This window comes from Mustela lutreola, chromosome X, assembly GCF_030435805.1.
Source record: "Mustela lutreola isolate mMusLut2 chromosome X, mMusLut2.pri, whole genome shotgun sequence".
Classification (NCBI taxonomy): Eukaryota; Metazoa; Chordata; class Mammalia; order Carnivora; family Mustelidae; genus Mustela; species Mustela lutreola.
Genome location: NC_081308.1, coordinates 54,076,438 through 54,148,526, shown reverse-complemented (window position 1 = coordinate 54,148,526; position 72,089 = coordinate 54,076,438). Strand labels below are relative to the sequence as shown.

At 42.2% G+C, this 72,089-nt stretch overlaps 1 protein-coding gene across 6 annotated transcripts; it reads right to left on the bottom strand.

The window, feature by feature from the left end:
- Nucleotides 1–20,906: 20,906 nt before the first annotated feature.
- Nucleotides 20,907–62,305, bottom strand: LOC131821545 (conserved oligomeric Golgi complex subunit 2-like). 6 transcript variants are annotated; one of them, XM_059157725.1, is made up of 5 exons: nucleotides 62,081–62,304; nucleotides 31,246–31,407; nucleotides 30,053–30,115; nucleotides 22,682–22,861; nucleotides 20,907–21,050 (listed from the first exon to the last, which is right to left on the bottom strand). In XM_059157725.1, exons 1-5 carry the CDS (start codon nucleotides 62,150–62,152, stop codon nucleotides 20,949–20,951), a joined length of 579 nt encoding a protein of 192 aa, XP_059013708.1. In that variant the 5' UTR covers nucleotides 62,153–62,304; the 3' UTR covers nucleotides 20,907–20,948. The 6 variants fall into 6 exon arrangements, with proteins under 6 accessions (XP_059013708.1, XP_059013706.1, XP_059013704.1 ...); XM_059157723.1 differs by having other exon boundaries at nucleotides 20,961–21,050; nucleotides 22,548–22,861; nucleotides 62,081–62,305; XM_059157721.1 differs by lacking the exon at nucleotides 20,907–21,050 and having other exon boundaries at nucleotides 21,587–22,861.
- Nucleotides 62,306–72,089: the final 9,784 nt, after the last annotated feature.

Genomic DNA, 72,089 nt, shown 5'->3' with positions numbered 1-72,089 from the left:
TAGATTTGTTTTCTCCATCTGAAAAAATCAATAATCATTGTGTATTTCAATTCCCATTTTCCTCAAATGCATTGATTCTTCTTATCTATTACTCGTTTCTCATACTCTGTGTCTTTGTCTTTATGGGGTTTGTGCTTTGCTTTTCCCCATCCTTTACTGCCATTATATAATCAAATCTAATAGCTTCTTAGAGAAAGTTAAAAATTCCTGCATAGCCACAAGTGAACACAAAGTCACTGATTTTTAGCAAACCTAAGAGATAGTCAGACATCCATTCAATTTCTTTTTTTTAAAGATTTTTTTTATTTATTTGACACAGAGAGATGACAAGCAGGCAAAGAGGCAGGCAGAGAGAGAGGAGGAAGCAGGCTCCCTGCTGAGCAGAGAGCCCGATTTGGGGCTCGATCCCAGGACCCTGGGATCATGACCTGAGTGGAAGACAGCGGCTTAACCCACTGAGGCACCCAGGCGTCCCTCCATTCAATTTCTTAACTGAGTCTCAAATGCATCCTGAGTTCTAACCTAAACCTAAGTTCTACTTCTTACACGTTGTTATATGACCAAACTCTTTCAGTTCAGTATTTTGTAACATTTAAATATTAATCAATTGATGCTTTTCTGTGAATTTCTATGAAAATAATTTGAATACAGTAGATTTATTGTTATATTTGTAGATTTATAATCAAATTTTCATCAGTTTAAGTTTTTGGAAATTTCAGATATAGTGATTAACCTAAAATGATACTGCCTCAAATACCTCTGATATCAAGGCCCAACACCTGATTATAGCCACACCTGTGGTGGATAGTTCCATGGGAAATCACAGTTATGTAACACTGATAGCATCTCATGTTCTCTCTCTCATTTTAGAATGTCTCCAACACAACCCAAAAGTGTAGGAGAATTAATGTCCTCTGAGGACAGCTCTCAGTGAAGTGGAAATAAGAACCATAGATAAAATTGTCAGTTTTCAGGTCTTCATGAGGACAACTTAAAGAAGTTTCTCAGGAACTTTCAGTAAAAGCAAGCCTTCATTTTCTATCCACAACAATTATATCAACAATGTACCTTTTTGACAAAGTTGCTTCTTCACTGTCTCACTTTCCCATTCTTTTCTACCTTGGATAATCCCCCAGATAAACTAACAGTACTCAAATCCTTTGTCCTACACTTTGCTCTCAGGATAAATGGAGCCAAAAGACTTAGATTAATATCAAGTTCTGAATGGGATCTTAGAGCTATTTCTGTCCAGATTTTCATAAACATAGGGACCTTTGAATTATCAGGCTATAAATAAGTTCCAAATGGAGGGGGCAAAAGCAAAAAGTAGAAATTTTTATGTTTGATTTTTTAATCATGATTAAAATATTAACATTAAAAAGTGTGGATATTTGTAAAACAATGTCATAATGTAAGAAATAAGTTGCATAGTCCTTTTGAGAATATTAAACCAAGTGTTCAGGTGCCATCTAATTTCTTGTTTAATCCAGAACTTTGGTGTGCATTATCTTGAGGAATAGGATTTTGAAGTCCGGACAGACTAACAGAAAACTGATCCAAATGTGTGTGTTTATATTTCTGCTTTTGTTGTAAAAATCAAAGTCTGATTGCTGGTTTAAAATGGTAAAACTAATAATGTTCATGGACTCTATTATAAATTTTCTAATTGTATGGGAAGAATCCAAGAAAAATATAATTAGTTGATTTGCAAATCCTCAAAGAGCTACAGATTCAGGTAGTGGTATGTTCTGATTCAACAGCATCATAATGCTGCATTTTATATGTGTGGCTAATGGATATTTTCATGAATGTTTGCTAGCTAGTCAGCCAATACAGAGAAATATTAGGTAGGGTAATTACTCACAGTTGTGTTTAATAAAATGAGAGAAAATTATCAAATGACTCTAATAATAATAATCCTAGAGCAGGCTAAATAATTCAATGATAATTACAAGTATTAATCTAGCTTTCTTCCCTGATTATGACTCTTCTCTCCTTTATCATAATGGGAGTAGCAGATTGTCTGCAATGAGTTGTGAAAAGCCAGCAGTGACTTTGGCAGTGAAGGCCTCCCATCAATTTTGATAGGTTAAAATGATTCTGGTTGGTCTTGAGTAAATGTGTCAATTTTTTTTTCTGTGTGTGTCATAAAAGAAAGAAGCAATAGTAAATTCTTGCTGTTATTCCATCGAGCCAATAAAATCATACTGCCAACAAGAGGCTGTTGACACCGTAAGTGTAGTTAACTTTCTTGAAATACTAGGCCTGGAAATAAAATTCCAATATTTCACATAACCTCTTTTTTTTTTTAAAGAAAAAAACAAAACAACTATACTGCTTACATTTAGGGCCCCGCTGTTGTGTAACTATTTTTGAACATGGCTACTGTCAATGTGTATATATATATTTTTTTCTGTGCAATAAATTCATTTAGAGATAAATTTGGATTGCAAATTATTTTGGGGGAGGCATGGTATTTGTGGCTAGTTTTACAAGTTAAAAGGACTAAAAGAAAGAAGAAAAACATTTTTCATTACAGCATATTTACATCTGTCCAAAGTACTTATTTACTATAACACTGACTAATGTATAATACTGTACACAAAGAAAGAAGTTAAATGAGTTATAATTCATTCGAAGTATAGCTGGCCATTTTAAAACTTACCACTGCATCTTTCTGGTATGAAATGTGATATCTGGCAATCTGGTCCAGTTCATTACATCAGGTCATTTGTATGTTCTTATTACCATTTTGATAGCATAGCACATTTTGATAGCATAGACATTTTACAATGGAACTATGATGCATATATTTTCAAAAGTATAGACATACATGAAGCTATGAGGTCAAAAAAGATGAATGTCCGTAGTACCATATAGACTCAACAAATAAAAGTATCCAAGGCTCTGAATGAGATTTATGAATATTGTATAAGATTAGGCCAACATGTGGTTTTGATATAAATAATCTGTTCTTAAATTAGAATTACAATCGTTGAGTACAGTGTTGAAAATGGCAGATAGATTTTAGCACTCTTTGCTCACTAAGGGAAATGGAAAAATGTTTAGTTTGGTCAGATTTTCACTTAACTTCTGAAAAGAGAGAACCCTTCTGAAATAAGAATCCTTAAAGATATAACCCCATTGGCACAAGTTTTCAAGAAACTTGTTTGATGTTGTAGACAATTATATGGCACATGTACTGTTCTATATGCTTCATGCCAATAATATGTAAGCCATAACAAGGCTTCATATTCATATAGAGATGTTCCTCAGCTTACAAGGGAGCTATGTACAGAGAAACACGTAAAAAATTGAAAATGCATTTAATACCCCTAAACTATGAAATATCATAGCTTACCTTAACCTTATTTAAACATACTCAGAACACTTACATTTCCCTGCATTTGGGCAAAATCATCTTAAGCAAAGCCTACTTTATAACAAGGTATCAAATATCACATGCAATTTATTAAATATTACACTTAAGAAAAGAAGAATGTTTATATATAGAATGGTTGTAAGTATATCAGGTGTTCACCCCTGTAATCTTCTAGCTGACTGGGAGCTGTGGCTCACTGCCCCTGCCCAGCATCACAAGACGGCACCATACCACATGCCACTGGCCCATAAAAAGACCCAAATTCAAAATTCAAAGTACAGTTTCTACTGAATCACTTTCACTTTCACATCATTGCAAAATATATCATAAGTTGCATCATTGTAAATCAGGAGCCATCTTATTTGAAAGTTAAATCACAGTCACCCATATACACACCAAAAAAAGGCCTTCATGTAGGGCCATCTATGTATCTCTAAACAACATAGCATGACATATCAACAGCAAAAAATGGATGTGAAGGGGACAATTGCTTTGCGTCAGTACTCTGAGCAGTAACATACATGGCCTTACTCACCTAGCAGAACTCCAGAGCTAGCTGTCGGCAAGGAATTTTACAAATGTTTGCTGAACAGATTAAGCACTATTATTTTTAAATTAGTGTGCATGTCTGTTTTCTAAAGATATGTTAATTTATTCTATTGACTTATTACAAAACCCAATAATTTCCTCTTATTTAAGTGGCAGGAAAATAGAATTCTTTTTAATTTAAATCGAATGGCTTTTTAGGGAAAATATACCGAAAATTCTGAAACTTGTATTGCTTATGAATCTTTTATTGGAATCCTTATCAAGTTGTATTTTTCAAGATTTTCCTAAATAATCTTCAATGAATTGAAAATATTTTGGGGATTTTATTGAAGGCTATTAACACACAATTTCACTTTGTTAAATATAGTGCTAAAGTTTCAACCAAAACGTTGTGTCTTTTTTTTTTTCCACTACCACATCCTCCATCTACTGACTGGATTCTCTCCCCAACTAGCACATATATACCATTGTCTATATTTAGGATAAGTAAGGGTCATCTTTTATCTTTATTCTACTCGTCGTATGCTTCTGAACTTGTTGAATTTTAATATAGTCACACCATAAGCATCACATATTTGATTCCCCTTTAAGTAGTAAACAGTGCCCAACCAGAGCATACCTTCAAAGCTATCAATATACTTACTCTGATATATTATTTTTGTAATATAGATGTCCATCAACAAATGAATGGTATATATATATATTGTATATATATATATATATATATATATATATATATACACACAATGGAATACTATGCAGCCATCAAAAGAAATGAAATCTAGAGGGTATTATGCTTAGCAACATAAGTCAATCAGAGAAAGACACTATCATATGATCTCTCTGATATGAGGAAATGGAGGTGCAATGTGGGGGGTTTGGGGGACAGGAAAAGAGTAAATGAAACAAGATGGGATCGGGAGGGAGACAAACCATAAGAGACTCTTATTCTCATAAAACAAATTGAGAGTTGCCGGGGTGGTGAGGAGGGTAGGGAGAGGGTGGTGGGGTTATGAACATTGAGGAGGGTATGTGCTGTGGTGAGTGCTGTGAAGTGTGTAAACCTGGCGATTCACAGACCTGTACCCTTGGGGCTAATAACACATTATATGTTAATTTAAAAAGAAGAAGAAGAAGAAGAAGAAGAAGAAGAAGAAGAAGAAGAAGAAGAAAAGACTACTATAAATCCAATGCTATCGTTTTCAGCGAAGACTGTGTAATCAGGCATATTTTATTAAAGGAACCAAGTAAAATGATGGTCGAAAATTGGAATAACAGAAAACATAAAAATCAGAGATTTAAAAAGAGATATGGGACAGTGTAGAAAATATAGTCAATGATATTATAATAGTGTTATATGGTGACAGATGGTGGCTATATTTGTAGTGATCATAGAATAATATATGGAGATATTGAAAACCTGAAACCAATGTAACACTGAATATAAACTATACTCAAATAAAAAAATAGTAAAAATAAAACATTTTAATTTAAAAAGATAAAAAGAGGGACAAGAATTTGAAAAGTGAATTTCAAAAAGAGTAAAGATGAGGCTAAGACATACTCTGAACCTTGAGGAAAACACCATTTTGAAAATTCTTCCCATTTTGAGAAAACTCAAATGAATCAATACCATAAAAGAACCCATTATAACTGAGAGACGTAATGAATTCTCAAGAAATAATTTTATGACAGGATAATTCTTCCCTATGAAACAGCATACAGAAAACAGGGGAAACACCTGGAAGCAAAATAAACTATACTGAAAATAAGAATTAGGAAAAAGATAAATGATGAAAGATAAGAAAATTAGACCTGTGACAGAGACCAAGTGAAGAGAATTTTTAGCTTGTGGTTTAATGATTTTGAGGATAATCTAGAGTTCATAACTGCCTTTAGACAGGCTGGTTGTAGGCAGTTTAGGCAGACCCCTAAGACAGGCCTACTTTGGGCAGGTGGTGTTGGTGGAGGCCATTGGGCTGGACAAAGACAAATCCAACCATTTGACTAAAGTGTCTGTGAAGATGTTGAAGTCAGATGCAACAGAGAAAGACCTGTCAAACCTAATCTCAGAAATGGAGATGATGAAGATGATTGGGAAGCACAAGGACACCATCAACCTGCTGAGTCCTGCACACAGGATGGTCCTTTGTACATTATCATGGAGTATGCCTCCAAAGACAACATACAGGAGTACCTGGAGGCCCAGAGGCCTCCTGACCTGGAGTACTGTTACAATATCAGCCACAATGCAGCAGAGCAACTCTCCTCCAAGGACCTGGTATCCTGTGCCTATCAGGTAGCCTGAGGCACGGAGTACCTTGCCTCCAAGAAGTGCATACACCAAGACCTGGCCACCAGGGAAGTGCTGGTGACAAAGGACAACATGATGAAGATCTCAGACTTCAGCCTTGCCAGAGATATCACTACATCAATTACTATAAAAAGACAACCAAAAGTGGACTGCCTGTGAAGTGGATGGTCCCTAAGGCCATGTTTGACCAGATCTACATCCACCAGAGTGACTTCTGGTCTTTTGGTGTGATCCTGTGCGAAATATTCACTCTGGAAGCCTCCCATATCCTGGAGTACCTGTGGAGGTGGTTTTCAAGCTGCTGAAGGAGTCATTTGATGGATAAGCCAATAACTGCACCAGAGAGTTATACACAATAATGAGGGGTGGCTGGCATGTGGTACCTTCAAGCTGCTGGTAGAAGACCTGGATCATCCTGTGGCCTTGACCTCCAACCAGGAGTACTCGGACCTGTCCTTGGCCCTGGAACAATACTGTCTATGCTTTCCCAACACCCAAAGCTCCACCTGATCCTCAGGGAAGAATTCCACCTTCTCTCATGAGCCGTTGTCCAGGGAGGCCTATCTGCCCTGACACCCAGCCCCGCTTGCCAATGGTCGACTCAAATGACTAGTATCCCTATTACTCCTGTCCAGATTCCGTCATAAGCCATAACCCTTACCCCCCACCCTCCATGCAAGACTCACTGCCTTCTCATTTGTCCCTTTCCTACTGGCAGGAGCCAGCTGCCTACCTGACGCCTTAACCCCTTGAATTTCACCTCTCTTCCCTTTCCTCTTCCTCCTCCTTACAACCTGCTCATGAAAGAAAGGAACAGAGAGGCAGGTACTTGCTCGTGGCTACTTCCTTCCCTCCCATATGTTGGACCAAGGCCCCTCCCTGTCATCTGGTACTGCCTGGACGTCGAGGGAGTGGGGGTGAGTCATGCCAGTGAACGCTGTTGGAGCTCTCCTGTTTTGGTTTTGTCTGCTTAGCATAACATGTAAGACTGAGTTCTGGTGGCAGGGTCCTAGTCCTTGGGGCTATAGCACTAACGAGGGGAGGTCAACTGCTCTGGGCCTGAGATGGTTGGTAGGCTGAGATGTATTTGTAACCTTTGAGGGAAACATCCTTTGGAATGATCAAAGAGAGCTTCTATGTAATACCATACATCCACAATTAAACCCCAAGGCTTTCTAATTTGGAATTTGGCTGTTTTGTGCTTGGTGGCAACCAAAACCAGCCTAGGGCTTTTCTTTTGTTTTGGCAGAAAAGTAGGAGGCAGAGGACTTGAGCATTTAGACATCTTGCTGCTCTTTGGTTTAATCATACTCTACTGAGTTGCCCGAAACTAATTAAGCTCTTGGCTCTGTAGAGGAGAGATGATGTTCATTACATGTCATTGGCCACAATGTTCCTTTTTAAAATTGTTGTTAACATTTGTGTTATTTTTCAGCATAAGAGACAAGCTTTATCTTAGTTTGGGCTGATGTAACAAGAGCACCATAAACTAGGTGCTTTAAAGACATACTTATTTCTCTCAGTTCTGGAAGCTGGGAAGTCTACGGTCAAGACCCTGGAAGATTCCGTGTCTGTTCAAGTGCCCACTTCCTGGGTCACAGATGACCATCTTCTCCCTATAACCTCCAAGGTGGAGGGGGCGAGGGATCTCTGTGGGGTCTCTCTCATGGAGACACTAATCTCGCCCATGAGGACTCCACCCTCATGACCTAAACATCTCCCAAGGACCCCATCTCCTAGTTATGTCCCTTTGGACATTGAGTTTTCAACTTATGAATCCGGGAGGGATACACTGTCTACAGTGAGCTTCATCAAACATCTTTTATGTTCAAGGCACTGTTTTTTGGCAAAATTAATCATTTCCTACACATCCTTTGAAGCAAGAGTATTTCTGCACTTTGCCTTCCTTTAGAACCTTTCTTTAGAGAGGATCCTAAAATGTTCAGAAAAGACGCAGAAGAAACCTGCTGGTTAGCTCGTTTCTCACAGTAGAGCAGAATTCATTTTGAAGCAGGTTAATCTTAGAAATCCAGGCGAAGACAATTCGCTTGAAAATCATCTCAAATGATCAGTTTTGTTAGTATGAGTAATAGTAACTATAAGATCAATAAAACAACTTTTTGTTCTACTGTGGGCCTACTGTACCTCAGAGCACCTGAGTCGAACCATCTCATGATCCTTTCAACATCCCACTGAGGGTCACAGTGTCTTCTCCTCCACGTTATGGATGAGCATGAAGTCTAGGCCAGAAATGACACAACTTTCCCAAAGCCATATTGCTACTGAGGGGCCAGCTGGGATCTACGCCCACTCTGGTGCCAGAGCCTGTGATTGCAAACGTGGGCTGCACTAGCTGTTCAGAACAAAGGACTATTCATGGGGGTGACACAGCAAACCCGTGAGACCCACCACCCTTTTCCCTAAGGTCATCCCAGTACAGCCTGCAGTGATGGCCCGAGTTAAGCATTCGAACTTGGTACTGCAGAAGGCATGTTTTAGGGACAAGATTGGTGTTAAGGGGGTCTAATGAAGCCCAGAGGGAATGGAAGGAAACAGGACTTGGGGAAATATCTGGGTCCCTGGAGCAGTGATCTCCTTTTATTACTGTGCACCTCTCTTTCACATAAATAAATACATACATACATACATACATACATACAAAAATATTTGCAGACATACCACCAATTTAAGCAAATTTTTGATAAATTATAGACTCTACTACTCTACTAAATTATTATGCACATTATAAATGACATGCAAAAGCTAAACAGTTAAATGGATGACAGGAAATATGAATAAAACTTATAATATTTTCTTCCAGCCCCTTACTGGACTATTTCTCAAACTCCCTTTGGAGAAGACTTTTTAAATTTGTTTATTTATTTATTGAGAGAGGGAGAGAGACAACACGTGTGTGCACATGTGAGTAGGGGGGTGGGGCAAAGGGAAAAGGAGAGAGGCAGACTCCCCATTGAGCGCAGAGGCCTCAGTAGGGCTCAATCCCATGACCCTGAGATCATAACTTGAGGCAAAATCTTGACTCAGACATTTAATCCACTGAGACACCCAGGTTGCCTGGAGAAGACTTTTTAAGAAAGAGATAGGACACTTGGATTTAAAGCAATAATTCCTAGAATTAATCTTTAAAAGTGGGAAGATAGAAATGTTTTTTTTTTAATTTTTAAAGATTTTCTTTATTTATTCATAAGAGATGGGAGGCAGAGCAGAACCAGGTTTCCCGCAGAGCAGGAAGTCCAGAGTGGGACTTGATACCAGGACCTGGGATCGTGACCCGAGCTGGAGATAGATGCTGGAGATACTGATAAACCAAAATTTAGGGGAAAATACTGAACTTTACTAGGAAGATGAAGCAGAAAAACAGCATATTGCAGCAACATGAGTTTTAGATAGCTGTTGGTCACCCAGAAGGCTTAAGATGGAGAGAAAAACTAAAGGCTGTAGTGACCCAAAATTGTCCGAGTTGTGTAATTTGACCCAGGAACTTCCGGGTGACATAAAGATTTGTTTATTTATTACACGGACAGCGCCATGTGGGGACAGAGCAAGGGGGAATGAGAATTCCATACAAACGTGTGAGTGGCTCTTCTCCCGTCTCCAGGGGGGAAGGAAGAGATTGGGTTTACTCCAGTAAGCATGGTGATGAGTTGGTGAGGTAGGTTGACTAGATGTCTGGACACCTGAAAAAGCCAGCTAAGGGGGCTTCCTGGCCATCTTGTCAGTGTCTTATTGAAAGCTTGTCATGTGCAAGACTTTCTTTTAACAGGTTGCCAGGGGAATTGATGTACAAATCAGACTACCGGCCGCCATGTGTCATTGCTTAGGTAGTCTATGACACAATGTCCTGCAACTAAGGGGATGCACTTAGCATTGCAGAAATCGTTCTGTCTTTGTTATTTTGAAATTTAGAAAATATCTTATTAATTTGTTCACTCCAAAGAGGCAATTTATTGCTTACTATGACCGTCTTTTGGTAGAGGACACAAAATTGCTTTCTTTGTTAGGAGAATCAATGTGTTACACCAATTTTCTGAAAGATGGAAATGAAGTGCCTCCTTCCAGCTGGGTCAGGACATAAGTGTACCCTATGTATTGGTTTTTCAATAGAGTCCATTTACAGAATGTACACGTCTCTCAATACAGAAGACATTTGCTCACATTTATGTGTAGAACATTCCCAAAACTGGTCCAGGTTGCAGATGAAACCGTCACTCTGACTGGCAAGGCATAACGAAGAAGAGTTTTCCTGTAAACAATATGTGGTCATGGAAGGCATCAGCAGTGCAATTCGTGGCTGATTTCAAAGGCTCTAAGAGGTGGTAGATGCACAGGCAAAGTGGTGACTTTTGCAGAGGAAGCAGGCTGGGGAGAGATAGCAAAACAGAAGTTTGAGAGGGCCCTAAAATCTCCTCCTGTGGGATTATTGGCCATTGAGCTTGAGAAAGGCTATGGTGAAAACTTGAAAGAGCATCAGATCAAACCCTTGGCCACTGGAGGTTGAAACTGACATGAGCAGCAATATCTCGATTCTTGACCCAAGGCCATAGGATGACAATCTTTGCTTTTTCAATGTGGCCTCATGTCTCTATACTGCCCTATAAAGAAATTAATACACATAAATGCTGAGAGTGTAAAGTGTAAGCAGAGCTCCCCTTGGCCATTTCCTAAGTTTTGTCCACTCCGAAGTGAGTATCACTTTGGTGAGTGCATTGCAGGAAATGGCCTTAATGATCAATGGCAGACCTCCACTCCAGAGTGACATAAAAAGCAATCTGCACCTCCTTCCTGATTTGTCTGTAATGAAACTAACTTTCCTCAGGTCCCAGCATTCGAGGCAGATAAATATGTTCCCTTTCGTTGGCTCTTACTCATACTTCAGCAAGATTTCCCATGTGCTTTCCTGGGCTGGCTGGGAAACTGGACCACAATTTATGGCATCTTAGGGGACAGGCGTGTAGAATTCCAGTGGGATCCTGGAACAGAACCTAATTGGAGATTAGAGACCATTGCGGTGCAAAGCTTTTCTTTGAGATCGAAAGAGGTGCATGTTATGCAAATATTAGCAAGTGTAAGTTCACACTGTCTATTGAAAATATATAGACTCATTATGGTCAAGAAGGCTGGAAGATAAGTAGATTTTGGGAAAGATGCAGGTAAATTCAGGGAGGTGGCAAATTACCCCAGGGAAAGTAGAATTGTGAAAGAATATGGCCCAAACTTTTAAAAAAGATTTTATTCATTTATTTGACACACAGAGAGCCAGAAAGCACAAGTGGGGGGAATGGCAGAGGGAGAAGGAGAAGCAGGCTCCCCGCTGAGCAGGGAGGCAAGTGTGTGGGACTCGATCCCGGGACCCTGGGATCATAACCTGAGCTGAAGGCAGACACTTAACCGACTGAGCCACCCAGGCGCCCCCTGGCTCCAACTTCCAAAGATGGTGTATGAGATACCTTTGGTGGGAAGGAATGAAGATCAGCAACTGTCCTTGATTCTGCTTCTCAGGAAGGCATTGTGATGTGGTGCCCAGGACTTTGGAGACAGACACATGCTTGGTGCCCTCCGGCTCTGCCGCTACAGCAACACCTTCCAGAGGGCAGCTGCAGGCACCGGGTGGCGTCACACAGGGTCAGACCAGGGAGGCACTCAGCCACATACCCCTTCCACCATCCTGCTGGGTTTGAAAGAGCACTATCAAAGTCCCTGCTGCCAAAGGACCATCCAGAGTGACATGTCCCATGGGGCACGCCGGCATTCCTTTACCCCTTCAGGTTATTGGCAGCAACGCTGGAAATTTTTTTAAATTGCCTGGGAAAATGATAGCAAAGGGCTCCAAAAAGGAGTTTCAAAACGCAGACTTCATACTATGTTTTGAGTACATTTCATTCATTTGGCAGGTACTGACAGGGTGCTTAAGTGCCAGGTGCTGCTGCATTAGAAATTGACTTTAGAAGTTAACAGGAGGGGGCTCCAGCCCTCAACCAGCACAAAGTGGATCAATGGACGCATGTGACAGACAGAGCACTGTGACGGGGAGTACTAGGTGCTCTCATAAGAAGGGTGTGCTAGGAGCTAAGGGAACACTCGGGGGGAGCCAGCACCAACACTCGGGGAGAGCTGTGGGAAACATGATGGATGCAGATGGCTCCAGGGGGAACCAGAGAACTGCTCAGATCCCTGCTTCTTAACAGCTCCAAGTGCCCGCCGCTTCAGAGTGGGGGCTGGGCGAGCAGGGAGCTGGGGTGGGCACAGCGATGCCTGAGTTCCGACCTGCAGCTCCTGTGCTGTTTCACCTGTCCCTTTAGGAGTACAATGACATAGGATGTACCAACGGAGGATCTACTCCTGCATCCTGGTACTGGGAAAACACGCGAGGGCTGCGGAGCTGAAAGCAAGAGTTGGTAGTTCCAGGAATGTGTGCAGGGTTTTAAAAAACTATACACGGGAAAATATCCGGTCTTATTTGCATGTGTTTGTATCATGCACAATTTTTAACTGCAGTCCTCCTTTTACCTTCTTCCATGTTGTTAAGACTCTCCTCGCCTCACCGCTGCCTTTGTCCCTATAATACCTGTTGACAGCCTGGTGCTCATCCATGAGCTCATTCGCCTCTATCCACGCATGCATGGGGCTCTGTCACTGTTTAACAAATATGGGCTCATTTTATCTACCTCTTGATCTAGTGCTTCCCGGTTAATAATCCCTCCTGCATATCGTCCTTGTTTTTATCTTCATTTTTTATAAAGAATGGCTGCTCACCTTTTATCAGGTTCCTTTATTTTTTATCAAATGCATTTATTGCTATGGTCTTAAGAGTTTTTTCACAGTTAATTTAGTGATGAGGTAAATCTTATTGATTTTCTGGTCTTGAGCTCCCTTTATTTTCCTGGAATGAATCCAAGTTTGTCTCAGGATATAGTCTTTTGATAGATGCTTGACTTCTGATATTTGCTAACATTAGTTCAGTTTCTGTTAACTAATCTGTCCTAAGCCAGATATGTTAATAGCTTCCCCGTTCCTCCCTCTCAGGTTTGGGTATTAAAATTGTGCTCAGCTTCATCAAGTGAATTGACTTATTATTGCTTAATTGCCTGCTGCCATTTAACAGTAGAATGACAGTTATCCAGCTGCAAACCTGTCTGATCTTGGAACTCCTCTTCTGAATTTTCCATTCTTGAATCATTTGGATGATTTGGTTTTCCTAGGAAATCATCGTTTCTTCTAGGTTATCAAATTGATTAGTATAAAGTGCCTTGCAGTTTAGTGCTTCTTTTATATTATGCATTTGCTTTTATATCTCTGTTCCCAATCCTTATCTGTTTTGCAACTCTCTCTCTCCCTCTCTCTGTCCCCTCCTCCCTGAAACCCCCCTTTCCCCATCCCCCTTCCCTCCCTCCCCACCACCTCCCACACCCCATCTTTCCCCTCTCTTATCCGTAATAGGACATGTGAAGTTTTTTTTATTATTATTTCATTAGTCTTTCATAGAAACAACTTTGAGTTTATTTGCCCCTCATATTTTTTATTACTTTAAAAATTTATCTTTATTATAATTACTTCCTTTCTTTTGATTGAGCTGCCCTTTTCTGATGGGTTTAAATGAGTAGTTTCTTTTATTCAAAAAATGTTTGAAATTGAAGACATTTGACACTGAAGTCTCCTTAGAGTATAACTTCTGGTGTCTTCTGTAAGTTTTGGTATGAAATAGTCTCCTTTCCATTGCTTTCAAGATTTTCTTCAGTCGTCTTATGATTTCTTCTTTGACTGAAGACTGTATTTCTTAACTTGTATGTAGTTTCAATTATATGTTACCAGGTTATCTAATTCTGATTCTACTGGATTGTGATCAAAGAACTGTTCTTTAAATCTTTAATTTGGAAGGCTTGTAAAGGTTTCCTTTGTTGCCTAGTATGCAATTAATCTTTACAAATATGGCTTTTCTTAGGTGTAAGAAAGAAATGTTTTCCGAGAGAAATAAGGATGTCTATTTTCTTTTTTTTTTTTTTTAAAGATTTTACTTATTGGACGCCTGGGTGGCTCAGTATGTTAAGCCGCTGCCTTCGGCTCAGGTCATGATACCAGGGTCCTGGGATTGAGTGCCACATCAGGCTCTCTGCTCAGCGGGGAGCCTGCTTCCCTCTCTCTCTGCCTGCCTCTCCATCTACTTGTGATTTCTCTCTGTCAAATAAATAAATAAAATCTTTTTTTTTAAAGATTTTATTTATTTATTTGACAGACAGAGATCACAAGTAGGCAGAGAGGCAGGCAGAGAGTGAGAGAGAGGAGGAAGCAGGCTCCCCGCGGAGCAGAGAGCCCTATGTGGGGCTTGATCCTAGGACCCTGGGAGGGGTAGAGGCTTTAAACCACTGAGCCACCCAGGCGCCCCAGGATGTCTATTTTCTGTGTGTCCTTGTTTTTCCCTCCTTCTAGTAGATACTCCCATTTGAAAAGCTAAAACTTTACCTTGTTATTGCATTTTTAGAGTCTTTAGGTATTATGTTGTTAGATGTATACCTGCTTATACCTTTTACATCTTCTTTCCAAACTCTGCCTTTAAAATGTCCCTCTTCATCTTAGTACCTATAACTTTAGACCCAACTTGTCTGCGATAAATTTTGCCATTCCGGCTTTCTCTTTTGCATGGTATCTCCTCACCTGATACATTCTCAATCCCTTTTGCATTTTAAGTATGTTTCTTGAACAGCGTGGATCTGTAATTCCCTGATAGGCGCTTTAATAGAAAAAGTCAGTCTGTACACATTTAAATTAATGATAAACAGTCATGATCTTATTCCTCCCATCTTATTTTGTTTTTATTTTCCCCATTTTTGATGTTTTTAATCAAGTTCATTCTTTTTCTACTTGATAAATATAGAAGTTCTTTGCAATTTTCGATGACAGCTTAATTGAGATATAATTCACAGGACATACCACTCACCATCTAATGTGGACATTTTAATGGCTTTCACTATAGTTAACTATACTATACTGAACTACCTACACATTTTCATCATCCTCAAAAGAAAACTTTAGCCATCACCACCAGTCTTAGGCAACTGCTAATCTACTTTCGGTCTCTGTAGATTTAGCTATTCTGGAAATTCCATATAAATCAAATTATGCAATATGTGGTCTTCTGTGACTGACTTCTCTCAATCAGCAGAATGTTCTCAAGGCTCCTCTGAGTTGTGGCAAATAGCAAAATTCTATTCCTTTTCAAGGCTGGGTAATATTCCACTGGCTGGATGGATCATATTTTATTTATCTGTTCATCAGTTGATGAACATCTGGGTTGTTCTCACCTTTTTGCTATTACAAATAAACCCTAAACCTTCATGCACAAGTTTTTGTGTGGGCATAGTTTTTTTCTTGGCTCTATACACAGGAGTGATATTGGTGTGTCATATGGCAACTCTGTGTTCAGCATTTTGAGGAGCTACTAAACCGTTTCTAATGTGGCTGCACCATTTTCCAAGCCCACCAGCAATTTACAGGTTCCAGCTCTTCACATCCTTCCAACACCTGCTTTTGGGTTTTTTGATAGTAGCCATCCACGTGGGTGGGAGGTGGTATCTCACCACGGTTGTGATTTGCATTTCCTGAATGATTAGTGATGTTGAGCATATTTTCACGTGCTTATTGTCCCATATATTTTATATATACCTTGTATGTATCTTTAAATATATATTATATATTTCATATTTTATTTATATTTAAATACATATTTAAGAATGTAAATATATTTACATAAATATGTTTATATAAATATATGATAATGTAAAATATATTTATATATACATTTATATATTAATGTATACATTTGAATATTGGAGAAATGTGTATTCAAGTTCTTTGCTCATTTTTTTAAAGATTTTATTTATTTATTTGAGAGAGATTTATTGAGAGAGATCACAAGCAGGCAGAGAGAGAGGAAGCAGGCTCCCTGCTGAGCAGAGAGCCCGATGCGGGACTCGATCCCAGGACTCCGAGTTCATGACCTGAGCCGAAGACAGCAGCTTAACCCGCTGAGCCACCCAGACACCCCTCTTTGCTCATTTCTTAACTGGGTTGTCTTTTTATTTGAGTTGTAAGAATTCTTCACACAGCCTGAATGCATGTTCCTTATATATGACCTGCAAATATTTAATCCCATTTAGTGGCTTGTCTTTTGACTTTGTCAATGGGGTCCTTGGAAACACAAAACTGGGACATTTTGGTTGAGTCCCATTTATTTGTTTACTATTTTTTTTAAGTTGCTTGTACTTTGGTGTTATGGCTGAGGAGCCATTGTTAGATTCAAGACCACTAACATTTACCTTTGTGTTTTCTTCTGAAAACATTATCATTTTATTTTATTTTTATTTTTTAAAAGATTTTATTTATTTATTTGAGAAAGAGACAATGAGAGAGAGCATGAGCGAGGAGAAGGTCAGAGGGAGAAGCAGACTCCCGGTGGAGCTGGGAGCCTGATGCAGGACTCGATCCGGGAACTCCGGGATCATGACCTGAGCAGAAGGCAGCCGTCCAACCAACTGAGCTACCCAGGCATCCCGAACTTTATCATTTTAATGCTTACATTTATGTCTTTGATGCATTTTGGGTTATTTTCTCTGTATGGTGTGAGGCAGGACTCCCGTTTCATTATTTGCATGTGGCTGCTTGGGAGTAAAATACTGTTCTTACCCCCATTGAATTGTTTGGCACCCTTGTCAAACATTAGTTGACTGTAATTTATTTTCCTTTTTTTTTTCCCCATTCAGGCATTTCATGTGCCATGTATATTATATTTCTACGAAAAAGGAATCCCAGGATTTTCCCTCCTGCCTGGTCTTCCTTCTTCATGGTGCATGATGCCAGAAAAATTTTTCCATGCAGTGAAACCAAACTGAGGGGATGGAAATATTCTGGCACTTTTCTAGATCTTTCAGTTATACAAGTCTAGGGCTGATCATGCCACACTTGTTTAACTTGCCCGTGAGGCTCACAGCAGTTTTCCCAGCTCTGTGGTCAATAATTTCAAATTTGCCAATGTACTCATGCTTCGTCATCACAGTGAGGAAATGGGACGATGACTTTGGTGCAGGGCCTCCTAAGAACCTGGCCTTCGCCTCCCCTTTCAGCAGTGTTAATGTTCTTGAGGGCATCTGTGGGACATTTGTTCACACTGTTACTGCAGCACGAAAAGATGGCAGAAAAGCTTTTTTCCCTTTTATTAATATTTGGTCTTGTTCTCCTTCCCTTTCTCATAACCGAATGCGTATTTCCCCTCCGTCATTTGAAAACTGCATACTGTTCACCAGCTGTTTTCCCCAGAACGAGACCTTGTGTATCAAGAATCCTTATTTCACAGTTATTATACACAATCTTAAAGATTTATGACTGTCCTCTTATTTTACACATGCATACACACGAAGCACTAAATACGGACTTTATCTGAATGGCTAAATGTTGGCCAAGACAGAAGCCAGTTGTAGTGGGAACTTCTAGGATAAAGATATAGTCTGAAGTTTTTGTTCTTTAAATAAAGCCTTCATGGGGCGCCTGGGAGGCTCAGTGGGCTAAAGCCTCTTGCCTTCAGCCCAGGTCATGATCCCAAGGTCCTGGGATCAAGCCCCGCATTGGGTTATCTGTTCAGTGGGGAGCCTGCTTCCCCCTCTCTCTGCCTGCCTCTCTGCCTATTTGTGATCTCTGTCTTTCAAATAAATAAAATCTTAAAAAAAAAAGGTCTTCATATTTTATTAAAAATTTTAGGTGTCCAAATTCAAAAGGTTAACAATATAGTACAATAATAATAATAATAATAATATCATCTAATAATAATATAATAATTTCTCCTGCATAGTCACTGCTGCACACTAGTAAAATGAGATGTTTCTTTTCTTTTCTTTTTTAAAGATTTAATTTATTTTATATATTTGACAGACAGAGATCACAAGTAGGCAGAGAGGCAGACAGAGAGAGAAGGAGGGAAGTGGGCTCCCCGCTGAGCAAAGAGCCCGACGTGGGGCTTGATCCGAAGAGCCTGAGATGACCCGAGCCAAAGGCAGAAGCTTAACCCACCCAGGCGCCCCGAGATGTTTATTTTCATTTGGGATTATGGAGGGGCAATGTGTTTTTGGCTCTCCTGTTGAAGTAGGGACTCCTATCAGTATTGTCTCCACATTTTTCCCTAATAGTAGCTCTGGAAGATGAAGACGTCCCTCCATCTCCCAGACATGAGGGTTTGACCAGAACATGGGATGGTATAAGCTCATTGACATAGTCTCATGAACTAAGCCCTGGTTTATCAGCCACAGTCATTCTCCAAGTATTTTCAGGAGTAAACTTCAGGTGTTGCCCTTACTCTAATTTTTCTTTCTGAGATTTCTGACTGCAATCGCTACTTCCTGCAGTCACTCGAGGAGAAACGAGGCATGTGGCAGCGCAACAGTGTGTTTTTCTTTCAAGATGAGAGAATCACTCTTGATTTCTATATGCATCTCAGATTTTCATATACGAACATGGATTTTGGTGTCTACCCTGAGGAGATGATACGTACGGTGTGAGGCACACCTGTATTCTCATGACACGTCACCTGGGTTACCCAGAACTTTCTGGGCCCGGCAGAAAGGCAGAAACCCGGGTGAATTCCTCATTGTTCCAGCAGGCTGTCAGCCCTCAAAGGCCTTCTGGATGTGTTTGTGCATCGCAGTGTCTGCTGTGTAAGATACAGAAAGAGCACAGTAGTTCAGGGGGAAAATATTTAGGAACACATTTTCCAGGAGGAACCAGGATTCAGTTTGGGTGACTCTTGATCATTTTTCATCTTCTGACGACTGAAAGTGGTAGTTAGTCTACAGTCATGGTTTTAACATGCATTTCGAATGTAATGTTAGTTTCCATCAACATAAAACTATAAGAACTGTCTTCCTAAAGGGCATTCGTGTAAGGCCCGTTATTTTCCAGCTTGATTAATGAAAACAAAATTTTTCTGTAATGCTTTCTTCCTACTCTGTATTAGTTTTCAGGACTGGATTGAAAGTGATTTATTGTGGATAGGGTTATACCTGCTCGTGGAATTTTTTTCTGTTCCTGGGTTTTTAAAGGCGGCAGAGTTGACTTTCTGATTTTAATTCATCTTCACAAATAGGACTTTTTCTTGAAATTTCTATGATTATTTCTTGAAATAATCATAGCCTGGGGGCGCTTGGGTGGGTCAGGTCATGATCTCAGGGTCCTGGGATCGAGTCCCACATCGGGCTTCCTGCTCAGTGGGGAGCCTGCTTCACTCTTTGCCTCCCCCTCTGCTTATGCTTTCTCTAATAAGTAAATAAATTAAGAACCTAAAAAAAAAGAAGTTGTATTTGACTGGAGCTTCATGTGGAGTGACAGACCAACAGAAAGACAAAGGGATATGAGACAGGAAGCAATGAAGGAAAACACAGAGGCGCACAGTACAGACAGATGTTCCTCAGCTTATGACGGCCTCGGCTTCTAATAAACCCATTGTTCAGCTGGAAATCTCTTTAGTTGAAAATGCATGGAAAACACCTAAGCGACTGAACATCAGAGCTTAGCCCCGCCAACCTTAAATGTGTTGAGAACACTTACAGTATTGCACAGTTGGGCAAAATCCTCTAACACAAAGCCTATTCCACAATAAAGTGTCTGGTATCTCATGTAACTTACTGAACACTGCACTGAAAGCCAGAATAGGACGGTTGACCCTTGTGATCACGTGGTTTGCCTGGGGGCTGTGCTCACTGCCCCTGCCCAGCATTACAAAAGAGGACCCTACTGTAGATCGCCAGCCTGGGAAAAGATCCAAACTAAATGCATATCACTTCTGCACTATTATAAAAAGTCAAAAAACCATAAACTGAACCAAGGTGAAGTCAGGGATCTTCTGTACCAGGTGTGTTAGGGAAGGTCAAGCGCTCCTCTCTGGCCAGGAACCATAGTGGTATGGGGGAAAGTTCCACAGTAGAAAGTTCTACAGCAGAGAACCACTAGGACTCAAGCACCAAGGGTCACAGGTTGCGCCAGGAAGACTGGATGCTCCTCTGTGGGCGATGAGAAGCCATGAGCGACTCAGAAAGGCTGCAGAGCTCTGGGCAGGTGGGACAGCTGAGGGCTGCAATGAAGAGGGACAGGTGGAGCTGGGAGACCAGGTGGGGAGAGCCCGCTACCCTCGAACAAAAGGCGACAAAGGTCTGGACTGGGATGACGGAGATGGTGGAAGGTAATGGGATATTCATGAAACAGAACATGGCTTTCCATGGAAATGAAATAAGAGAGGGAGGGAAAACCGAACATGACTTTAATTGCCATCAGTATAAAACGTGTTGAATTAAAATGAATTGGTATTTCTAGACCGATGATGACATCACAATAATGGAAGGAAACCAATTTTGATTTTGAACCTGGGTAAGGAGAAAGTATAGAAAAGAGAAAAGCAGAGGCTCTGGAGTCACACAAATGTCACCGTTGAGATTCGTCCCCACTCTTCATTCCCTTTCCCTGTAAACCCAGGCAAGCGACACCTGCCTCACAGCACTGGTAACAAATAGGGAAGAGCACACGCTCCCGGGTCAGACAGGACAGCCAGGGATCAGTGGCACATGAGGAGGTGACAGGTGGTCACTAAACTTAGCTCAGGTGCATACACAGCAGTTTACGTCACCTTGAGATGGCTCCTTCTGTGACCTCTCAAAGAAGGCGGCAGTGGTGAGGAACGAACTCCAGGAGCTTATTAGCATACATGATCTTCAGGCCGTCCGGATGAGACTCAACGATCTGCTCTACAATCACCTAGCAGAAGGAAGAGCGTTTTATTTTTATTTATTTATTTATTTGTTTCTTTGTGTTTTTGTTTGTTTTTAAAGCACCTACAAGAGAAGTATGAACTATACACTACAGAGAAAAGAATCGAGTAAACCTTAAAAATGCACTTCGTCCTTCCTCCTCCCCACTCAGTATGCTTTCTAAACAGGAGGTAAGTAACAATGGCACAAAAATCTAGGTCCAGGGATTTGGGAATACTGCTCCAACCCGGGGGGACACAGAGGCTGAGGGACAGAGACTGGCCTGAAGCTAAAACATCACACACACTCATCTGCTTCCCTTCTGAGCTTAAAAGCGAAATACTGTATCTGCAGACAACAGCTCTGTACCATCTTCACTCTGGCCTTATCCTCTACCGTCTCCAGAACAGGGAAAGGGCTGAGATGGAAAGTGATGGAAGAAAACACATCTTATTTTGCTTTAGTATTTTATTTTTTTGGTGAGGCTGAGTTGCAGGAGGTGAATGACAAGCATACAAACTTAAAATACAAACGTGCCCACAGTTCATTTAACGACACGGAAGCATAAAGTACTTCCCTAATTTAGCATATTAGATTCAGTTCAATGAAAAGGGCATAAATTAAATACCTAAAATATTTTCATTTAGTGACAAAGAATAATGTGATCTTTTTCACCCCCACAGAGAGAGCTATGAACTATAATAGGATACATACAAAGAACTGACAGATCATTTTCTTTTAGTAGTCCTAATGAAGCTGAGAAGATTACTGAAATTAATCCTTCAATTTCACTTCTATCACTGGGATACTGTCCCGTTTTAAAACTGGAAGCCTTTCATCCTGAAGTCATGGTGGGTAGCTTTATACTTACCGGACAGAAAGAACACTCGCACTGGCAGGTGACTGGAAGAAAGCCCTCAAACACTGAGACTGGCTTCATGACTTCTGTCAGCCTAAACTAGATGAAACCGACGCTGATTGCTGGCGGCCTCACACGGTGCAGCCCATACTCCGGCCGCTCAGAGGCAAGATACACTGACTCCCTGTATTTAACTGTATCCTCATAGGTCAAGAACACTGGGTAACCAAGTTCTGGACTTAAGGTACTACCCTGCTAACTCGCCCTTAAAAGCCCTTTATCTTTGAATATTCCCTCCCTCCCACCTTCCTAGCCTGGCAAACTCCCCCATGGTCTTCAAGACTTAGGCCACATCAATTCTGCGAAGATGCCTCCCCTCACGGACTTTCCCTGAGCACAGAGCTGTCTTCCACCTCCTCCAGTGGGCATGGGCGCCTTGGTGGGGTCACGCTTTTCGGCAACTTCATTGACGTATAACTTAGGGAAATGGAAATTGACCTGAAAATGTTCTGATCCGTACCTTCTTCCTAGGCAAGTCCCTCACCCCTACTAAATTAAGATGATCCCTGAGCTATGGCATCACTGGAAGAGACCAGAGCGCATGCCTGATTCCTGGCATGCTGATGGGCACCAAGCGGGACCAACCTTTTCTTACAACCAGAAGAGCAGGAACTAGGAGCATCTTCAAGGAAGAGCCCTGAGCTCTCTCGCACCCAGTCAAGAAACGAAGCCAGATTAGATGCTCTGTGTTTGCGGAATGAGGTGCATGGGGCACAAACCTCATCCATGTACGGTTTCACCAGTACTTGACCGACTAACGCCTCTGCATCCCGTGTCTTGTCAATTGTAGCGTAAGTCCGGAGGCAGTGCCATATGATGTCCACATTGGAAGTCTGAAGCCCTTCTAGCAGCAGGCCTCCCAGGGACTGCTGCAGCATGGCCGTAATGTGGGCTATACGCTGCAAGAACAGAGAGACCAGGAAAGAAGGTCCAGGCACAACAGTTTCTAAAAGCTCAAATATATGTGTATAATTCATATACATATGTGTTATACATATAAAGCGAGCCTCTAATTCTACCAGAATATATGTAAGATTAAAATCCCAACATTTCCTAGAGAATAAGAATCAATCTCTTCTCCCCATGATCGCTTTCTTTCTTTCTTTCTTTCTCTCTTTCTTTTTTTTGTTTAAGGTTTTTATTTATTTATTTGTCGAGAGAGAGCACAAGCACACAAGGAGGCACAGGCAGAAAGAGAAGCAGGCTTCCTGCCAAGCAAGGAGCCCAAGGTGGGACTCAATCCCAGGACCCTGGGATCATGACCTAAGACAGAGGCAGTGGCTTAACTGACTGAGCCACTGAGGCGTCCCCTCCCTATGATTTCTTTGAAAGTAAGTCGGCTTCATCAAAGTGAAGTTTAGACAATTACTGAACGACAAAAAGTTATTTGCCTCTTAAGCTACGGAGTAAATCTGACAAACGTGCATTTAAACCCAGTCAAAGGCTTTGGATAAATGAACTCTGACTACATCATATGATGTGTCAAGTTACATGAAATTCAGAATTAATTTTACTTGCACAGTTTGGAGACTACGCTTGTGTCTTTACACAAAATCTATCTAGCGTGACATAATGGAAGCAGGGTCCCAAGCAAGAGACACTGAAAAAAAATTCAAAGCTAGCTTCAAAATCCTGTAGAGTAGCAATTATCAGGGGGCAATGCTAGGTCAAACCAAAATCATCCAGGAAATTCGCAAACAGCAAATTGAAAATCGAAACCAACACTTACTGGTCTTACTTTGTCCAGAAGAGGCAGGCCTTTGCTCTGAACAGCATGAAACTGTAACTGGTTAAATTCTGTGGCAATTCTCTCCAAAATCTCTCTAGTCCAGAGAGGGCTAGTAGAGACAATTAGAGAAGTGTAATTCCCAAAGTTAAAACCTGCCACCCCCACCGCCCCCCATGCCACCTGCACCTGCATGCCATCAATTTTCAGGACAAACTGTCTGTGCAGCAGGCCCCAGGTGCGAGGGGTGAGGAGCGGGGAGGTCGTAGAAGCCACTGACTCAGCCTGGCCCAGGCCACAGGGCCCAGGCAAGGGGATGGAGCTATTTTAGGTCAGTGTGGGTACAACTGCATGTTTCCACCACGTTCCTCGGGCTCTCCCATTCGTGCCCTTCTTCTCCCTTCTTTTCCCATTCTCTAACCCCTCCTGTCTCTTTCCCTGTCCTACCGTTCATACCTGCATCCCCCTCTTCTTCTCCGCCTGCCTCATTCTCCCTCCCAAGTACCTCCCCAGTACTAACTACTGCTGTCTCCTCAATCAGCTAAAACTGACCGCCTAGCAGCAACCTGGGAAATCGCTCAGAGCAGTGGACTCCAAGTTTACATTTACCCAACGGCAGAAAGAGCAAGCTCGGTGCTCCGGGAGCTGGTGAGAAATCACTCGCAGTGCATCTGCCATCAAGTGGACTGGATACACTTCCCTCTTGCCCCCCACATTAGAAAGCGTCAACCCCATTCAAAAAGAAGCTGAACAGTGAAAGAAAAAAAACAAAACAAAACACAACAAAGGCCCCAAAGCCCCTGCTGGGCTCTATGAGGCATCCCACATCTGAGGATGGGCAGTCAGGTAGTGAGGAAACACACTGTAAGGAAACCCAAAATGTCTGGAGACCTGCCACGGTGTGCCCCGTCCCAGAGCATCAGAACTGTTGTGGAGGGAAGGCAAGCGCTCGGCAGGACCAACGCCGAAGCCTAATCCCAACGTCTACTGATTGATCCCATGCGCATTTCCTATTTATCCTTATCTCAGCATTTCTGGGCCTGGCAGAGCATGATGGATTTACCGTGCGCTGACGCTGCTCTGGCTTTCCTGACTCTAGAGCTCAGAGCTGCTCTTCTGGAGAAAAAAGTCCTCCAAGGTAATTCTGAGCAAGAAAGCGCACAATGTCTGTTTATCAAGGACAGTGTTGCAAAGGGACAGGATTGTAGACACAGAGCTCACCGAGGTGTTTCTATCCGAGGAGCACAGCAGCAACAGCAAAGACGGGAAGAACACTGGAGGGCCAGCTCCCCAGGGGCCGAACGTGGACATGGCTGGAGGGGCTGCAGGCGCTGCCAAGGGCCGCAGCGAAGCAGAGCCGCTGGAGACACACGGGCTGCAGAAGGGCCGCATACAGACTGTCTGCTAAGTGTGGACGAACGGGGGCAGAAGCACGAGTGCTACGGGCCAGAGACACAAGCACAGTGGAGGCTGACCACTTAGTTGAATGCCTTGATGTGAAAGGGGGCAGACACCTAGGACCAGAGAATCGCTTCCTTTGGGATGTGTCCGTTCTTAATGTCCATCATGAGACATGTGGAGCATATGGTCTCTCAAGTTCCTTCCAAATCTAAAACCTTAATTCCTAAAATTTAGAAACCTAACTCCGCCTGCAGGGGGAGGGACTGTTAGCCTCACACAACAGAGCACGCAGGGCACCAGGCGAACTTGACGCAGGCAGCCCAGCTGGCATGTGCAGGACCAGCCCGGGCTACTCCCACTGCAGCACTGTGCGTCTCACGGTGCTGACAGGACCTAACTACTCATTTTCTGAGTCACTCATCTACCCTGGCTGACTGAAAATTCACACCAGGAAGGGAACAAGACAATCACAGTATAACAAAGAGAGCCATCATCTTTTTCCTATTTCATTAGCTTTTTCTTTCCTGTTTGTAAATTTCAACTGGATGTGTCCTATACTGTTTCATAATAATATAATGCTGGTGCAAAATACATCAATGGTAATACTCTGGGCATGTCTAGGAAAAAAAAAATGAGATGGAGAAAAACCAAGATGAATGGTAGGTATGCCTTAAAGATCAACAGGACTTTGCTAGTCCTCAGGGAAGGTGATTCCAAATATACTTTTCCACTGCAAGCATAAGGACGTGTTGGAACTGTGGTCTATAACCAAAGGGTTTATAGGAACGTGTTATAGATTTCACCATTTCATGCTCTCCACTCTCCTGGAGCTACATTCTAGCCACAAACCTGGATTTTCTTCTTGTTCATAAATGAATTCTAACTAAGCCGTCCCAGCCTAATTAGACTGGATGTGAAGTATTAATTTATGTGCTACTTAGTTAAAAAAAATGCTTACCTGCTTGCTTCTAGTGCAGAGGTTTCTTTAGAACTTTGTGAATTTAAGATTTTTTCAATCTTTTCAACTGATCAAATAACTTGTATAAGCCTCAACACACACATCAATAAAAATAAAAATTAAGCAAACAAAAAACGTCACCATCTTTACTCTTAATCATCTTTATTTCCCATGCTAAATGCAGGAAAATATAAGACCAAAAGTTAACTTCAAATATATAGGGCATGCTATATTTTGAATATTTCTATGAAACACAGAATTCTCAAGAATTCAAATCTTAGTTCTAGAATAAGCATACTTCCATATTCTATTGCAAGTTTATAGAGAAAAAAAAAAAAACCTGACTTTGCTTTCTCATATTCTATACTCTTATTTCTTCTTTTCCCCATCCTGAATCTTTCTATGGGCATTTCTTTCCTATTTTTTTTTAAAAAGACTTGTTTATTTGAGAGAGAGGGAAACTGCATGTGCACATGCAGGGGAGGGGCAGAGGGAGAGAGAGAATCTCAAGCAGATATCCTGCTGAGCACAGAGCTCAATGCAGGGCTCAATCTCATGACCCTGAGATCATGACCTGAGCCAAAATCAAGAGTCGGACGTTTAACCAACTGAGCCACCAGGCACCCCTCCATTTGTTTTCTTATGGCCCTTTATTCATGTTTTAACTTTGGCTTCCGATCATACTGACCCTCTCAGTTTACATGTGCATATACCTATATACCCAAGCACCAAATCATTAAAGACCTTTTACACTACAAATATTATCAAAGAGGTTGAGGAACATTATGAAAACTCTCATCCTAAAAGAACAAAAAATACAAAGTCATCCATTCAATAAATAGTTACTGAACACCGCTGGGAGCTCGACATTCATTCCGACGGGGGGTGGGGGAGGAGGGGGGACACGAGAAAATAAAGCAAGAAATACACCCTGCTCTCATAAAGCTTACTGTTTTGTCTGGAAGCGCATGACAAGCATTCTTTGGATAAAAGCTGTGAGGAGATCCAGAGGCGAATTAAATAGAAGGTCCCTCAAACAGGCTTTCTCCCCACTGAGATTTTAACAAATATGCTAATAATACACATAGAAAACATTGTACAGAGCAGCAGGCGAGAGTCAGAAGCCCAGACTCCCAATGCCCGCTGTGCCCCTACATCGTTATGATCATGAATGACATCGGGGACACTTGAAACTGGAGATAGCACAAAGGGGCACACTCCCGGGGTGAGTCCTCAGATGTACAGAGCCGTTGCCTGTCTCACACACCTGAAACTAAGCCAACACCACATGCTAACTACTGGGAATCGAAAAAATTAAAGTGAACACCAGAACATAAAGAACACAGGATCAGAAAATAACAACAAACCTATGGCAGAATCCTGAGTTTGCTTTGGAAAGCCCACTTCTCCCCTAGTCTCTAATATAGGCCTATTTTCTTTACAGGGCCGCTGACAATTTATACAGTCGTTAACTGTCAAGCGCTGCACCGACAACAGTTATCACTGTTTCTTGTTCTGGAAAAAGTGGGTGATCTTGAGATCGTGTGGGTACCTCTAAAATTCTGTCTTATTATTTCAGGTAGATAAGGTGACATAATGCATAAAATGCACATGCGTGAGAGCTTTGAAAAAAAGCTGAATAGTGCTGACAAGTTCGCAGAGACAAGAGGAGAGGGCTTCAACTGGCATGCAGCATAAGAAAACTACTGGAGGGTACGTTTTTCTTCCTTATGTCCTCTTGTTTACACATTCGTTCATCTACTGCCCGAATTCCTTAACTGAGAGATGACCTGAGACTCTTTAAAAGAATAATAAAGAAAACGTATTACAGACATTGTTTTGTCACATTATCAAGTTCCTACATCTCATTCAATTCCACAGAACTTAATACCTGTGCACCAGTACTATGCAGATATTGACAAAAAAAAAAAAGATATACCAGACACAGTTACTGTTGAGGGGACTCATGATCTGGGGGCATAATGACACGAAGGCAGGGTCGCATGGCCAGAAGAAGAATGACACATATACAGTGAAAGTTATGGGGATGAGGGGGCTTAGAATGGAGAACAGATAATATGAAGCAAAGTACAGGAGAGTCTGGAAATGCGACGGGGCTCGAATTGGACTCTGAAAGCCATGTGTACACAGATGCCATGTGGGGAGGGGATGGGGAGCAGATATAAGTGCAGACACACTCAGGGGCAGGGGCAGACAGGCACACAGCCATGTGCACTGCAGGCTTCCTTCTGGAGAGAAGCAGAAATAGGAATGGAGGGCCAACTTCACTGAGATGAGGTCTTTAGATTCTGCATATTTTGGAGAACGGGAGAATGTCAAAGCACTGATGCATGATGATGAAATGTGGGTATGGAAATACCAGGAATCAAGAATGAAGAACAGAAGACCAGAAAAAGGCAGAGCGCAGAGGTGGAGAAACATGTCCAGAAGCTAATGAATAAAGAGATAATTAGGAAATAGGGCCAAAACAAAGGTTAACAGAAACAACTAGAATGAAGTAGGCATATCACAAAAATTCCACAGGAAGGTGAATTAATTCACTCCATCAACATTATGAAACACCTCCTGGACGTCAGTATTGTGGCACCTCACAGGGATACAATGAAGACAGATATAGTCGTATCCCTCAGTGGTCTGAGAATCTCACAGAACAGCTTCAGAGTTGGGACCACAAAGGCAGGTCAGGCCTGTGGCTGAGCAGGACCAAAGTGGCCATAAAGACAGGCCATGGAAAAGGGAGGGGATACGGTGATGGCAGGGGGTGAGGCGGGACGGGAGCCTGTGTGAGTAGAGCAAATCTGCCTCCGGGGAGGGGGTTCTAGAGAAGAGTGGGAGGCCAAAGGAAGGCTAGGCTTGGGAAACAACACCACTATGAGGCCCTGGGAGGAAGAGGCACACCAAGGAGGCAGTGGGAGAGCCCCACAGCGGCTGGTGTGGAATCCAACAGCGGACCACGAAAATCCCTTCCATTCCAAGGAAAAGTACCTTTAACAAGATTTTGTAAAATTCAAATGAGACATAAACCATGGAAAGTATTGGCTACCTCAAGGCACAACTCAAGATTTTTACCTCTTTCACGAACTCTTTCCTGCCTGCCCCTCCCCTAGGCTTCTCAGCACTGATATTTCCGTTACTCTGCATTTTTCTTGGTTCTAACCATGTATTGTGTCTTCCCTTAAATTATGGTCTCCTTATATTCTCTCTAGGATGCAGGCACTGTCTTAGGGGAGGGATGCACGAGGCCACTCAAGCTAGAGGAGACACACAAGGAAGGATGGTGTCGTTTATGACAAGTTTACGACAGGGCATCAGAACGGACAGAGGCCGGAAGTCAGGGCACCAGACACAGACGGGGGGGGGGGGAGACAGGGCAGCACAGATTTCTGTTAGAAGTGATGCCACAACTCCTCCTCCACTGTTCACCCAGGTGGAGTTCCTATTCCCAATGGCTTAGAGGTGGGGAGTCCCATTCCCACAACAGAGATTTTTCTGAGAGAACATGCAAATGTAACATTTATTAAGTATTACATTTTATTTATATTATCCTTCAGTTCCATTAGGGATTACACAGTTTTTGTAGATCAGCCCAGGAACCTAACCACATGTAGATTACGTGGGGGGGGGGGGATATTTACAAGATTACAAACTGTTAAAATACAAGTCATTCGTAAGTTAGAAACCACTTACATATGACCAAAGTGGCATTAATACGTTGAATTTGGAAATACGCTTCTTCTCCCCTGACATTTTAAGGTTGTCTACTCTGAGAATATGTCTTCTTCAAATCGAACATTTTTTTTAGGTTTTTAGCATATGCAAAAACAAGATCATTTACAACTCTTCTGAAGGTGAATATTATAATCATGAACCGTTAAAATACAACCACCAGTACCACCAAACTAACAGATGAATAGAATTCTTAGAGAAAAGCCGACGAGGACAACAGGCGTCACAGCAGACTGTTTTCATTAATTTGGGACTTACCAGAACTTCTCGTAACTGTCCCAAAGGCACAGAAAGTTGATTGAGGGCTTTGTCCATGCCAACCTAAAGCAAAACCAGGTTGGCACAAACACATCACGATAAGGAGTAATAATGACGTATCTATTTAACAATCAAAGCAGTACCAGATTTAAATTATTTTTTTTGGCCCAACCGTATTTTGCTATATAACTAGCTAAACAACAGAAGTGTTATTTGGCCATTAATGTTCTTCATAGAATATGAAAAAAATCTGTTGAAATACATGAAACTATAAAAATAAGGGAAGTCATGAGAAACGAAAGTTTCCTTAAGAACAATTTGCCTTTAGATGACATTTTAAATGAATGTGAAAAATTTTCACAGAAGGTGATGATACTCAGCCAGCTGATGTGAAAGTCTGACGGGCTACGTTTCTCTTAAACATTATTATAAGCCTTGAGAAAAATAGAAATTAAACAGAAGTAAAATTTTCTAGGTTTTTAATCCTATTGGGATATTTATCTTAGTGGTATATTTCCCAAAAGCAAATGTGCATCATTAATTTTAATGCTTCTTGAAATTCCCACGGAGCTGCAACTTTCTGTGCTTCTCTGGACAAACAGATTTAAAACAAAATGAAGCATCAACAAGGAGACTTTTCTGCCAAGTAACAAAATCCAACATTTCTAAACGGCTTTTACAAACAATTGATAAGCTCACTGCAAATCATTCTTATATTGTTATAAAACCAAACTTTTAAAATATCAATATTGGCCAATGTTCCCTCAACCTAGCTCTGGCTAACATATACCTGGGAGTAAATTAAACATTGCAAGAGTGGTGGACATTTGCTCCTACAAATTAGTCTAAATCAAGGAAGACTTCAGGGTAATCACTTAGCAACTAATAAAACAACCCCTTGGGTATTATCATCCTTTACTTTTCACTGTTGACTAATGAATTTGAAACATAATCTAACTAGAGCAACCTTAAATGAATAAAAACTAAAACAAACAAAAAAATATATTCCAAAAAGTTTAGTTCTTTTATTAATGAAATTGGTAATTTCTTCAAGTTTCTGGTGGGGTTGGTGGGGTAATCAACTAAAAGGTTTCTAAAAACTCTGCCCTTTTAATAAATATGAAGGAGAGAGAAAGTGTGTGTGTGTGTGTGTGTGTGTGTGTGTTTGTAGGACTTGTGAATTTCAGGTTTACCAAGTTTGTGGAAAGGTTGACAAAATCTGCATAATCCTTGTTGATGAGCTCCACCATGGCTATTTTAAGAAGTTTATAGTAGAGTTCCAGATCTCCTCTTAGTTCCTCCAGCTGGACATGCTTCCTATAGTCAGACACAAAGTGATCGACGTCAAAATCTTCCTGAAAATCAAACCAGAAAGAAAAAAATGATTGCAATGATACCACATTTTACATAGAAAAATAAGATCAGAGAAAGAATAAGAGGACGTTTACTGCAGGGGAACACACACAGGGACATCAGGGGGTCTGCTCACTTCCTAAGATTATGGGAAAGGGGGCCCCTCACCAAGACCATTCTCTCCTGTTGCCTAACTCTACAGGTATTTTATTTCTTTTAATTATACATTTCAAAGAGGCTCTTCTTAAAATAGAAACAGCTTTTTCTTCTTAATTTTAAAAGTAACAAATGTTCACTGTCAAACTTTCAACCAACCAAGAAATACTTATGTAAGAGAGAAAAAAAAAAATCACCCACTCTCTAATGCTCTGCAGTTAAGCACTGTTAATGTTTATTTTTCTTCACTATTTAGCACAGCGATTCACATTCTTCCAGACTTTGTTTTGGTCTTTCCCTTTACTTTTTTTTTTTTAAGATTTTATTTATTTGAGAGAGAGAGACTGAGAGAACAAGTGGGAGAAGGGGCAGAGGGAGAAGCCGGCTCTCTGCTGAGCTGGGAGCCTGATGCCAGGGTTCATTCCAAGACCCTGAAATCAAGACCTCAACCGAAGGCAGACGCTTAACTGACTGAGCCACCCAGGTGCCCTAGTCTTTCTCTTTAAAACATAAATTACTTTTGGGGTGCCTGGCTGGTTCAGTGGGTTAAGGCCTCTGTCTTTAGCTCAGGTCATGATCCCAGGGTTATGGGTTCAAACCCCGCATTGGGCTTTCTACTCAGCAGGGAGCCTGCTTCCCTGTCTCTCTCTCTGCCTGCCTCTCTGCCTACTTGTGATCTCTGACAAATAAGTAAATAATTTTTAAAAAAATAAATATCAATTACTTTTTAAAGAAACTGACATATAATGGACACATGTTAGTTTCAGGCGTACAACATAAAAATTCCATATTTTTATCTGTTGTGAAATGATCACCCTAAGACTAGTTAACATCCATCACCAAACATACACATTTTTTTCTTGTGCTAAGAACTCTTAAGCTTTAGCAACTTTAAATATATAATAATATAGGGCACCTGGGTAGCTCAGTGAGTTAAGGCCTCTGCCTTTGGCTCAGGTCATGATTCCAGGGTCCTGGGATCGAGCCCCACATCAGGTTCTCTCCTCAGCAGGGAGCCTGTTTCCTCCTCTCTCTCTGCCTGCCTCTCTTCCTACTTGTGATCTCTGTCAAATAAATAAATAAAATCTTAAAATATACATATATATATATATATATATATATATATATATATATAATATACTATGCAGCCATCAAAAGAAATGAAATCTTGCCATGTGCAGTGATGTGGATGGAACTAGAGAGTATGCTGAGTGAAATAATCAGAGAAAGATAATTATCAGACCATCTCCCTGATATGAGGAATTTGAGAGGCACAGTGGGAGGTGTGGGGGTAGGGAAGGAAAAAAAATGAAACAAGATTGGATTGGGAGGGGGGCACCTGGGTGGCTCAGTGGGTTAAAGCCTCTGCCTTTGGCTCAGGTCATGATCCCAGGGTCCTGGGATGGAGCCCCACATCAGGCTCTCTGCTCAGCGGGGAGCCTGCTTCCTCCTCTCTCTCTGCCTGCCTCTATGCCTACTTGTGATCTCTGTCTGTCCAATAAATAAATAAAATCTTTAAAAAAAAAGATTGGATTGGGAGGGAGACAAACCATAAGAGACTCTTAATCTCACAAAACAAACTGAGGGTTGCTGGGGGGAGGGGTGTAGGGAGAGCGTGGTGGGGTTGTGGACATTGGGGAAGGTATGTACTATGGTGAGTGCTGGGAAGTGTGTAAGCCTGACAATCCACAGACCTGTAACCCTGGGGCTAATAATACATATTTCTAATAAAAAATAATAAAATAAATATACAATAATACACAGTATTATTTACTACAGTCACTATGATGTACATTACATCCCCAGGGCTTATATTATTAACTGGAAGTTTATACCACTGGACCCTTCATCTATTTCCTCCACAACCTCGCCTCTGGCAACCACCAATCTGTTCTCTATGACTTCATTTTGTTTTGTTTTTTAGATTCCACATGTGAGGGAGATCATACAGTATTTCTCTTTCTCTGTCTGACTTATTTCACTCAGCACAATATCCTCAAGGTCCATCCATGTTGTTGCAAATGGCAAGACTTCCTTCTTTTTATGGTTGAGTAATATTCCATCGTATACACACACATTTTCTTTATCCATTCACCCCGTTGGTGGACACTTTAGTTATTTCCAAGTCTTGGTTGTTGTAAATACTGTGATACTCACTACTGTGAGTGTGAGTCTTGCTGGCCGCTAGAGCCAGGTGATCTAGAGGTATACCCTGGGTAGCAACTGCAAACCTCGGGGCATCATACGAGCATTCAAGCTCCTTTCCAGGAGATACCAGAAAGCAGAAGCGAGGCAGAGGGACAGCGCAAAGATGGTACCCATCAGCTCCATCTTTGGAGAATACCTTACTAGGCTCCTAGATCCATGTTAAATGAGATGCCTGCCCCTCAGGGCTTTAAGATAAGCAAATGGGCCTCTTTCACAGAAATCTGAACGCATTTCAGTCTGCTGCTTCTGTGCTGAGTTCCAGGGTGGGTCAGTCTACTCGCGCGACTGCTTTAAGAACTCTTTCTCAGTTTGCTATAGCCTTGTGGGTCTCATGGGTGCAAGCTCTGATGGCTTTCAAAGCTGGATGTTTTGGAGTCTTGTCTCTTAGATGTACATCTTGAAAGTTGGGGTGCCAGAAGTGGGGCTCAAAGCCTTTACTCCTCAGGGAGAAGCCTGGGGTTGTGAGTACCCTCTCAATTCCAGGTCGCTGTACCAGGGGTGGGGTTTATGGCAAGAGTGATTCTTAATTCAACATAGGTTTTTTTCCTTACTCACCTAATGTGTAGGAGTCACTCAGCTAGTTGTAGGGTTTTTTCCACAGGAAATTTTTCCATATGGAGCTATAGATTCAGTGTGTATTTCATAGAAGAGATGAGTTCAAGATCCTCCTATGCCACCATCTTGAATGGAAACCCCAGACCTTCTCTATGTATGTGTGTAAACATACACACACACACAAATATTCATGCTCTTCTAAACTATTTCCCATCTACGGGCACCTGGGTGGCTCAGTGGGTTAAGCCTCTGCCTTCGGCTCAGGTCATATCTCAGGGCCCTGAGATTAAGCCTCACATCAGGCTCTCTGCTCCGCCGGGAGCCTACTTTTCCCCTACTTTTCCCCCTCTCTCTGCCTGACCTCTCTCTCTCTCTGTCAAATAAATAAATAAAATCTTAAAAAAAATTAAAAAATAAAAAATAAAAAACCATTCTATTAAAAAAAATTTCCCATCTAAAAATATAACTTGAATGTCTTTACGTAAAACACATACATTTCTATTAATATTTTATGTGCATGCTGAGTGTCCCATTGAACAGATGTTCCAAATCTTTCATAACCTATTTCCAAGTATTGGTCTCACAGGATTAGCTATCCTGTGTTTCCCCTTTACAATACTGTGATACCCCGGTAGGCTTATATGCTTAGAGGCAATAAATTACTATCTACTTCCCCTGTGACTCTGCTACTCCATGACCTGTTTAGTCAGCAAGAATCAAATGTGATGATTCCCAAACTAGTTAAGGACACCTACACTTACTTCGTAATTATATAGCTTCATTAAACACTATGTAAACCAACATAATATGACTGCAAAAAAAAATCACTATTCTTTTGAAAACTAACAGAGCTATTTTGGAAAGATTTGATACAAAGAAATCAATAAGAAAATTTTTGCTAAGTTAGGTATGGGTGAGATGACCACGTACCAGGCAGGAAGGGAGTGATCACAGGATTCTCACTCAATTCAGTTAAAGAAACTGAAACTGAATGCAAAAAAAGACAACATAGAAAGCTTTTTTTAAAAAGATTCTTTTTATTTATTTGAGACACAGACAGACAGTATGAGCAGGGAAAGGGGCAATGGGAGAAGGAGATTCCCTGCTGAACAGGGAGCCCAATGCGGGACTCTATCCCAGGACCCTGAGGTCATGACCTGAACCGAAGGTAGATGCCTAACCTATTAAGCGACCCAAGTGCTGTGATAACTCAGAAATCTAATCTGCAGGCCAGTTTCCAAAGAAAAGATCTGGCACTGTTTCAATGGAGAATAAATGTACATATATTTTTTCCAAATAAAATGCTAAAAACTGTATATACCATTCCCTAAGAGTACTTGTTTAAACTGACTTTCTTAGTTAATCAACCAAAGACTGACCCTGCTAGTGTCAGAGAGAAGGACTTCATACCAAACCGTAATTTCACAGTCATCTACAGAAAGCCACCTGCTTCTTACACTGGTGACCAAATTAGCCTGGACCTTTCTCTCCTGAGACCATCTCAGACCTTACATCATAGTTAGGTAGTACATCACGGAAGGGGGTCTTGGTTCATAATCCTGGCCATCCTACTCACCAACTGTATACCTTTAGGTCGATCACTTTCCCTGCCTCAGTTACACATTGTTGAAGTTCTTGAACTTCATGATGGCATTCTAAATTGTATAACTGGGGTGCCTATGTGGCTCAGTTGGTTAAGCATCTGCCTTTGGCTCAGGTCATGATCCCAGTCTCTTGGGTTTGAGTTCCACATCAGGCGCTCTGCTGAGCAAGGAGCCTGCTTCTCCCTCTGTCCCTTCCTCCTGCTCCCGCACTCTCTCACTCTCAAATAAAATCTTAAATAAATAAATAAATAAATAAATCATATAACTTAGCCTCAGTGAACAAATGCTATTAGGTAATATTAGTACTCAACTCACCATTTATGCATTTGTTCTCAGATAAACAAAAGTTGCATAACACATGACTAAATAACTCAGAACATCTGTGAATACTGGGTTAGGCAGCGTTTGCTGTGAAAAGCAAACCCAAACTCACAGTGCCATAATAGAGACCCATTTCACTTAACCAAGAATGGTTTTACTACTTTAGGAATGGTTTTACTTTATAGTGTAGATTTCCCAAGTATTCAAAAAGAAAGTATTTACAACCCATACATTTATGGTCAACTGATTTTTCACAAGGATGCCAAGACCATTTAATGGGGGGAAAAACAGTCTTTTTGAGTGCCTACTACTGGGACAAATGAATATCTACATGCAAAAGGATGAACTTGGAACAGCAACGTCACACATACACAAAAATATAACTCAAAATGGATCAAAGATTTAAATGTAAGAGTAAAAACTGTAACACTCAGAGAAAACAGGTGAAAATCTGTATGACTTGGGATCGGGCAAAGCTTTTTTAGACATGATACACAAAGCAATAAGAAATATTAGATAAGCTGAACTTGATCAAAATAAAAACTTTCGTGTGTCAAAGGACACTACGGAGAACGTGAAAAGACAACCCACAGAATGGGAGAGAGTATCTGCAAATCATTTGTCTGACAAGGACCTAATAACCAGAATATGCAAATATACTCTTAGAACTCAACAACAAAAAGACAAATAACCTAATTTAAAAACAAGCCAAAGACTTTTGAATAGACATTTCTCCAAAGATGATACACAGACGGTCAAGAGCACATGTCGGGATGTTCGACATCCTTAGTCATTGGGGAAATGCGAATCAAAAGCACATGCAGATGCCACGTCACACCCACTAGGACAACTATGGTAAAATAAGAAAAAGAAAAAGAAAAAAAAGAAGAAGAAAAGTGCTGGCAAGAAGGCGGAGAAGCTGGAAACCTCCTGTATTGTTGGTGAAAATGTAAAATAGTGTGGCTAAGGCAGCAAACAGCTCGGTAGCTCCTCAAGAAGTTACACACGTACAATTACCCAGCAGTTCTACGTCTAGGGGTATGACACCGACAGAACTGACAACAGATGTTCCTGCCACAAACTGTACATGAATGGGCACAGCAGCGCTGCTCGTAACAGCCAAATGAGTATATACCCAACGTCCATCAACTGATGAATGGATACATAAAATGTGGAAGAGCCTCTTACACAACCATAAAAAGGAATAAACTGTTACATGCTACAACACGAGTGAAGTCTGAAAACATTCTACTCTCAGGTTAAAGGAAGCCAGACACAAAAGGTCACGTGTTATACAATTCCACTGATAGGAGATGTTCCAGAAAAGGCAAATCCATAAAAACAGAAAGTAGATTCATGATTGCCAGGGAATAAGGGGAGGGGAGAATTGGAACCAAGAGGTTTATTTTTCGGGTGATGGAAGCATTCTGGAATTAGACAGAAGTGACGTATGTACCATATACTTAGTAAATATACTAAAAACCAGAGAAGAGTACACTTTCAAATGGCAACTATTATGCTTTGTGAATTATATTTTGATGAAAAATGAAACAACTTAAATATCAACAAGTTAAATGCTAGAATACATTAAAAAAAATCCAAAGTAACACTAATCACAGGAACAATGGAGTAGCTACATGAATTTCAGACAAAGCAGATTTCAGAGAAGGAAAATTATCAGGCATAAAGAGCAGCATTACATAATGATAAAGAAATCGACTGACCAAGAAGACACAATTATCCTTAACGTATGTGTGCCTGATCAACACAGGTGAGACACAACCTAACAGAACTGCAGGGAGAAATAAACAATTGCATTATCACAGCTGGTGACTTCAACACTTCTCCATCAGTAATGGGCCGATCCAGCAGCAGGGCAACAAGGATCTGACAGATGTGGACATTCAGTCCAGACATGGCACACTCAACACCACCATCAATTACCGTACAACAGACGTACACAGACAATTTCGCCCAGTAATAGTGCAACACACATTCTTCTTAAGCTCATATGGAACACTCATCAAGACAGAATAATTCTGGGCCACAAAAGACAACAAATTTTTAAAAATAAAAATTATACCAAGTATGTTCTCAGACCACAATGGAATTAAAAATCAGTAACAGAAGATAGCTGAAGAAGTCCAAAATACATGGAGATTAAATGACACACTTCTAAATGACAGGAGACCAGTCTCAACAAAATACAATGTAGCAAAATGTGTGGAATGCTGCTTAAAGGGAAAATATAGTACTGAATGCAAATATTAGAAAAAAAAAGATTAAAGACAATAATCTAAGCTTCCATTTTAGGCAACAACAACAAAATCAAATCTAAAGTAAGGAGGGGCTCCTGGGTGGTTCAGTTGGTTAATCATCTGCCTTTGGCTCAGGACATGGTCCTAGGGTCCTGGGACAGAGCCCTGCATCAGAGCTTCCTGCTCAGGGAGGCTGCTTCTCCCTCTCCCATTCCTCCTGCCTTTATTCCCTCTCTCACTGACTCTCTCTGTGTCAAATAAAATCATAAAAAAAAACCCTAAAGGAAGTAGAAAAAAATAAAAATTAGAGCAGAAATCAATGTAATTAAAACCAGGAATTTTTTTTTTAATCAATAAACCCCAAGTCTGTTTCTTTGAAAACATCAATAAAACAGATACACCCTTAGCCAGGCAAACAAAGAAAAAAAGGTAGAAGACATAAATTACTAATATCAGATGAAAGAAGGGAGGGCTACTGCTAACAATCCCAATCACTGTAAATTCAACCAAACATTTATGGAATACTACACAATTCTCTAAAATCTCTTCCAGAAAGTAAAACTACAAGGAATACTTTCTAAATCATTCTAGGAGATCATGATTACCCTGACACCAAAACCAATACTACAAGAAAAGAAACTACAAACTAGTATCTCTCATGAACACAGACACAAAAATCTTCAACAAAAATTAGCAAATAAAAGCAAACACTATATTAAAAAATTATACACCAGGATCATGTAGGATTTATTCTAGGTATGCAACATTAGAAAATGTTCAACATTAGAAAATCAATGTGATCCATCATATCAACAGAAAAAAAATCACATGATCATATCAATGAAGGGAGGAAAAAAAGCATTTAACAAAATCCACACCTCTTCATTATTAACCCTCAGGGAACTAGGAATAGGAGGACTTCCTCAACTTGATAAGAATGTCTCCAAAAATCCACAGCTAACATGATATTAATACTGAGAAAATAGAAGACAGGGAATCAAGGCAAGGATGTCCCTCCTACTACTACTATTCAATACTATACTGGAAGGCAAAACTAATGAAATAAGGTAAGAAAAGGAAACAAAAGGTATACAACCTGGGAAAGAATAAAACTTTGTTCACAGATGACATGACTGTCTACAGAAATTACAAAGACTTCACACCCCACACCCATACCCTCCTGAAACTAGTCAAGTGATTATAGCAAGATTGCATGATACACAGTTAAAATACAGAAGTCAATTGCTTTCCAATGATGTATCAGACAAAGGGCCAGTATTCAAAATTTATAAAGAATTTATTAAACTCAACATCCAAAAAACAAAAAAATCCAGTCAAGAAATGGACAGAAGATATGAACAGACCAAAGAAGACATCCAAATGGCCAACAGACACATGAAAAAGGGCTCCACATCACTCAGCATCAGGGAAATACAAATCAAAACCACAATGAGGGGTGCCTGGGTGGCTCAGTGGGTTAGGCCGCTGCCTTCAGCTCGGGTTATGATCTCAGGGTCCTGGGATCGAGTCCCGCATCGGGCTCTCTGCTCGGCAGAGAGCCTGCTTCCCTCTCTCTCTCTCTCTGCCTGCCTCTCCATCTACCTGTGATTTCTTTCTGTCAAATAAATAAATAAATAAATAAAACCACAATGAGACACCACCTTACATCAGTCAAAATGGCTAAAATTAACAAGTCAGGAAACAACAGATGTTGGCAAGGATGTGAAGAAAGGGGAATCCTCCTACACTGTTGGTGGGAACGCAACTCTGGAAAACAGTATGGATGCTCCTCAAAAAGTTAAAAATGTAACAACCAAACGACTTAGCAATTGCCCTATTAGATGTTTATCCAAAGTACACAAAGTGATTTGAAGGGGCAAAAGCACCCCAATGTTTATAGTCAAACTATAAGAGCCCAGATGTCCATCAACAGATGAATGGATAAAGAAGATGTGGTGTACACACACACACACATTACTCAGCCATCAAAAAGAACAAAATCTTGCCATTTGCAAGGAAATGGATGGAACTAGAGGAAGACAAATACCATATAGTTTCAGTCACATGTGGAACTTAAGAAACAACAGATGAATATAGGGGAAGAGAAGGAAAAATAGAAACAGACAGGGAGGCAAATCACAAGAAAGTTAACTACAGGAAACAAACTGAGGGTTACTGGAGAGGGGAAAGTTGGGGTAACTGGGTGAGGGGTATTAAAGAGGGCACTTGTTGCGATGAGTTCTGGGTGTTGTATGCAACCAATGAATCACGAAATTCTAACCATGAAACTAAAAGTACACTATATGTTAACGAGATTGAATTTTAATTAAAAAATTTAAAAAGTCAATTGCTTTCGTATATACCAGCAATGTACAAGTGGAATTTGAAGTTAAAAACACAAGACCATTTACATTAGCATACCAAAAAAAAATTAATACTTAGGTGCAAATCTAATGAAATATGCACAAGATCTATGTGAGAAAAAGTATAAAATTCTGATGAAAGACAACAAGCAAGGTAAGATGTGAAGTGGAAAGAAAGTCCATAATCTTGAGGAAGAACATTCAATACTGTTAAGAGGTCAGTTCTTCCCAAACTGATCGACAGACTCAATGCAATCCCAATCAAAATGCCAGGAAGTTATTCTGTGGATACCAACATGTTGACTCTAAAATTTGGATGGAAAACTGGAAAACCAAGAGTCCCAGAGTAGTCAACAAAATATTAAAGAGCGGGGAAAAAAAGGAAATTGAGGATTGCCACCACCCATCTCTAGACTTACTATTCAAGCTATAGTGATTAAGACAGAAGGTGCCTGGCAAAAGAGACAGGTGCTTGGAACAGAGTGGAGAGCCCAGAAAAACATCCACACACACAGGCAAAGGCAACTCAATGGCAAGGACAGTCTTCAACAAATGGAACCGAACAATGGCACATTGATAAGAAAAAACAAACAAATGAAAAGAATAAAAACAAACTTTTCACACCTTTCACAAAACCTAAACGTAAAATGCAAAACTTCTTAAAGATGACATAAGAAAAATGTAGGGATCCTTGGATTTGGCAATGATTTTTCAGATATAAAACCAAAAGCATGATCTACGAAAGAAAAAATTGATGAGAGGGACTTTGCTAAAATTAAACTTCTCTGTAAGACACTGTTAAGAGAATGAAAAGACGGGACACCTGGGTGGCTCAGTTGGTTAAGCAGCTGCCTTCGGCTCAGGTCATGATCCCAGCGTCCTGGGATCGAGTCCCACATCGGGATCCTTGCTCCGCAGGGAGCCTGCTTCTCCCTCTGACTCTGCCTTACACTCTGACTGCCTGTGCTCGCTCACGCTCGCTCGCTCTCTGACAAATAAATAAATAAAATCTTAAAAAAAAAATAGAGAGAGAGAATGAAAAGACCAGTCACAGAGTAAATATCTGCAAAACACATCCATGGTAAAGGACTTAAAATAAGAAATATAATATAAAGAAGAACTAATTCCTATTCTCCTGAAACTGTTCCAAAAAATAGAAATGGAAGGAAAACTTCCAAACTCATTTTATGAGGCCAGCATCACCTTGATCCCAAAACCAGACAAGGATCCCACCAAAAAAGAGAGCTATAGACCGATATCCTTGATGAACACAGATGCGAAAATACTCAACAAAATACTAGCCAATAGGATTCAACAGTACATTAAAAAGATCATTCACCACGACCAAGTGGGATTTATTCCAGGGCTCCAAGGTTGGTTCAACATCCGCAAATCAGTCAATGTGATACAACACATCAATAAAAGAAAGAACCAGAACCATATGATACTCTCAATAGATGCTGAAAAAGCATTTGACAAAGTACAGCATCCCTTCCTGATCAAAACTCTTCAAAGTGTAGGGATAGAGGGCACATACCTCAATATCATCAAAGCCATCTATGAAAAACCCACCGCAAATATCATTCTCAATGGAGAAAAACTGAAAGCTTTTCCGCTAAGGTCAGGAACACGGCAGGGATGTCCATTATCACCACTGCTATTCAACATAGTACTAGAGGTCCTAGCCTCAGCAATCAGACAACAAAAGGAAATTAAAGGCATCCAAATCGGCAAAGAAGAAGTCAAATTATCACTCTTCGCAGATGATATGATACTCTATGTGGAAAACCCAAAAGACTCCACTCCAAAACTGCTAGAACTTATACAGGAATTCAGTAAAGTGTCAGGATATAAAATCAATGCACAGAAATCAGTTGCATTTCTCTACACCAACAGCAAGACAGAAGAAAGAGATATTAAGGAGTCAATCCCATTTACAATTGCATCCAAAACCATAAGATACCTAGGAATAAACCTAACCAAAGAGACACAGAATCTATACTCAGAAAACTATAAAGTACTCATGAAAGAAATTGAGGAAGACACAAAGAAATGGAAAAATGTTCCATGCTCCTGGATTGGAAGAATAAATATTGTGAAAATGTCTATGCTACCTAAAGCAATCTACACATTTAATGCAATTCCTATCAAAGTACCATCCATCTTTTTCAAAGAAATGGAACAAATAATGCTAAAATTTATATGGAACCAGAAAAGACCTCGAATAGCCAAAGGGATATTGAAAAAGAAAGCCAACGTTGGTGGCATCACAATTCCGGATTTCAAGCTCTATTACAAAGCTGTCATCATCAAGACAGCATGGTACTGGCACAAAAACAGACACATAGATCAATGGAACAGAATAGAGAGCCCAGAAATAGACCCTCAAATCTATGGTCAACTAATCTTCGACAAAGCAGGAAAGAATGTCCAATGGAAAAAAGACAGCCTCTTCAATAAATGGTGCTGGGAAAATTGGACAGCCACATGCAGAAAAATGAAATTGGACCATTTCCTTACACCACACACAAAAATAGACTCAAAATGGATGAAGGACCTCAATGTGCGAAAGGAATCCATCAAAATCCTTGAGGAGAACACGGGCAGCAACCTCTTCGACCTCTGCCGCAGCAACATCTTCCTAGGAACAACGCAAAAGGCAAGGGAAGCAAAGGAAAAAATGAACTATTGGGATTTCATCAAGATCAAAAGCTTTTGCACAGCAAAGGAAACAGTTAACAAAATCAAAAGACAACTGACAGAATGGGAGAAGATATTTGCAAACGACATATCAGATAAAGAACTAGTGTCCAGAATCTATAAAGAACTTAGCAAACTCAACACCCAAAGAATAAATAATCCAATCAAGAAATGGGCAGAGGACATGAACAGACATTTCTGCAAAGAAGACATCCAGATGGCCAACAGACACATGAAAAAGTGCTCCATATCACTCGGCATCAGGGAAATACAAATCAAAACCACAATGAGATATCACCTCACACCAGTCAGAATGGCTAAAATCAACAAGTCAGGAAATGACAGATGCTGGCGAGGATGCGGAGAAAGGGGAACCCTCCTACACTGTTGGTGGGAATGCAAGCTGGTGCAGCCACTCTGGAAAACAGTATGGAGGTTCCTCAAAATGTTGAAAATAGAACTGCCGTATGACCCAGCAATTGCACTATTGGGTATTTACCCTAAAGATACAAACGTAGTGATCCAAAGGGGCACGTGCACCCGAATGTTTATAGCAGCAATGTCCACAATAGCCAAACTATGGAAAGAACCTAGATGGCCATCAACAGATGAATGGATCAAGAAGATGTGGTATATATACACAATGGAATACTATGCAGCCATCAAAAGAAATGAAATCTTGCCATTTGCGACAACATGGATGGAACTAGAGCGTATCATGCTTAGCGAAATAAGTCAAGCAGAGAAAGACAACTATCATATGATCTCCCTGATATGAGGAAGTGGTGATGCAACATGGGGGCTTAAGTGGGTAGGAGAAGAATCAATGAAACAAGATGGGATTGGGAGGGAGACAAACCATAAGTGACTCTTAATCTCACAAAACAAACTGAGGGTTGCTGGGGGGAGGGGGTTAGGGAGAAGGGGGTGGGACTATGGACATTGGGGAGGGTATGTGCTTTGGTGAGTGCTGTGAAGTGTGTAAACCTGGTGATTCACAGACCTGTACCCCTGGGGATAAAAATATATGTTTATAAAAAATAAAAAATTTATAAAAAAAAAAGAAATATAATATAAAGATGTCTTAGTAGCAACAAGAAATCAAACCTAATTTAAAAATGTGAAAAGAGCGGTGGCTTGGAAACCCAGTCAGTTAAGCATCTGCCTTTAGCTCAGATCCTGGGACTGAACCCCACATTGGGCCCCCGGCTCAGCAAGGAGCCTGCTTTTTTCCCTCTCCCGCTGCCTGCTGTTACCTCTTCCTGTGCTTGTGCTGTTAATAAATAAATAGAATCTTTAAAAAAGAAAAAAAAGGATCTGAAAAGATGCTCAACTTTGTATGTCACTAAGAAATTGCAAATTTAAACAAGGTACTATTACATATCACGTAGAATATAAAAAATCCAAAGCACTAGTAATACCAAATGCTAGCAAGGATGTGGGACAACTGAACTCTCATTCACTGTTTGGTCAGAATGCAAAATAGGAGGCACTGTGTGAGACAGCTTGGCAGTTTCTCACAGAACTACACACATTCTCACTGTAAGATCAGTAATTGTGCTCCTTTGTATTTACCCAAAAGAGCTTAAAACTAGTGTCCACACAAAAACCTGCACACGGATGTTTACAGCAGCTTTATTCTCTGAAGTGCCAAAACTTGGAAGCAATCCAAATCTCCTTCAGTAGGTGAACAGGTACACTGTGCCACACCCACACAATGGATTATTCGACAATTAAAAGATGAATTATTAAGCCACAAGACTTCGAAGAACCTTAAATGCATATTGCTAAGTGAAAGACCAGTCTCAAAGGCTAAATACTATATGATTCCAACTCTATGGCATTCTGGAAAAGGTAAAAATTAACCAACATTTTAATTTTTATTTATTTTTTAGGTCATCTCTATACCCAATGTGGTGGCTAGAACTCACAACCCCGAGATCAAGAGTCAGATGCCCTAGCAACTAAGCCAGCCAGGTGCAAATGAAAGACCCGCGGATCCCCTTACCCAAGAATTCAACACTGCCACAGGATTCAAACAGCAAGAGGTTCTTTATTGTTACGCAGGCACCTGCGGGTGGTCAGCGCGCACCTGCGGGTGGTCAGCAGCTCCTGCTAGCTGAGCACACCTGGCTGGGGTGGTGCAGGATTTTTATAGACAGGTACAAACAAGTCCCGGATGGGACGGGGCCGATTGGCTGACAATTTGAACATTTGAAAAAAGGCATACTTGGTGTTAGCGGATTGGCCTTGGAAGACCCCCTCGCGCGAAGAGAAAGGCGGGAAGGGGAAACAAAGAGGGGAAGTTTGACCTTATTACTCAGCAGAAAGACATCCTGTCTACGTGACTATGCAGCCCCCCCCCCCCCGTCTACGTGACCTACGTGACCATGCAGCCCCCTTGCCTATGTGACCATGCCTCGGCTATTAGGAGAAGGTATCTTGTTCAAACAGGAGACAAGTGTCATGCCCCAAAAGCCAAGCAGCCACAGAAAGGCAAAAGAGCAGCCACACTGAATTCAACTCTGGGGGAAGGGTCCCTTCACTGCAAGGGGAGGAGGGGCACTTCCACACAACAAAAGAGCAGTTAATTAGTTAACGACGGAGGGTGGGTCTTTCATTCCCCCCTTTTTCTTCATCATGGATAGAATCTTATATCCATTTATCCTTTTCTTGCACTAAGTGGGGTGCAAGGCGCCAGGTTTTGCTTTCTCCTCAGCCAGCCTCCTGCTCCTTCATTTCCCCCTGAACAATCTTGACCCTGAAATCTTTAAGGGGGTTGAAGGTGGAAGGTCTCATCTTCTGTAACTTCTTCGTGCTGAATAGGGGTGCAGAGCTGTCCCTACCTACTGGGGTCAATATTGATCAGGGTAGGAATGTATAAGGGAGTTAGGAAAGGTGGAGGCAGCTGAATCCAGCGCTGACAGTGAAGAGGCGTCCTCTCGCGCGATAAGGATCGTCTGTCGTGGTGTAGTCATTGTAGCAATGGAGTCTCGGCACCAAGTAGGGAAACAGTGAACAAAGCAACATATTAAAATTAATAAGGCAATAAGAATGAGAAGCCCGAAAGGGAGATTCGGCCATAGTCCTCCTTCAAATTAGGAACTTAACCATTTACTGAGAGAGAGAAGGATCTTGTAGGGCCTTAATCTGTGCATTTATATCCTTTATTAGTTCTGTGATACTTTTGTGATAGTCTGGGATATATACACAACATTCTGTCTTGATAATTGCACATGTGCCACCCTGGGCTGCTGTCAGGACATCCAAGGCCATCCTATTTTGTAGGACTGCCTTGCATATCTGTGACACTTCGGTATTAAGCTGGGAGATGCTATTTAGTGAATCATTGAGTGCCTTTGTAGTATATTTATTAAGGGCTTCTACATGCCACCTGACATCCTCTAGTCCCGCAGATGGAACAAAGATGGATGCTAAGTGATCATACCATTTAAAAACAGATTGCGTCCATCTTTGTTTCAAGTTGGGGAGATTAGCTGGTGTTGTAATGGTTTTAGTAATGCGCCCATGGATCCAGGCAAATCCTAAAGTACAGCGACCTATCCACCCTAGAGGAAGCCAGGGCCACAGGTTGGTTCCACATATCCAGTGGGTTCCGTTTGGAGCTGGCCATCTGATGCCAGGTCGCCTTGCCCAATCAGTAGCAAACCAGTCAGTAGCCTGGAGTACTATTACTTGGGAACACATTTCTAAAGACAGCCATCCTAGATGTCGTGTGTTATTTGCCCAAGTATCATACATATGATTTCTTTGTTCCCAGCATAAAACTGTCTTCTGACTGAGCCATCCAATCGTGTGTGTAAGCCACAGATATGTATCCCAGATTTGATATATGCCATCCTTAGTATAGCGATAAGGAGGGTTTTGTAACTTAGGCCCTAGCCGGTGAGTATCATCTTGTGAGCCTGTAAAGCCAGTTAGAATTTTAATAGTTTGAGAATATGAAAAACTTTGATTATGTCCTGGTGAATCCCATGTTTTACTGATCATGGGCCAGGAAGAAACATTTTGATTAGTAATAGATTTATCCCGGAATGTGCTGCCTCCATCTACCATCTCTGAGATATAATTTTGTAGAGAATGCCAATCAGTGCCCTGTAAAGGAAAAACCCACCAGGGTAATCCAGATGTACTTGAAATAGGCAAACTTCCGCAGATCCAGCAATCTGTCTGATTATGCCGATATGGACCTTTCCATCTTGGATGTAAGTTTTCAGTTATATCTGACTTCCAATTTTTTAAGTAAACCATATCTCCGGGATTTACATGGGGTGGGCTTTCAGTTATAGTTAAATCAGGTTTGGGAAGAATACGATTAGTATACTCATTAAGTGACTTATGAATTAACCCAGCTTCCAGCGAATAATTTAGTAATGCATTATAATCTCCATCTAATAGCAGATCTACAGAAAGAAATGGTCTTCCATATATTAACTCAAAAGGGCTGAGTCCTATAGGTTGTTTTGAAGCAGTTCTCATCCTAAGAAGTCCTATTGGTAGGAGAGTAACCCAATTTTCCTGGGTTTCTAGAGTAAGTTTAGTAAGATGACGTTTTAAAGTATGATTAGCTTTCTCCACCTTCCCGGAGGACTGTGGATGCCAGGCTGAATGTAAGAAATATTTAATTTTTAAGGCTTGAGCTATCTGCTGAGTTATCTGAGCAGTAAAAGAAGGACCATTATCACTTTGAAGAGATTGAGGAAGGCCAAATCTAGGGATAATTTCTCGCAACAAAACCTTAGTTACTTCTACGGCCCTTTCAGTTTTACATGGAAAGGCTTCAACCCATCCGGTGAAGGTATCAACAAATACTAATAGATATTTATAGCCTTTGCAAGGTGGCATTTGTGTGAAATCAAGTTGCCAGTCCTCTCCTGGATAGGATCCACGCCTCTGGACTGGTTTTAAGAGAGGTGGGGGGCGAGCCGCACCCTCCGGATTTACTTGGGCACAGATGCTACAGGATCGACACACTTGTTTTATTGTGGTTGTTAAATTCACTCCATCAAATATATTTTTGATTAAATGTTTTAAGGCGTCTTTGCCCAAATGAGTAGCCTGGTGCAAGCCCTGTATTATTTTCCATTGACTAATCTTAGGCATAAAGAATTTTCCCTCATCGTTAACAAGCCAGTCTTGTGCATTTTTAGTATACCCTCGCTCCTGAGCAATATGAATTTCTTGCTCTGAATAGACTGGAGTCATGGACTCCATTGGAGTCAAGACTGGTATAAGGCTTAATATCTGCTTACCCTTTGCTGCCTCTTTGGCTGCATGGTCTGCTAGATTGTTTCCTTTAGATTCCAAGGTCATATCCTTCTGATGTCCTTTGATGTGAATCACCGCTACCTCCTTAGGCAAGTGTACAGCCTCAAGAAGGGCTATGATCTCAGGACCATATTTGATTGGGGAGTTATGGCTTGATAGCAATCCCCTTTCCTTCCAAATAGCTCCATGGGCATGTAGTACCAGGAAGGCATATTTGGAGTCAGTATAAATGTTAATTCTTAGGCTTTGGCAATTGCAAAGTGCTAGTGAGCACTATGGCATACCTAGCTTATCTTATTTTTTCTATGAAAACTACTGTTAACAGAAATCCAACTGTCATTCGTATTTTTAACAGGGGCATCTTAAATCTGGACCAATAGAGTAAGCAAGATCAATAACCTCTGAACATTTTTGCTCTATAGAGAAAGAAGTACAGTGGTCAGGTTCAGGCATACAGGTAACTAAGTTTAAAGTTTGACAAGTTTTAAGTATTAATTCTGGCATATCTATAAGTATAGTCCAATACTTAATTAGTTGGTTTCTATCATCCACTGATTGCCTTTGAATTCTAAGACAAATCTGGACCTGATGTGAAGTCATTACAGTCAGGGACTGTCCCATAGTGAGCTTTGAGGCTCCTTTTATGAGGGCTGTTCTATGCTTAGCTAAAGCATCTATTTGCAATTGCACCTCAACAGAGGTGGCCTCTAGGATAAATATGACTAAGGGATGAAACCAATAAGAAGACCTTTGAGTGGTCCAGCCTTAACAATATCCTGATTACAGAGGATCATTGGCAAGTGAGAAAACTTGTCAAGAGATAAGGGGAGTTCCCCATGCATCATTCAATCCACTCATAAAGAAAATGGGGTCATCCACGGTGCCTCCAAGTCCATAGTTAATCCTATGGAGTGTGACAGGTTGGCTTTTAGGCAATTTCATTATCCCCGCCACACACAAGGTGTTAGTTAAGTTATATAATTGTAGGGAATTAATCCCATTTTCCAGTTGTTTAATCATGTGCCGTGGGGTCTGCGAATATCCCCACAAAACAGTAAGATCGACTAAAGGAGCTATTGTACAACTTCTCTGAAGTTTACCTCAAATTGTTTAGCTTAGGTAAACAAACATTTAAAGACAATCAAATCTAGAATTTAACATCCATAAAGGTGTGTTACTAAAACATAATTTTTCTCTCTAAAATAACCCTCATTTACAGAGATAGCCAAATCAGGACTAATTCACTTGTGAAACAAGTCCAGTTTTAACAAACTTGGCCTAATTATTTAGATAAGCTCAGCAAGAACCATTGAGTGTGATCAATAGATCTTTTAGCATCTGCTTTGCTGGAACTTTTTATAAGGAATCTCTAGGTTAAACTTTTAGTAGCCTCTCCGGGCCAGAAGCCAAGCCCTGTACTTGCCATCAGGCATGCCTGCAATACCTGTCGATTTGGGTGAATTCCTCTTCTGAGACTGCACCTACCAAGGAGTGACATTCTTTACTCACCTGGTGAGGCTGCTGGGAACTCTGTAAGCAAGGTATCAGGCCAACAGTCCCAAGGGGCTTTATGGCTCCAGGTTTCATAAAGTCAACCTTAGTTCCTTTAAACTGTCTGGTCATATCTGAGTCTTTTCAAATATGACATCCCAGTCAAAGCCTTTGTAAAATAAACAGTTTCCAATGGTGTCCTGTTACAAGGAGAACAGATTCTTATTGAACTTATGCAAATGACTGATTGCCATGGAAGAATGCTTCCTGAGACCTTTTGGTTTCAGAGGGTTCATATAGAGAGAAAAGCTTGAATGCTTTGAGCACTTTTACAAATGAGCACTTATACAACTCTATAAGTTACAGATAACTAGGAGGAAGTATCCCTAGTCTGGAAGAGCGAACATTATAGAGAACCAGCAATGTTTAAAGTAAGACAAAACATTAAGAGACACAACATTATAATCTTTTAGTTCATTTAGTCCCATGTTACTAAATCTGGTGAATGCGGCTTTAGTCAGTTTTGGAAATTCTTACCCATTTCAGTTTTAGGATTTTCAAGTATATCAAATATCTGTATTTGTCCTGAAAGTCCTTTATAGGAATCTCCTTGAAGATAAAACTCATTTTACAAGAAAATTAAAACAATTATAAATGACAAAAACTCAGAATGGAATGGTTAGAGCTAAAGAGACACGGGAGTTTACAATTTAGCTGCAAGGAAATCAGGTTATTTCTGTGATACATAACATTTCCATAATTACAGTATCAAGCGATGATCTCTCAAAACATTAAAACTTTAAGAAGTGCATAGAATCTCTAGAATAGTTATAGCATTTTCCCAAATGTAATCCAAGGTTTATCATTGGTTCAGTAGTACTTCATGAGCAACTTCATATACCAAGGAAAAGCCTGAGTTAAAGAGATTTACAATTTAAATCCTGTCAACATTTCCTAAAATCTTAGAAAGTGTTGAAGCACATGCCTAAATATAACTAGGGATGTTAAACACCTGATAAACAAAACATAGAAACTGGTTTTTCTGGGCAGGCAAAGAGAAAACCATTTACATTTTCTTAACAGCAGATCAATTGATCTAAGTAAACATTGTCCTTTTGAACAGAGACAATTTCAGTCTTGTACCAATGTACCTTTAAAACCCATTCATTTCAATCTTAGTTCATTCTTGATCATAGCTAAAATTCCTTTTCTTCAGATTTCCCTTCACAAACCTTCTACAACTTTCCTTTGCATTCAGGTTTTGTCCCAAGCCATTTCCTTCCAAACAACCATCTCATTTAGGACAAAATTACCTTCCCTTACCTTCAACAAAATGTATTCCCATTCCTTAAATCTTTCTTACATATCTCCTACTTTCCTACATACAGTTTCCCTTTATTTCCATCAGTCTTAGTTACACTAAGCAGAACTTTGTATTCTTAGAAACACCTTTAGTTATTAACCAATTGTGAACTGTTACAACAGAATTCTTCAGGTGGCAATTTATGAATCAGTTAAGTGGCAAACAAGTTTACCAACAGATTTAAATACTCTTAGTTTCCTTGCAATAAGAAGTCAAAAGCACAAACCTACATCCAGTAATTAACGACTTAGCTTTATATGCTGTTTGGTTAAGATATAGATGTCCACAATTTAATTCCATTGTCATCCAAGCAAAACTTTAAAACTTTCAGGTTACCAAAGACTTTTAAAGTTACTTCAGCAATTACCCATTAGAACTTTGAGACAGACAATTAACCATCAGTTTAGTCATTTCTTTGCTAACATATTTTAATAACACAAGCTTATCTGACCTTCAGTAAACTTTGATAGAATAAAAGTTTCACATTTACTGCTGTAACTTCAAAGACACATCTTATCTTAATTAAACCAACAAACTCAACTTAGTTCCAACTCTGATTTATGTTCCACCTGGACCCACTCCACTTTGAATGTTTACGTTTACCTGAGACATGCGTGGGAAGATCTGGAGTGGGGAGGTGTTAGGTCCAGGAGGTGTTGTTCTTGCTCTTTGACAGTGAAGAGAGAAGGAGCTGTGGTGCATGATCTAGAGGCCCGTCATGCAGGCTGCACACACGTTGGTACAGAAACACGTAAGGGGGAAAGAGAAGACACAAAATGCCGCCAGGAGGCAGAGAAAAGATTCCTGGTTTTAGAGCTCATAAAGCCCAACAGAGGAGCAGACACCATGTTTTCCCCTCAGCCAGGGGGGAGGGGTTAGGCAGTCCAAGTCAGGCCAGAGAACACAGGGAAACTTCCCCGAAACAAAGAGAGTTTCGGCAGCTGCTTGGGAATATTCCTTATAGTCTCTGTCTTGAGTTAGACTAACCCCAGTTGGCTCCAGTTAACCTTAATCAAGGGAAACACAAAGGGCGACGAGAAAGACACATAAAACAATTAACAAGCCGGCAAAGGAAAACGCTGCGTGATTTCCGTGCAACACCGAAAGTACAGATTCAGAAGGCCGCGAGGAACTGCAAGTTTCCTCTGAGGCCTACAGACAGACGTATCCCTCGGATACTTGTGGGGCCCCAAAAAACCGGGCCCCTCTGATCCCTGGGGCGTCCCCCAGGGTGGCAGGGGAGAAGTCCGAGTTCGTCAACTCCTTCTCAAGCTGCCCAGAATACAGAGCTACTACGCGTAGTACTACAGTCCTATACAGGCGTATAGGCAGGACAGAGGACAAACAAGAACACGAGACAGGAGACAAGAACACAGTTATTAAAATTTAAATGCTGGCCAGCTTACCTCCCAGTGGGAGTTGGTTGGATCCTTGGGCAAGAGTCCAATGATCTCCGTGGGACCTCCAAATGAAAGACCCGCGGATCCCCTTACCCAAGAATTCAACACTGCCACAGGATGCAAACAGCAAGAGGTTCTTTATTGTAGCGCAGGCGCCTGCGGGTGGTCAGCAGCTCCTGCTAGCTGAGCACACCTGGCTGGGGTGGTGCAGGATTTTTATAGACAGGTACAAACAAGTCCCGGATGGGACGGGGCCGATTGGCTGACAATTTGAACATTTGAAAAAAGGCATACTTGGTGTTAGCGGATTGGCCTTGGAAGACCCCCTCCCGCGAAGAGAAAGGCTGGAAGGGGAAACAAAGAGGGGAAGTTTGACCTTATTACTCAGCAGAAAGACATCCTGTCTACGTGACTATGCAGCCCCCCCCCCCCCCCCCCCCGTCTACGTGACCTACGTGACCATGCAGCCCCCTTGCCTATGTGACCATGCCTCGGCTATTAGGAGAAGGTATCTTGTTCAAACAGGAGACAAGTGTCATGCCCCCAAAGCCAAGCAGCCACAGAAAGGCCAAAGAGCAGCCACACTGAATTCAACCCTGGGGGAAGGGTCCCTTCACTGCAAGGGGAGGAGGGGCACTTCCACACAACAAAAGAGCAGTTAATTAGTTAACGACGGGGGGGGGGGGGGTCTTTCAACTCTGAAAAGGTAAAAGCCTAGACAGTAAAAAGATCCTGGGCTGAGGGGTGAGGGAGGAGGGTGCAGAGAGAGGAGAAGAAACAAAAAGATGAGGAACAGGGGTTTTCAAGGCAATGAAACTAGGCTGTAAGATACCAACAGTAGGTAAATAACATTATACATTTTTCAAAACCCACAGAACTATAGAAAGAGGAGTGAACCTTAATGTAAACCATGGATTTTAATTAATACTGTATCAATGCTGGTGGTTCATCAGTTGTAACACATGTACCACAACAATGTAATACATTAATAATAGGAGATAGTGAAGTTAGAAGAAAAATAACTTCTCTTTGTACTCAGGGGTATTTCCTATCTGAACCCAGTTAAAGTACAAATCCCCCAAAAGGCCAGAAGTTGGGAGATCACAAGAGGTGTTGGAACACAGGAAAATAAATGAGCAAACCAGACAAGCTGCAGGTAATTAAGAACCATTAACCATCAGAGAAGCAGTGACATCACTCAAAATTAAAACCAAGTAGAGTTTAAAAGTTTAGCTACTTTACTAACTAGCTGCAATCAGGGATGGCAAACAAAGACTAATTCAAAGTAACCTGGGAATTAATCATTTAAAACTTACCAATAATCTGAAATTAGTAGCTTTAATGCTATGAAAATTACATGGAATGTGGAAAGATTGAAGTTCTCTAAGCTGCCAAGAAGTAAAACACTCCTTCCCAGATACATGGACTTATAAAATCACTATATACTATCTCCACGAGAAGCAGAATCCCCCAGAACCATCACTCTGTAATGATGAGAAGTACTAAGAGGGCATATGAAATTTATGAGCTCTGCCCTGAAACATGTCCCATTTCATCGAGACAAAAAACCAAAATAGTTAAGCACTAATCTGCACACTACATAGGGGTTGAAAGACATAGAAAGTTTGTGTGAGCTCACGTATGTGTGTATTTCCAACCATTCTTGAAAACAATGGACAACAGAGATGAATAAATGTCCCTGTATATCCCATAAATATTCCTCAAATATTTATCATGCAACTCCAGCTCTGCTCTAAGACCTGGGGACACAGTCATGAAAAGAAAAGACAAGGTCTCTGCTTTTAAGGAGCAGATATTCTAATGCAGAAATGAGAAAATAAATATGTAAACAAACATTATATTAATGAACAGTGATCAAATAGTGATTAATGAATAGTGATCACAGCTAAAAAGAAATGAGGACACAGTAAAGGTCTGAGTGACAAATGGGATGTATTTAAACTTGGATGAACCCGGAAATATAGAACAATGAGTTGAGATCCAAATGACACAAAGGAGCTAGCCACAGGAAGTGTGGGAAGAGTGTTCCCGCCCAAGGTATCAGCATGTATGCAAAAATGTCCTTGGAGCTCCTCCCTCCAGCCCCTGCTCTCAAATCTCTGCCCCAGCTAGGTGGGGACATAATCTAGGACTTGTGTCTCCCAAAACTCATTCTAAATGTTTGTTCAGTGACTAAATTATTCAAGCTTGAGAAATTAAAAACATATGCTAACAAGATCTTCCCACCATCTACAGAGAGATCATCTTAAAAGCATCATGAAATAGTAACACTAAAATTCTAAAAAACTTCTGTTCTAACATTTTAATCAATTTTATATCAAACTCCTTTGTTGAATTTATATACCCATTTGACATATTTATGAAGAGACAAAAAAAAAAAAACCCTACATTCCGTAAATGTATTTATCCATCTAACAAATATTTGAGTACCTAATTACACTCTGTTCCAGCTGATTTCTTCTCTTTATCTCTTTTTTCCCCTCAATTTAACACCAATCATAAATTATGTAGGCTTTTAGTTCGCTTTTCAAAATTAATTTCTTGAGCTATTTAAAGGAATTATCCAGTGCTAGAGTTCTCAACACTGGTCACACATTACAATCACTTAAGGAACTTTTTTTTTTTAAGATTTTATTTATTTATTTGACACAGAGAGAGAGATCACAAGTAGGCAGAGAGGGAGGGAATCATGCTCCATGCTGAGCAGAGTGTCCCATGCAGGGCTCGATCCCAGGACCCTGAGACCATGACCTGAGCTGAAGGCAGAAGCTTAACTCTCTGAGCCACTAAGGCACCCCCTCACCTGAGGAACTTAAAAACAAAAAGCCCAAAGGGCACCTGGCTCGTTCAGTCACTGGAGCGTGCAGGTCTTGATCTCAGGGTTGTGGGTTCAAGTCCCCTGTTGGGTGTAGAGATTACTTTAAAAAAAAAAAAAAAGAAAAAGCCCAAGCCCAAGTTTGTGATTAATTTGTTTAAATGTTTCAAGAAATTTGATGCTAAATGTTGTAAAACTAGTTAAATAACAAAAAGATATATTTACATAATACTTCTTGCTCTCAAATTTTGAACAAAGAACTTACTAATAATCAATAACTTAGTAGGCCAACATTTTATTTAAATAAGTTTTATGGTACTACAAAGAATGAATTATAAAATCAAAAGCAAGGAGAAATGGGCATGGTGTGAACATGGGGAAGCAAGAGAAAGCAAGCAAGTATGCTTAGCTTTGAGAATGCTTAGCTCTGAGATCCTTCTCTGAGAGAAGGACAGATTAAAACCTAAAAAGAAAGAAAAGAAGGATCCCATGCACTCAAGGAAAGAGAAGTCCCCCAACACCCCTCCTGCTTTTTCCAATATAAACACACAGCTGGGCCGACTTACCACATCCTGGTTGGTACCGACTTTATCAACTTTTCTATTTAGGCCAAACTTGACCGGTCAATGATGGACGGGCTGTGTGCCAAGTGTACCAGTTGTACAACTGACTGTGTAATGGCTGAAACCGGGGTGAAAGTATCAAGAGGCTCTAAGGATTGCGAAAGAGCCAAGATTCAAACAATTACCATGTACACAAAAGACAAACTATGCAGATGACTGCTCAGTACGGAAGCAATTCAGAGTGTTACACTGTGGCATCAGCTGACCCAGACCCAGAAGATTGCTGGAGTTCCCATCATGGACATCTCTAACCATATAGACGACACTGAGCGAATGTCAGATGATGACAGAGCCCCTCACTCCTATGTCTTAATAGAGTTCCTCAGCTCTCCTTTACCAACTTTTCCTGTTGCCAGTTCATACAAGCAATTCTCCTTACCCAGTTCCTCTGTTCTGAGCTATGGCTGAAGACACTCACTTTTTTATGTTTTGAAACTGATTATCTTGTACCATTTTACTTTTTGTTGCATCTTTTTATAAATCAGATGACCGCTCACAAGACAAAAAAAAAAAATAATAATAATAATGGAAAGGAAAGATCAAAAGGGAGGACAACAACAACAGAAAAAACAGTTCTTTTTTGCCGGGAACCCTTCTTACAAGTGCCAATCAGATAAACTTTATCTGATGTTACATCGTCACAACTCCTCTATCATCAGGGAAAGTAGTTCACATAAGAAAATTTCTCTATAAAATGAGTTGCAGGCTTACATTCCATATTTGGCTAATTAGAATTTCATTAAGATATCTGTCTCAAACTGATGCGGAAGAGAATGGAATCTTGTCATCAAGCCGTGACATCGAACTAAGAACCCACAGGGTAAGGACTCAGCTCCTGTGATACGAAGACGGCTCCTGGGGATGGGCGAGCCTGGGCAACAGTGGCTGACCTGCGGGCCTGCGGCTATCTGCTGTCTGTCACTCTTCCCTCTTCCTCCTCTGTCAGCTGCTATCCCCAGCCACCTCAAAGTCCACCTCAAACAGCCATCACTTCCCTCTGGTCCCGTTTACCGTAGCTAAGCTCCAGGCCAGGCATCCAGATCACCAGCCCTGTGGGAACTTCTTCTAAGGTAAGAGGTGGCCCTATTGGTGAAATGCAGGTGCCAAGGCATGCGGACATTGTGCCATCTTCTGCGCTATTCTTAATGTTCTGATTGTCCCACTTCCCTCAGTTCCCACCTGTGGCCTCTGGAAAGGAACATATTACAGTAGGATTTCCAAGGACTGATGTGTGGGGGTCAGGAGATCTGGCCTGTGATTGGCCCCAACTAGCTGTGTGGCTTTAAAGGAAGTCATCACACCTCAGGCCTCAGTTTCCTTATCTGCAAGCCAGGTTGGATGAGTCTTTTCAGAGGATCTGGCAAAGATCACATAGATAAGCACCACCTCATTATACTAACAAGCAAACAGAAGGCCGGAGGCGAGTGATTTGCCCCAAGTCAGACATAAGCAGGCAGAGAGCAGAGCCGAGGATGGGACCCACATCTGCAGGTCACAGCTAATCAGCCAGCACAGTAAAAACAGATCTGAGCAGCTGCTCATTCTTCCCCTTTTCCGTTTCGTCCATCAGAATGCATGCTCCCTGCAAACAAGGACACACATGACCTGCTTCCTGTCTCAAAATTCCCAGTTCACCCAATTAGAACGGGGAGGAGCCTCAAGGACTTATCCCCCCCACCCACATACACGGTTCTTTTACCTATGGAACATGAGGGTACATACATTCACCATCCAGAGGGCTCCTGCCTTTACTTCTCATGGAAAAGGTCATCATGTGCCTACCCGGGGTGCCAACGAAGCCACAGGTTCCAGAGAGGAACTGACACAGAGAAGTTCGAAGGAGGCAGACTGGCACAGCGCAGAAACAAACTGTCTACCAAGGAAAACTACCCCATGGGGGACTGATTCTCTTTGAAATACGTTCGAGTGCGTGGGAAAATGGTTTTTCAAGAGCCGGTGGACTGACCAGTCACCTGGTACATACAAGATCACATCCGCATTCTGACAAGAGTGGCTAGCCTGCAGTGTAGACCAGGGGTCAGAAAGACAAGGAAGGCGCATGGAGACTGGGTGAGAAGCTTCTACGGTGTGATGGCAAGGGCGCACTGCAAAGGTATGAGAAGAGATGGAAAGAAGTATATGGGTTCAAGAGGTTTAGGAAGCGAAATCCACAGGACTTGGTGTGACAGATTAGATTTTGGAAAGGTGACAGAGTAGGAGTTGACTTCTGGTTTCCCGACTCCAGGCTAAACGGATGAAGTGTTTACCGAGAGAGGCAATAGAATAAGAAAGGTGGCTTTTAGTGGAGGAGGTGCTCATGAATTCCGTCTTGAACCTGATGAGTCTGAGGGGCCACAGACACATCCGAGAAGAAAGGTCAGCAAGTCCGATACACAGAACTGGTGCTCAGGAGGCGTGTGGGCCAGAGACAGGAATCTACCTTACCTGCTGATAGGTGGTCATGAAGCTGCACAAAAGGTCATCTAGGGAAAGAAAGCAACACGGGGCTGAGCCCATAATGAGCATTCAGTGGCTACCAGGAGCATGACTTTGCACAGGAGACACATCAGAGAGGTCGAAGAAAGACAGGAAGCAATGCAGAGCATTTGGTCTACTGCGATGTCGAGTAAGGAGACAGAGAAAGGTCAGGTGCGCTGACTTAGAAACAGTTTTGGTAAGAACTCTTTAGTGGAACGACAGGGCCTGAAGGGTGGAAGGTGGGAAAGTCAAGTCAACCCCTGAGCACTGGCTGTGATGTGCGACACTGACAGGGCAATACCTAGAGCTGGGGCATTCAAATGGGAGAGGATCAAACAGGAGCACGTGATGGGAAGGAGTGCAGGGGAGAGGATCCTCGCAGGCTCCTGGAAGGGCGGGAGGGCATGGACTCCGAGCCAGAGTGGAGACTGAACCCGAGGAGGAAGGAGAGCCCCTCCCTGTACCAGGCGAGGAGGAGAGGGGACAAATACAAGAATGGGATCATGATCAGCAGGATGGAGGAGGTCCCGTGGGATGGCTGCTAATTTTTCTGTACGACTGGAGATGAAGTCATATGTTGAGATGGAAGAGGAAGGCTACATGTGATGTCAATAGCACACCCATGTAAATGGTCTAATTTATCTGTTATGCCACTTTCTCCCCCTACTACCAATACCTTATGTCCTGCTCATCTATTAGTTGGCTGTCAACCCAAAGGATTTTCGTATTTCTAAGCCGACAAAGTATGATGTTGCCAGTGCCTCTGCCCCAGGTGACCCTTCCCCATCTGCCATTCCTGCACTTTGATCACCTACCTCTTTTGCATACCTTTCCCATTCTATTTCTCATTAGATCTCATAAACATGACTTTTTTTTTAAAGATTTTATTTATTTATTTGACAGAGAGAAATCACAAGTAGATGGAGAGGCAGGCAGAGAGAGAGAGAGAGAGAGAGGGAAGCAGGCTCCCTGCTGAGCAGAGAGCCCGATGCGGGACTCGATCCCAGGACCCTGAGATCATGACCTGAGCCGAAGGCAGAGGCTTAACCCACTGAGCCACCCAGGCGCCCCTAAACATGACTTTTTAAGTAGTCTCCTGCCACCAGTCCACTCGAACTCAACAGATATGACCATGCAACTTCCTGCTGTAAACCTGACTGCAGCTCTACCGTGAAGACTGCATCAATGTGGACCCCTCAATGTATGCAGTGTCCAAGGTGCAACCCGCAGCCCCACCCCATCTCCCTTTCTACCATCCCAGTCTCATTCCAAAATGTGCCAAACAAGACACCTATGTAGAAATACAACCCCGACAGCAAGCTCTCCACTCATTTCTGCCTCGGAACTGTAACTTAACAAAACATCTCTCTGACGGAAACACAGATTGCAAATAACCTTTATCTCCAGCTCCCACATAGAAGATCAATACCACTTTACACAGAACAGCTGTTCCATGTATTTTTCTTCTATGTATGAAGGGGTCACGTTCATTAACACTACAAATTGTACATTATATTCAGAAATTTCAGAGCCTTGAAAGAATATGGAATTGCTGGCATTCTAGCCACTTTCCCAGTTTGCTCTCTCCCTACCTCTAAGTCCTACTTTAGAACTGCTATTTTGAGATTTCTATTTTCCGAAGCTGCTTTGACCAAAGGCATTCTGTCAGCTCAGAGTGAGAAAGATGGCGGGGCGAGGAAGTGTGAGAAAATGCTAGTGTTAGGCCCAAAGAAAGCCTGACGAAGTCCAAAGACAGACAAGCTAAAGAGACTTCCGTGCTTTGAGATTCTTTAAGTCTGTGTGTGTGCTTTTCTTCTTCCAATGACCTCTCTCCTCATCACGTGTCCTTCGTTAAAAAAAGGTTTCTGGATCAGAGAATTCACTCTGTGCTCTCCTTCAGACACTCCATTCAATTTACACCTTTTATTACAGTGGCTTAACATCACCATACAAGAACAAGAGTACAATATACCTTCATCTAGACATCCCTACATATTAAAAATGATATGGCCACACCGCAGAGGATCCAGACATAAGCACTTTTAAAACCAGAGTTTGGGAGATGTGATCTGAATGCAAGTATCAAAAAGGAACTAGCTGGTTAACCCAAAAAAGAAAAAAACATATTATGACTTGAAGCCATAAAAAAGTAAGAAATTCAAACTCTTTTCAGAATTTTAGGTACCGGCAGAGCCAAAACTTTTTAACACTGAACCCAGCTACTAAATCCCAATCCTTAGAAATTAAACATATACGTTTTGATAGTTTAAGACAGACCCAGAGGGATACAGAAAACAGATAAAGCTCCTCCTGGCTCTGATTCAAACCTTGGGACATTTTCAATGCTATGTCTGATGAACCTTTCCTGTCAGTAAAGTCTTTTCAGTTTAAATTTCTATTCTGTAAGTTTATGTCCTACAGTTATCTGCTGCCAGCTTCAGGCTGACCTCACCAAGAGAAGTAGGGCAACTTTAGAAAAGGAGCTTGGTATGCTTTGTAGTACTGGACCAGAACCAGTAAGGACAGTACAGTCTTTCAGATTTCTCATTCCGGGAGCTTAAGACGAAAGTCAGGCATAAACGTTAGGTTAAGTGCCTTTTTGACCCGATTTCTGGTAAGTACGTGCGTTCAGAGATGTGTTCAACGCACAGTCGCTGAGCTTCTAGGCACAAGGCACTGGGAGACTTCTGTCAGGCCGGGGGAGCGGCGGTCTGACTGTGCCGCACGGTACCAGAGGCGGATCCTACGGGTCCGGGGCTTTTACGTTTAGCTCAAAACCACTTGCCCTGAACTTTCAGGCCTTTTCATTCAATGTGTACGATTTCACAGGAGTGCTTTCTTCAGGCTGCACCTAGCCCACCCGAGGCCAAGAGACTCACTGCGAAGTGCAGTGAGGTCCCGGCCGAGGACCCCTCCGGGGCGGGGACGGCCCAGGAAGCCCGCAGGAGAAGCCCGAGGAGAGGCCCCGGAGGGCCAAGGAGGGCAGGCCACACACGGCCCGGCTCCGGGGAGCAGAGACCAGGCGCGCACCTTCATGAACTCGTCCTTGTCGAAGCAGAGCGTGTCCGGCCCCTTGGGCAGGTTCATCCTACTTCTCTCCATCCCGCCGGCCGCCGCCTCTCAGCACCAACACTCCAGCGAGAAGGAAAGGTAGGAGGCTGCGCTCCCCAACGCTATGGGTGAAGCCACGGCGTTTCCACCTCACAGAAGGCACCGCTTCCTCCAACATGGCAGCGCCCTCGCCGCGGCCAATGAAAGAGGACGCCGCAGGCGCGCCTCCGCCTGCCTCCACCAAGAGAGGAGCCCGGACCGATGCCGCCGAGCCAGCAGGTGATCCAGCCCCGTGTGGCGGAGGGCGACACTACAACCCCGAGTACGTTTCTTCGGAACAGTCCTGTCGCCTGTGCGGCCGGGTGAGCGGGAGAGGGGAGGGCGGGGAGGGTCATGGGCGCTCCCTCCCCACCTCGCCGTTTCCCTCGGAAAACCGGCCTGCGAGCCTCTTCCAGGACCTTCTCCCGAGATTGTCCCGCGGGAAGCATAGCTGTGGCGGGATGCTGGCCCTTTACTTCTGCGGCCGGTTGTCCAGAGTGGGGGGCGCATCCCGGTGTCAGGCCTCCGGTCCCCCGGCGCCGCCGCTGCAGCCGCCTGGGCGCGGAGGCCTCTGTGGGAACCCGGCTTCCGCCCTTAGCCCCGGCACCCACCCGCGAGCGTGGCTTCTCCCCCGCTGAGCTTGGCTCCAGCGATCTGTAGGGAGGAAGGTGGTCAGCTGGCAGCCTCAGGTCGTCTGGGCAGCTCCCAGCTCCACTTCGGCTCAGCTGCGGGGCGGCCACAAGTTTGGGTTCTCAGAGCTCTTAAAGAATCACCTCGCTACCGGCAGACAAAACGCAGCCGACAAGTAGATGTGCGAGCATGTTTATGTCCAGTCCACTCTAGAATGGGCGGAATCGTGTGTTTGTGACTAGCGTTGGTTCGATCGCCACACCTGTCCCCAATTTCCGAGACCCCCTCCTCCTCCTGCCATCCACCCCATATTTATTTTGAGATTTTTCTTTCCTCTTCCCTTGCTCTTTCTCCCACTGTCCTCCCCTTTAGTGGGAATGTCATGGTCAAATGATGATTCATTTCTCTTTTTTTTTCTCCGTGAGACTCTGACAGCTCAAACCACAGATCTCACGCGCGCCCTTCAGGCTGCAGCTTAGCTGTAATAGCCCAGGCCTGGGCTGCCCCTCCCAATGCTGTGATCTCACAGAGATAGCACAAGCAGTCCTTAGAAAGGGGTGGGACACAGCAAGACAAGGGCTTAGAGTGAGTCTTGCATTCGAGTCACTCCAAACGGAAAACTGGTCACTTTTTTTTTTTTAGGACGTGAGTACAGGGACGCCTGGGTGGCTCACTTGGTTAAGCAGCTGCCTTCTGCTCAGGTCATGATACCAGCGTCCTCGGATCGAGTCCCACATCGGGCTCCTTGCTCAGCAGGGAGCCTGTTTCTTCCTCTGCCTCTGCCTGCCATTCTGTCTGCCTGTGCTCGCTCTCTCCCCCTCTCTCTCTCTGATAAATAAATTAAAAAGAATCTTTAAAACGTGAGTACAGAATCTGAAACAATACATTCCCTAGCAGTGGGCCTGGCAAGGCCTTGTTGAGGAAAACGTTGCCAGTCAATATCCAGAGACTATGACAGGTAGGACGAGAGTTGGAATCTTATTTGGAGAATCAGAATAAATTGCCAGGGGAGCAACTATGAAAGTGCATTCTATGCCCTGTTGTGGTCATTTGGATATAGGGAATGAAAGCCTCATTATTTGGTCTTTGTTTGTTTACTCTTATTATGAAAATTCTCAAGCATACACCAAAGTGTGTAGAGCAGAAGGATCGCAGCCCTTCCCAGTACTTATCACTCTGCTTCCCCAACTGTTTCTTAGGCCCTCCTCCTTCTACTGCCCCCGAAGTGCCTGTATTTTTGTTTTGGGGGGAGGGGGGAGGTCTGGAATATATTTTAAAGTAAATCCCAAACATCACATCATTCCCTGCTCCCCAAATACCTTGGTTTACACATCAAAGAAGGAGGAGGAAGAGGTGGAGGAGGGGAAGACTGAGAAGGAGGAGGGATGAAGAAGAGAGATTTCTGCACAGGCCCACTATGTCAGAATCAATAGTTCTAATAAGCTATTCCGATTGGCTCTGAGAGGCATGACTTTTAGCCCAGGGCCACAGTGCTAATAAGCAACAAGGGCAAATTCAAGCAGCACAAACAGCAAGGCCCACACTCATCACCAAGGCACCGAGAGGGGGGGCAAGGGTGCCAGACCGACGGAACAAAGTTGTCTGGGAACCCCACCTGCCCTAGAAGTCCAGATGAGCGAGTAGTTGAACTGTTTTTTTACCTTCATTGTCATTCCTTTCTGAAATTATTGCCGGCCTTTGGTAAAGACATGAACCTGAGCTTGTGCAGCCTGGGGTACTGATCTTGGGGTTGCTGAAGAGAGTAGGTGCCAACAAAGAATGAAAATCCCTGCTGCCTGTTTTCCTTCCGAGAGTCAGGAGGGAACAGTCAAGACCCCATACAGTGCACAGCCACTTGGAGCCCTGGCTGTGGCAGTGGCGTGGCCCACCAAAGCCAGGAGCAACAGGCAAGACCCCAGACCCCAAATGCTAATGGAACACCCTGGGGAAGACGAAGGAAAGGCAGAGAGTCAGCGGAAACCTTCCCAAAGGACATTTCCCTCAGTTTCATCTGGGAGCTGACATTCAGCTGGTACACACACCCCTTCAGCCACACAAAGTTTGGTGACTAGCCTCTGGCCAGAACCTGCTGTATGTCTCCCTACCCTGAACCCTTCCCAAGATCCCTACCATGGCCTCGCGATCCAGGCACTGGGCGTGTAACACTTGACTCTGCAGGGGTCCCCGGGCCAGGTTTTGGTTAGTTAGTTGTCCGCGCTGTTAAAGATTTGACTACTGTTACATGTTTGACTCTCGTCTTTGGTGATGGTACCTATTTCATAGGAAATAGAAGCTGGAATCCAGGAAACAGGCTGCAAGATGAAATGAAAAAGTGGATACAAATCAGAGCCAGACACAATTGGCGATCAACTATATCCCAGTCTCTCCCCTCTTCTCTGATCTGTACTTTCCTTAATGAGGAATGAGACTTTAAGTTGACTTCTTTTTATCTTCAAGTCTCTCTCTCTCTCTCGATTCCCTAACTTGCCTCTCTTTCCTTCATTTCATCCTAGAGCTTGTGCCCATGACTTCTTTTCTAAGTAAATATTAAACCCTTTGACTCTGAATCTCTGGAAGTTTCTCAGTTCCCTATTTTCGCTGACACTGTGACAGGTCCTCATTTCTCCTTCCTACTCCTCTATATTTATAGTTTTCACATTTTTTTGGCAGGTTGGCTACAGAACACTCAAAAATTGCAAAGAGAAATATTGTTTTCTGGAAATCCGTCCGAGCATTTTTTCCCAATATCGTCCTTATGCTCTTCTGATCCTCTCTTGAACTGTTGGACTAAAGCAGCTGACGCTTCCACCAGAAACCAGAGTCATCCTGTCCACCACTGTGGGAACAGAGGGTTTCCATTTGGAACTGCAGACTGAGCCTAAAGTGTGGTGCCCCTGTGGTGCCAGGATAGCAGGTATGGGACGGGTGGGACATAGAGGACAAGCATCATGGTAGAGGTCTCCATTCAACCAGGAAAGCTCACAATGAGCCAACAGGTCCATTTCAACATCTTCTGTATTTTCCTTATAACCCGTTTCATTCCAGAGTGGATTTGAGATCATTTAGTTTGATTCTTAAATGTTTCCCATTCCAACCAGAAACAGACTCATCCTAGGGGCTCCCAAATTCTGCCTCATCTTCCTAATCAGTTAGTACCCCAAATTGGGTATGATAGTGCCAGAACATTCTTCCATGTGTATTTTATAACAGACTAGTATTTTATTAGTTTTTTTCAAACTAATAAGAATGATAAGGGTAACTTTTTTTTCTTTTAAAGCATAGGCAAAATCACGAAAGACATTGAAATGAACCTAAAAGATTATAGTGTCTTCCAAGGGAAAACAGGTGTTGTCTCATGTACCCTTCTGGGCTGACCAATTCTATGGGATATTCTGTGCCTTTCTTGTCTTTGAGCTATTTTGTAATTCTATAGACTGTACATAATTGATGTGGATGCAGATGATCTTGTCTAGCTATATGTAAATGAATTTTGTCCACTGGAAGTACAGTTGACCCCCTTTCTTTTGGTAGAAGGCAGTTTTGCATCCATTTGCATTCTACTTGCATATCTATTTGCATCTATCAAAGCAAATTCGTTTAAGTATTACTGATTGTATATGTGTCTGCCTTGAGATTCTTGCTTGAAGTGGTGGTAACCTCTTAGTGGTTCTCGAGCTAATGAATGAATTAAACAAAATCCCTCAGGCGTTCATCTCATATTTGTAAAATGGTCCTTATTTAATCTTTTCGAGAAAATGATACACTAGCAAACCATGACAAGATTCTGGTAAATGAAAAGTGCAATGAAATCAAATCGGAATGAATTTTAAAATTACCATCAATGTGGCCCAGGCTATGCCAGAGGCAGAGAATGAATGAATCTCAAAGACATGGCTTCTGGCCCCCAGGAGTTACAATAATCTGTGTCAACATTGGCATGCCTGAGAAATGCATGTGACTTTCCCATCAGGGTTTCCCCAGGGGTTCAGTTAACCTTTCTCTTCCAAGCTACCGGCTCTTGTAGTGATATCAACTGTGCCCTTGGTTTCAGCTCCCATTCCCTAGCCAACATCTCTCCCACTGATACACGACCATCTGTTTCTTTCCTACCCACCAGGCCCGTGTAACTGACTACCTACTCATGCTATTTCACTGATGTCCCACCTGTGCCTCAAAACCCAGCATGTTCAAAACTTGATTCATCATCGTTTCTGAAAGAACGGCTTATCCTCTTTTGTTTTGTTTCTTTAGAAATGATTCTACCAATGCCAGCGGCATGCACCAGAAACCAGGAAGGAATCATACAGCTGAGCCAACCTGCTGTCCTTTAAAACACTTGACCACAATTCTCCAGTGGATACTCAACTCTGGCTTCAAACTCCCTTGTCTCTCCGGTGAGTTTGCTTTCCCTCTAATGGATGACCGTTTCACACCTTCAAGACTTGCCTCAACAATCCCTACCCCCACCTCTTCTGAACTATGTCACCTCACTCTCAGCTCCTGTCCTATGGATGAGGGAGCAGAAGGCAAACTGAGGACAAAGCAGAAACTGGCAGCCTACACCCTCTCCCCATGCCATATGTGTAACATTCCTCATGCACTCCCGGCTGCCCTAAAGGAAAAACGATGCTTAACTGATAGAGATCCCAGTCCTGCAGGACAGGAGTCTCCCTCCATCTACAAATGTCCTAGCGACTTACAAGGAAGGAAGAAGCTTTCTCATCAATAGCCTGACTTCCAGAGACGCATACCTCAGTTTCCGGAAGCCCTAACATCACCCTCCCCTCCATAAAATTGAGGGAGGCTAAGGGGAAGGGAAGTGTAATAAAACTGAATTTCTTCTAAGCCCAAAGCCCACTGACAAGGATGTGTGATAGGAGGAATGTAACATATCTCCAGGAAACTCTCAACTGTCTTCATGCTTTCCCTCATTGGAGGCAAAAACAGCCTTGACTTGACAATAACCAGGTCTCACTCATCCTGAAATTCTTCTTTAGCATATGACAGTCCTTCTGGACACCCACTTTGTCCTCACCTTCCTCAGCTCCCAGTCAACCATGCCTCTGTCTGAGCAGCTCTTTCTGCCCCTGGGTCCTGTCCCTGTGTTTTAATAAAACCACCATTTGCACCTAAGACGTCTCAAGAATCCTTTCTTGGTCATCGGCTCTGGACCTCACCCCACCAAACCTCACCTGTGTTCCAAAACTTCATCACTAGTGTCACACTTCAAGAAAATAAAAGCCCCTTGTGCAGGAATTCCCTTATCTTACCACCACCCAATCAAATCTATACCTACATTTGTATCCATTTTTAATTTTTTTTAGACATTTACTCAACAAATATTTAGTCAGTACCTACTGTGTGCTACACACTGCCCTGAGTGTTTGTAAATCTGTGGTGAACGACACAGAAAAGTCCCTGGCATCATGGAATTTACATGGTAATTGGAGAAGTGTACAAGAAACACAGAAAGAGTTGAAGACAGCGCAGGTTTATTGAGAAGAGCAGACATCCCCAGCTGGGGTTTGTTCTTCCTTATGCCTGGGATTTGTTCCCTCCAGCCCTCTCCAGGACTTCACTCCAGGGTCAATATCAAGTTCTTGTTCCAATGGATCCTTCCAGTCAGAAGACAAATGACCTTTTTCTTAAAAACAAAAGGAAAAAACGCAAAACAAAGACTTCCTTTAACCTTCTATCTTCCTATAACAACCTCCATATTTCTCTCCCCACCTCATTCCCAGCATAGCTTGTAAAATATTTGTCTACACCTGTGGGTGTAGGGTACCATGTCCCCAAGGGTAGTTGAAAAATCTCTATAAAGAATCCTTATGTGCAGATCATTTTAAGGGAGTCCATTTCCAGATCCAAACTCCATGTATGCTCTGTAGGATAGGTGATATGCCCATTCTTGGGTCTGATATCAGGATACTCCTCTCCTTCCTGGAAGATCAAGACACTCCTCTCAGATCTTATTAGAGTGTAGGACTTGGGCTGATACCAAAGTTGAAATACCAGTTTTGTTTCAAATAATGCCCTTCTGTGGGCAGTCCTGGGGCTCTGCCTTTAGGGCTTCCTCTCCTTATTAGGGTAAAGGTTAACATCGGAAAGGGGATTTGGGCAGATGTTGGAAGTGCTCTGACATCAGAATAACAATCAGTTTTGGTTAATGACACTCATTCCTTCATATTTAAATTAAACAACATATTTTTAGGGACATAATAGGAAAAAGCACAAGTAAGGATTTTAATGGTTTCATTCCATTCCAGTGTGGTTTGGGAAATAAAAAAACAGAAAATGAGACTGTTCTGCTTTAAAAAAAAAAAATCAACTTGGAGCAGCAAATGTTATTCCAATGAAGTCGATCCTTTCCTATCTCATTTTCTTTTTCAAGATTTATTTATTTATTTGGTAGAGACACACACACACACAGAACACAAGTAGGGAGAGCAGGGGAGGGAGAAGGAGGCTTCCTGCTGATCAGGAATGTGGGCCTTTGCCCCTGTGATCATGACCTGAGCCAAAGGCAGCTGCTTAGTGACTGAGCCACCCAGGTTCCCTCTATCTCATTTTTTAAATGTTTAATATTTTCAACACCGAGTTAATAAAATATACATATATTGTGATGAAAATTTTATGATTAAAAAGTTTCAGATGTCCACTTAAAAATGTGCAAGGTGTGTGAATTCTCATAGGCGGTCCATGCACCATACACGCCTATTACTAGCAAACGTGGATGTACTCAGTGTCTCCAGGTTCCCGCTTCCTTAGTGCCCTCTTAATCACATGGTTTCTCTTCCTACCATCCTGGATCTGTATTCTCAATTTGCTTTTCTATTTCATCTCCGCCCCTTTGAAGAGCTTGATTCTGGGTCTTCTGTAGCTATGAGTTCACTCTCTCTCTCTCTCTCTCTCTCCCTCGATCAGGCTTTCTCAACCTAGCACTATTGATACCTGGTGGGTGATTCTCTGCTGTGGGGCTGTCCTGTGCCCTGCAGGACAGTTAGCAGCATCTGTGGTCTCTAGCTACTAGATGCCAGCAGCACCCCCCCGCCAAGTGGTGACCACCAAAAATGTCGCCAGATATTGTTCAATCGGCCCTGGGAGCAAAACTCCTTGCCTCCCAGCCCCAGTTTAAAAACCACTGCTTTAGCCGATTCCATTCAACATCATTGATTTAAGTTCTTTGTAGAAGCTGAAGGCTCTGAAGTTAACGTCTTTAATTCTAACCCGCCCTTGGAGCTGAGAATCACATGGCCAGCTGCCTGCAGCATATTTCTCCATGAATATGTAACAGGAGTCTTATTTTCACCATGATTTCTATCCTGCTCCCTCCTCAACCTGCTCCTGTCCCAGTCTCCCCATCTTAGTAAACAGCATCCCCACCACCTACTGGCTAAAGCCTCAGCCCCTGGGATAAATTCCCCCTTTCCCTTTTCTCGTATCTAATCCATCAGCAAAACCAACTGATTTGACCTCCAAAACAGAAGTCAGACTTGCTCACTGCTCTTTATATCCACTGCTCCCATTTGAATCCAAACCCTGAAATTTTTTTTGCACTTCAGACACTGTTAACAGTCATTGGTCCCACGACTACACCTACACAGATATTTTACAAGATAGCTAATCACCACCAAGTTGCCAAACCCAATGGTTAACCCTCAGATCCAAATGACTCAACCTGTCAGTCCTATAGACATAGAAGTCCCTCCACTTCTCTGGAAATATTCTATCTTTTTCATCGTGATGTTGGCTCTCCCTTCCTCTTCCACACTGGTCAGTGATGATGGCTCCTTTCCTGGCTGGGTTTTTTTGAGCTTCCTGACCTTTAGACATCAGTCCTGTGCTCTGGGACTCGGACCTTCTGCTTGAGTTTTCTGTTGTGTTAAAAAAAAAATAAAAATTCAGCTGAGTACATTTTAAAGAACCTATTGCCTTTATTCAATGATTCACGAAATGGGCAGCATCCTGCTTGCAGACTGAAAGGAGCTCGGAGGAGCAGTACAAAATGAAATACTTTTATAGGCAGAAGAGAGGAGGAGCAAGGAATTCACATCAGGCAAACAAGGCAGGTTGGTTATGTCCAGGTGACTTGGCTTCTGGGGATGGCAGGGGTCCGAGGGAGTAGGGATCAGGTGGTGTCTGCTTGCCTGGGCTCAGATTCCATTTCTGGGACAGCTGAAATCATAATTAAGTCTGGTTTGGGGGACATGGGGCTTAGCATAAGCAACTCCATTTTGGGCCTCTTGTTTTGTTTTTAATAGTTACTTCATAACAAATAATAACAAGTTTAGTAACTTTAAACAGCTCAGTTTACTATCCTACCATCTCTAGCTGTCAGGAGGCCAGACACAGCTTAACCAGGGTCCTCGGCTCTGCGTCTCACTCAAAGGAGGAGAGAAGGCGCCCACCAAGCTGTGTTCTCACGTGCAGGTTCCACTAGGGAAGGCTCTGCTTCCAAACTCACTCGGGTTGTTGGCAGAACTCATTTCCTTGTAGCTGTGTGATTTGGGGGGCAACCCATGCTGGGGCGGGCCAGGGAGATTCTCCAGGCTGTTAACTGGAAACCATCCTCAGCCCCCAGAGGCTGCTTGCGGTTTCCTGCCATATAACTCTCTCCACAGGTGATTCTGAACTTGGCTCTTTGCTTCTTCAAGTCCAGGACAGCCTCTCACTCCAATCAGTAAAACAGTCTGATTTAATATAATGAGATTATAATAGTGACATCTTCTTTCCTTGCCAAATTCTATTGGTTAAAAGCAAGTCCCACGTCCCATACACACTCCAATCCATACTCACAGGACAAATACCAGGGGACAGATATCATGAAGCTGCCTTATCATGTTGCCAAACACACCTCTGTCCATACTCACTGCATAGGTAAGCCCACTTCTTCTCAGAGCTTGAACCCTATGTCCTAACGGTGCTCATATTTGTGCCTCAAGCCTAGACCTCACCCATGAATGCCAGACTCGTGTGTTCAGCTGCTGGTTGGGCATCCCCATGTGGATTCAGCCACCATCTCCAGAACCAAACACCTGTTGCCTATCAAACTTGCTTCTCCCGTCGTCTTTCCCATCTTAGCAAGTGGGAACGTCACTGTTCCAGGGCCTCAGGCTCCCAAAATTGTAAAATCATCCCAACTCTTGTCTTTTCCGCACACTCCACACTTAATATATTTATAAATCCTGCGTGTTTTGTCTTCAATATACACCCAGAATCTCCCCCCTTCTCCCCACCCCTGCATCTACTGCTCTGGTCTGGGCCAATACCCCCTCTCACCCAGATCAGTGGTCCTCAACCAGGAGAGTTTTGTGCACCT

Excerpts from the sequence above, each read along its gene's own strand:
- LOC131821545 (XM_059157721.1), bottom strand. The coding sequence starts at position 62,152 with ATGGAGAGAAGTAGGATGAACCTGCCCAAGGGGCCGGACACGCTCTGC. Across the intron at positions 31,408-62,080 it reads ACAAGGACGAGTTCATGAAG|GAAGATTTTGACGTCGATCA; the intron begins GTGCGCGCCTGG and ends TTTGATTTTCAG. Across the intron at positions 22,862-30,052 it reads GACAGTTACGAGAAGTTCTG|CGTATAGCCCACATTACGGC; the intron begins GTAAGTCCCAAA and ends CTGTTCTTGCAG.